Consider the following 72,089-nt stretch of genomic DNA (forward strand, 5'->3'; position numbering starts at 1 on the left):
GAAAATGTGGTCAGATGCGTCGTATGAAAGTTGTGACGCAATCGCGGAGCCTCTGGAGGCACGCAGGGGACAAATTAAGCTCTGTTCCGCATCACTGCGCCGCCCAAATGTTGTATCAATGCTGGGGCTCCATATAGCTCCCCATTGACATGATTTGTTGACGGTAGGTAAGGGCGGGAGATCCAGTATAAACACAACCTCACTTCCTCGAAAACTTTCTTTGCAACAGCTCTGCTCTGCCACTGCAGAGCCTTTAATAGACCACATTTCACGTTAAACGCAGTCTAGGCCTATATATTTCGCAGACTCGGTTTTATTAACGAAAATAACACCATAATCTCCAAACCAACCATTTGTCATGTCATGTTGATTTGATTTGCACACTGCATCACAACGTCCTTATCTGTTTTTGTTGTTGTTTTGTTTAACTGTATGATGGGTTTCTGTTTTGTATATAATGATTCCATGTCTAGATGTCACCCTGTGTCTTGATGTTTTAGGGGTTACATATGGAAATGAGCTATTAGCTAAATCTGTTGCAACATGTTTTCTCAGTCAGCTGTGTCTCGGACAAATAAATGAATTAAATAAATATGTCTCAGTTTGGTTTTAGCCCACAGCTATATACAGTAGCCTAACTGAACCTTTACAGCACACTTGTTTTTTGTTGTTTTTTTATAAATCTGAGGATGTGTCCATCCCCAGGGACTTGGAGAAAACTCCCCACTGCGTAAACGCAGAGCAACAACCTGCTGAATAGCAGCCATATGCTGTATTTTGGTTGTTCCGCTGACATCTGCGATGGTTTCGCGTTTTCAGTGTTCCCAATTTGTACCGGATAAGATTCAGCTGGGGATGTTACAACTACATTTAAAAAAAATATTACATTTGATCCTATATATTGCCCAAATAAAACATGTATTGTTTTATGACCATGCCCATTTACACAAAACTCTTATGAATGGTTTTATAATTATATCTTGTGAGGTAAGGCAGACAATAAGCCTAACGGTGCACTTTGGCTGCTCTATGAGTGGTCTGGATCAGTCGTAGATGTACAAGGGTTTCAGAGCCACGTTAGTAACGAAGGTTATGGGAAACACCTCGACTACTAAAGATACATCGTAAAATGGTTCTAACGATGATTTTAACACTGTACGAAGGCTCCGGGAAACGAGGCCTAGTGCTCGGTTTTCCAAAAGCATCTTAAGGCGAAGTTCATCGTAAGAACCATCGGATCATATGGTTCTAACGATGAACCGAACCAAATATGATTTGGGGAAACAGGCCCTTGGTCTTTACCCATGGTTGTGCATCAGCGAGTTTCAAAAGACGTGTCATATGCTATAGGTCAATTGACAGATCTTTAAAAAAGATATAATACCTTGTTATTGGTGTACCTTATAGGCTCATCACAAAAGGCCAGATCCTGATATAGGCAACACTAAAAATTGTTTTCCATCGGTCATGACAGGCAAATTTCATCAGACTGACTGCCTATGTGTTTAAGGCTGACTGCCTATGTGTTTAAGGCTGACTGCCTATGTGTTTAATGCTGACTGCCTATGTGTTTAAGGCTGACTGCCTATGTGTTTAAGGCTGACTGCCTATGTGTTTAAGGCTGACTGCCTATGTGTTTAATGCTGACTGCCTATGTGTTTAAGGCTGACTGCCTATGTGTTTAAGGCTGACTGCCTATGTGTTTAATGCTGACTGCCTATGTGTTTAAGGCTGACTGCCTATGTGTTTAATGCTGACTGCCTATGTGTTTAATGCTGACTGCCTATGTGTTTAAGGCTGACTGCCTATGTGTTTAAGGCTGACTGCCTATGTGTTTAAGGCTGACTGCCTATGTGTTTAATGCTGACTGCCTATGTGTTTAATACTGACTGCCTATGTGGTTATGTCGTCTATTCTCATCGGCACTGAATCTTGTAGTGATCGGTGGCATGTTATAGAGCAGGGGTACTTAACTCTTATCCTACGAGGTCCGGGGCCTGCTGGCTTTCTGTTCTATCTGATAATTGATTGCACACACCTGGTGTCCCAGGTTTAAATCAGTCCCTCATTAGAGCTGAACAATGAAAAAAGTTAGGAAAATGTTTTGACTCAGGACATGTCACATGACCCACTACAGTTGACTGTCAATCATCAAATCATTGGAATGATACATTAAACAAATATAACGTTTAGTTGTTTATTCAATTACATATGCAGATAAAAAAAAAACATGAAGAAAGACTCATTCATCATTTTCTGTGTTGTCAAGAAACCACGACTATTCATTGACCAAAACCTATGGTGCAGGGGTCGAACCAGAACCGTTAATTTAAAAACACAACATATAAATAATCAAATAATTATTAATTTTCTCGTTTTTTAATATTTCCTTTAGACAATAAAAACAAACAACAAAACTGTTTATGCGTTGTTTGATTTCTGATTCAAATGAAATAAACAAGCACTTACATCTTTTATTCGTTTTTTATCTTGTCATCTGATAGGAAATATTAATTGGACAAAAATTATACAGACCCATGAACTCAAATCGAGATTATGCCTTTAGATTTCGAGAAAATGAACTACTAAGGAAGAATTGTTCGATTCTCTCATTGACTTCTCATTCAAATCCCGGTCTGCTTGGTCTGTTTCACAAGCGTTCCCGGAAGTCTCGCGATATTGCGCCAGTGTTTCGATTTACGTTGAGTACAGAACACAGTGACAGGAAGAAACGAAAGTGAAAATGTGAACATATTATTCGAATCCGAATGCAATACATCGTGGTGGCTCTCGTCATTTAGTTAGTGATAAAACGAATATTTGTTACCTTGGAATATTTTGTATAGGCTACGGCGGAGTCCTACATCATTATCTTGTGCGCCGCTCCGGAGTTAGTGGGCTTCTAATGATAATTGGAACAGGTCTGCGAGCAGTGCTGAAATTGTCTACTAAATTGATACGACACATGTCTGGGATGTTTCTGGGGATTGAACGGTTTAGGCAGAAACGCACTTTATTACTGGTTCCAATTCTCGCCTACATGGGCCTGCGCTGGAAGTCGTTCATACCAACTTGTTGGCCTTGGCTGGAACGCATCTGGAGATTTATCATGCCAAGTTATCCTAGTCCGAATTCCCTTCCCATAGATGAAGTGGAGAGTCTTGACTCTCCACTTCAAGTAAGTGCAGTAGTGGAGCCTGAATCCATTCCCAGTGGGAAAGTGGAGGTTCCGGTTCTCAGGTCATTTGATATTGAAGATACCGATGAATACTCCTGCATGTACGACTCGACATGGGAGGATCATCCAAGCGAAGAAACAAGTGAAAGAAGGACCAAACATGTACGTATGCAGGCCCTTGGGCCCTGATAAGGTTTTTGGTGAGGTCTCTCAGTAAAATGAGTTTCAGAATACTGTAGCTCATCATCAAACGTCTTTTATTGGCACCATAAAATACAACTGCCATATTGAATTTCCCCCCAAAACTTTTAAATTTAAAACTAAATTCCCCAATCTATAACTCAATCTTTCAGAATTTTCAGATAGATATGTATTACATAAAATGCTTGCTTCAATGGCTCATACATGTGCTCTCTCATACAGTGCCTTCAGAAAGTATTCATACCCCTTAACTTTTTCCACATTTTGTTGGGTTACAGCCTGAAGTTAAAATAGATTACATTTAGATTTTGTGTCACTGACCTACACACAATACCCTCATAATGTCAAAGTGGAATTATGTTTTTAGACATTTTTATAAATGAATTAAAAATGAAAAAATAAATCTCTTGTGTCAATAAGTATTTAATCCCTTTGATATACCAAGCCTAAATAAGTTCAGGAGTCAACATCTGCTTAACAAGTCACAAAAGTTGCATGGACTCATTATGTGTACAATAATAGTGTTTAACATGATTTGTTTAATGACAAGTTAATCTCTGTACCCCACACATACAATTATCTGTAATGTCCCTCAGTCGAGCAGTGGATTTCAAACACAGATTGGATCACAACAACCAGGGAGGTTTTCCAGTGCCTTTCAAAGAGGGGCACATGTTGGTAGATGTGTAAACAAAAAAAAAGAAGCAGACACTGAATATTGCTTTGAGCATGGTGAAGTTATTAATTACACTTTGGATGGTGTATCAATACACCCAGCCACTACAAAGACACAGGCGTCATTCCTAACTCAGTTTCCGGAGAGGAAGGAAACTGCTCAGGGATCTCACACTGAGGCCAATGGTGACTTTAAAACAGTTAGTTAATGGCTGTGATAGGAGAAAACTGAGGGTGGATCAACAACATTGTAGTTACTCCAAAAAATTAAAGTAAATGACAGAGTGAAAAGAAGGAAGCTTGTACATAAAAATATGACAAAATATGCATCCTGTTTGCAATAAGGGACTAAAGTAAAACTGAGAAAAAATATGTGCCAGAGAAATGAACTTTAAGTTCTGAATACAAAGCTTTGTGTTTGGGGCAAATCCAACACAACACATCACTGAGTACCACTCTTCATATTTTCAACCATGGTGGTGGCTGCATCATGTTATGGGTATGCTTGTCATCGGCTAAGACTAGGGAGTTTTAGGATGAAAAGAAACAGAATAGAGCTATCCACAGACAACATCCTAGAGGAAAACCTGGTTCAGTCTGCTTTCCAACAGAAACTGGGAGACAAATTAATCTTTCAGCAGGACAATAACCTAAAACCTCAAGGCCAAATATACTGGAAATGCTTACCAAGATGACATTGAATGTTCCTGAGTGGCCTAGTTACAGTTGTGCATTAAATTGTCTTCAAAATCAATGGCAAGACTTAAAAAGGACTTACTAGCAATGATAAACATGACAGGGCTTGAATATTGTTTTTCAAGAATAATGTGCAATTTGTTTGGGGTCACATAGAAATGTCCTTGTTTTTGAAAGAAAATATATATTTTTTGTCCATTAAAATGACATACAATTGATCAGAAATACAGTGTAGACATTGTTAATGTTGTAAATGACTATTGTAGCTAAAAACGGCAGATAGATTTTTAATGGAATATCTACATAGGTGTACAGAGGTCCATTATCCGCAACCATCTGTGTTCCAGTGGCACGTTGTGTTAGCTAATCCAAGTTTATCATTTTGTAAGGCTAAGTGATCATTAGAAAACCCTTTTGCAATTATTTTAGCACAGCTGAAAGCTGTTGCTCTGATTAAATAAGCAATGAAATGGGCCTTCTTTAGACTAGTTGAGTATCTGGAGCATCAGCATTTGTGGGTTCGATTACAGGCTCAAAAATGTCCAGAAACAAAGAACTTTCTTCTGAAACTCATCAGTCTATTCTTATTCTGAGAAAGGAAGGCTATTCCATGCTAGAAATTGCCAAGAAACTGAAGATCCCGTACAACGCTGTGTACTACTACCTTCACAGAATAGCCCAAACTGACTCTAACCAGAATAGAAAGAGGAATGGGAGGCCCTGGTGCACAACTGAGCAAGAGGACAAGTACATTAGAGTGTCTAGTTTGAGAAACAGACGCCTCACAAGTCCTCAACTGGCAGCTTCATTAAATAGTACCCGCAAGTCACCAGTCTCACATTACATTTACATTTAAGTCATTTAGCAGACGCTCTTATCCAGAGCGACTTACAAATTAATGTCAACAGTGAAGAAGCGACTCCAGGATGCTGGCCTTCTAGGCAGAGTTCCTCTGTCCAGGGTCTGTGTTTTTTTTGCCCATCTTAAACTTTTCTTTTTATTGGCCAGTCTGAGATATGGCTTTGTCTTTGCAACTCTGCCTAGAAGGCCAGCATCCCAGATTCACTGTTGATATTGAGACTGTGGTTTTGCGGGTATTATTGAATGCCAGTTGAGGACTTGTGGTGCGTCTGTTCACCATGCAAAGCTTTAGTCAAGGGTTTGAGTCTAATGATGTTTTTATTACATCTGTCTATGTGATCTAATAACTTCCAGATACATAAAAAGGATATGACTCATAAAGTCTGCTAGGCCCGTCAGTAGCCAAGTAGAATACACGCCGGCCTTTGTTTTACTTTATATAGATCAGACACGTGGGTGTATCAGTATTGGTCAGGTGTTTCCAGTACCTGCCATTTTGTGAACTCATGGAGTGAATGTGTTTTCAGTCAAACAAGTTTAACAGGTTCAGAAGTGCAGCAAGGGACATGCAGAAGTACAGGCATGATTATCCAGTAAGTCATTATTCTCTTCACACAATCTTACACACTTTATGCTATAAAATATATCCACCTCAATCATAGTATGTTGTTGCTGCTGCTGACTATCAATTAGTCAATAGTTTGTACATAGTCTTTAGACCTTTGTTCTTGTTTCCACAGGGGCAAGAATCAAATTTGTACTTTGGCGGGCAACAACAAGTAAGCAAGTACTCATCTCTTTATGTAGTACATGGAAAAGCGGGATGATTTGAGTCATAATTTTAATTGCCAATTCCTCTGAGATTATTGTGCTGTTTTAATACAGCTCTCTGAAATATCCTCATTTCTGAATTTGCATTACTTTCCCCCCCAGGATGAAATGCCTAATTTACAGTTCTACCGTGGACAAATACCCTCCTCCCCTGATGGTGAACTATTTACTATTTCTTTCAGCGCAGTTTCAATTTGACAAGACATGGACATGTTTAACTGTAAACTTTGCTCTGATTAGGTGTCTTCATTGAGGACTTTCACAATAAATGGCACAGGAAATATTCAAAACTGGAAGAAGTTCACTCATACATCCAATGGTCAGTTTCATTTACATTTGTCTAAGTTAAGTTGTTTAAAATATTTGTTTAATACACAAACTTTTTATTTAGGTTGTTCCCACTTCAAGAACCAGGAATGAATTATCAAGCCAAGGAACTCACCAAGAAGGAAATTAAGGTACTTCTAGTAGTTTCTTTGAGCAAGGAAAGTGTTCTCTGCATCCTGCATTTACATATGTCATACATTATCTATTGACTTAGAGACAAATGAAAATGTGTTCATAATCGTTCTGAATGACAATCCGCTTCCTCCTCAGGCTTTCCTTGAAGATGGCACAGCAAAGCAGAGGCTGGTTGCATCCTACAAGCTCATGCTGGACTTCTACGGCATAGAGCTGTCAAATGACATAACAGGGGAAGTGAAACTTGCGAACAACTGGCGTGAGAGATTTGACAACCTGCAAAGGTTAGAAATGTCTTCCTTTGGTCATTTAACTGTTATTATTTTTGTGATTGCAATACACAATAGCTAAGATTTCAGCTTTCAAATTAAACATCTGAGAATAAGTGCTTTTGAGGTTAACAGTACCCTTGTATGTTTGTTGTTCTTGTGTTTTTGTTCATGGCAGAAACACACACAACAACCTGCGCATCACCCGCATCCTGAAGTGCCTGGGCACTCTGGGGTTCACCCACTACCAGGCCCCACTGGTCCGCTTCTTCCTAGAGCAGACTCTTGTCAAAGACAAGCTGTACAATGTAAAGGAAAGTGCCCTCAACTACTTCATCTTCGCTGTCATTGATAAGCAAGAGCGCAGGAATTTAGTTAAGTATGCCTACGCACACTATGAGCCCAAACATGAGTTTGTGTGGTGCCCCAAGACAATCCAGAGTATATTTGGGGGAGAGACATTCCCAGATGATAATAACCCAATTAATCTGAAACACATTGACGACAACACTGCCAGTTATCGGCAAATCGATACTGCGCAATCCAGTTATGAAGCTTCTGATAGAGGTAGCTCTATAACTATCCCCAACACTAGTCAGCACCCCACCATTGATTTTCTGAAGCAATCAGATGATCAAACTAGCAGTGAACATCAAGAGGGAAATACTAATAATTGGAGAAAGAGAGGTGCAGATAAGTCAGCAGAGCATGAACTTCCCAAACGTATCAACGTTTCAGAGGGAACGACTAACGCTGATCATGATGAAAGAAAAAATAAGGGAGCAGATCAATAAGGTTTCAAAGGGAATGAATAACACCAATGGTCATGAGTACAGATGAGCAACCAGAGGGACAGTGGAGATTGAGGGAAACAGACAGAAAATATGAAAATTATGGTGATGGGGAGAATAAGGGAGCTGCAAGTAAGCATTTAGAGAGCGAACCATGCACTGACATTTCAGAGGGCAATATTAGCACATCCCGGGATAGTTAATTGAATAAGAAACCTACCGAAGAGGTACTGCTGAGCCCAGCAAAGGAAAATGAAGAGAAGATGCCAAAAGGAAATATTCAGTGTTTGACGTAATAGTGACGATTGGAGTATTCAACCATGTCATGCACTAATAAAGGAACATTTATGCCATGTATTCTAATCATTTCCATTTATATGAACAAATGTTAGTGAATCAATTTATTATATCTGATTTCGTGTATAATATCAGTGGAATGTTAACCACATTTTTCAAAACACAAATGTTATAGTATTGATTACGGTTTTCAAACCCGCAACGATTATGTTAGTGCTTTATTTTGTAATAGCATATTTTTTAGTTTGGGGAATTTGTTGTATGGAGTTTTGGGTGAATGTTCAGCTTTGAATGACTATGCTTGCCTCAGAAGGTATTTCAAAATACTTTCTACTGCTTAAAATATCTTTAGTGCCTAGCCATGTACCACCAGGGGTGCCTAATGATTTGTATACATTTGATTTTAATAAAACAAATAGATAAACAGAGTCTATGTGGTGTTTATTACAGCCTTTGAACATTACATTTAAAAAAAAAAGTCAGATGTAATGGAAAGACAGAACCCATTAATGACAAAGATTGCCATAAAGAAGGTTTAATTGGCCAAGTTTAAACAAAATTAATGTCAACTGTAATTAGCAATACTATAGGTACATCCATTCAGTGGTAACTGCTGAACATATAGCACATACTGTCCAATGACTTCAGACTATAGCAATCAATGTTTCCTAAATTCTCACATTATCCATTCCAGATATATGGCTTATAATTTCTCTACTTAGAAAAATGTGATTAAAAACATACCGGTATATACACAAATACATTCATATTTACATTAAAGGTCAGGGAGTTAATCAGTTACTTTCATGTGTTTCTTAGAAAAGGTACTTTGACAGGAGAAAGGTACTTGTATGTAAATGACATGGTATCATAGTCAGATGAACTTAAATGACCTCAATATTAGTTTCAAATGTGATAACATTCATAAAATATGAAGTGGCAAAAAATGTTCCGACCTTTCGAACTACAAGAGTATTGTACCATGAAATCATTTGTCATGTAGAAACACATTCCCAATGTCTATTTACATTTAGTTATGGTGTTGAAAGTAAAAGTTACAGGATTGATTTACTACAGTGAATTGTCCTCAAAAGTAAGACATTACGATGTGTTTTTATCAGTTTCAACCTCTGCAGGTTTATCGCTCTCCTTTGGGACATCAGATTTGTTTGTTTCTTTTTTGTCTTCTCTCTTTTCTTTGCTCTTGCTCCTGTCGCGCCTGTCCCGGTCTTTATCCCTCTCTCGGTCTCGTGCTCTGTCTCGGTCGTTGTCTCTCCTGTCAGACTCTCTTTCCTTGCCTCTGTCCCGGTCTCTGCTCCTGGACCTGTCCCTTCTCCTGTCGCGGTCTCTCTCCCGGTCTCTGATCCTGGGTCTGTCTCGGTCGTAGTCTCTCCTGTCAGGCTCTTTCTCCCTGCCCCTGTCTCGGTCTCTCTCCCTGTCCCTTCTCTTGTCCCCCTCCGGCGCCCTGTGTCTGTCCCCCTCCGGCGCCCTGTGTCTGTCCCCCTCCGGCGCCCTGTGTCTGTCCCCCTCCGGCGCCCTGTGTCTGTCCCCCTCCGGCGCCCTGTGTCTGTCCCCCTCCGGCGCCCTGTGTCTGTCCCCCTCCGGCGCCCTGTGTCTGTCCCCATCCGGCGCCCTGCGTCTGTCACCTTCCGGCGCCCTGCGTCTGTCACCTTCAGGCGCCCTGCGTTTGTCACCCTCCGGCGCCCTGCGTTTGTCACCCTCGGGTTCCCTGCGTTTGTCACCCTCGGGTTCCCCATGTCGCTCTCCCTCCCTCCCTCTGCTGCGCTCCCTCTCCCGGCTTCGTTCTCTCTCTCCCCTGTCTCTCTCCCTGCCTCTGTCCCACTCTCTCTCCCGGCTCCAGGGCTTGTCCTGGCCCCTGTCCCATGGCCTGGCTCCATGGGGCCCCTCTCTGTCCCGCTCCCTCCTGCGGTCCTCAGACAGGTCCCTTTGCCTTTCCTCAGACAACTGAGAGGAGCCAGGGATTGGCTCCCGGTCTCTGTGGCCCCCCTCAAACCGACTGGGCCTGTCTCCACCGCAAGGTTCTGAGCCCTCTCTGGTGGAGCTGCTCCTTCTCCTCATATCAGGCGAGTGTCGTCGCCAGTGGTCATCCCTGTGGGACTCTGGGCTGTGACCCCCCATGCGGTTTGGTAGGGGTATGGGGCCCTCTGGTGGGGTCGGGAGCAGAGGCCCACTGTGGCGAACTGGTCTTAAGTCCCCTGGACTGTCAAGGCGATACTGGTCAGGTCCTCCAAAATGCTGTGGTGGGGCCCCACGGTGGTCCTGAGGGGGTCCCTGGTCATCATAAGACCCCCTGTGTGGTGGTGGGGAGGGTGCTATAGAGCCCCGAAACTGGTTAGGTGGCTGGAAGCGCTGTCCACCCATATCTCCACTGGGAGGCGGGCCTCTCCGCCCCTCATACTGGTTGTGTGGAGGTCCTCTGTAAGAGGGGCCTTGTGGGGGAGCCTGGTTGTCTTTGTACATGTGTGGAGGGGTCTGACCCTGGTGATGGTCCATGCCCTGCTGGTAGGACCCAACACTGACATTGTTGTACTGATCTACAGGGCCTCTTGGTGGGTCAATCATGTGGGCGTGGGACCCATGATCCCCAAAATGAGAAGGTGGACCTCTGGGCCCAGGGAAGTGGGATGGAGGAGGTCCTCTGTTGTCAAAGTGGCCAGGGGGAGGCCCTGTGAAGGGTGGAGGGGGTGCTCTGGGTCCAGGGAAGTTGAATGGAGGAGGGAGTCCACTGATCCTTGGTGGAGCTAAACCGTTTTGCCCGTCAAAATTGGGTCTGGGCAGGCCATGGCTCTCCATGAACTGGCCTGGAGGGGGGCCTTGCTGCCCCATGTGCTGGGGAGGCATGGAGCCCATGGGGGCATTGAACATCTGGGGAGGTGGGGCTCTCGGGCCCATTGGCTGGAATGGAGGAGGTCCCCTGGGTGGCATCATGGTCTGGGGTGGAGGACCAGGGGGGGCCTCATACTGCTGCTGAGAGCCTCCCCATTGGTTCTGATAGGGAGGATAAGCAGCAGGAGGCGGCCCATACTGGGAGTACGGAGACTGGTTGCTCTCCACTTGCATGGGCGGAGGAACTTGAATGGGTGGAGGAGGTCTTTGTATAGGTAGAGGGCCTGACAAGGAAGGAATACTCTGCATGGGTGGTGGCCCAAGCATTGGGGGTGGACCCTGCATTGGTGGTGGTACAAGCTGGGGTGGGAAGGTGGTTGTTGGGAGAATGTCAGGAGGAGCGCTGTAGTCCATGTAGCTTGATGTTCCCATATGTGACATGTGGGAGGATTGAGTGTTCACCAGGGTGGAGCTATCCTGGGTGACATTCTGAGACAGTACATTTATTGTAGGTGAAGCTAAGGAGTTGTTGTTTGTGGACATGTTGAAGTAGCCAGATGAGGTAGGCTCTTGATGGTTCTTCTCAAAACTAGAAATCTCCCCTGTTTTTAAAATGCTGTCTGCATTTGGCCAAATACTGTATTTGTCCAAGTCACTCTTGGTTGGGTCGACTTCCTCAGATTCAACAGTTTGTTCCTCCATGTAATTGACCTCCGTAGCAGGTTCTACATGCTCACCTAACAGGGGAATGGAAACCTCTGTTGCGTCTGATTCCAGAAAGGGAAGAGAATCTGTTATAACCTCTTCTTTGGGCAGTGGTGTTTCTGGTTCTTGGACATCAGTCTGTGGTGGTGGCGTGGTGTCTTTGGCAGGAGGCATCTCCACCTTTTCTATTGAGTCTGAGGTTAGCCTCCTGGGATCCCTACTCTGCCTTGGGTCCCTTCTCTGGTTAATCAAAGGAGCAGCAGCAGAAGATTTCACAAACTCTTCAACTTTTTTGCCCAGCTGCAGGAGCCGACTGTTGGCCAGTAGGGATGGTGAGATCAAACCGTCTGTGACTGAGAACGAGGCAGCTGATGTCCCTGTGGCCAACTTATTTTCGTGGATGGAATCCTCCTGCTCCTCCAGCTGCTGTTTCTGCTCCTCAATCTGTTTGTTGAGATCCTCCACCATTTTCTGCTGTTTGGTCAGATCCCCGGTGGCCTTGGCTTGACCAGGGCCCTCAGTCTTGACCTCCTCAAAGATGGTGTCATCCTCTGGGTCATAAGCCACATCATCCACATCTGTAGCCTCTGGCTGCTTGATGACCTCAGGTTCTTTAACTGACTTCTGGGGTGCTCCATAGCCCATGCCTGGGTCATATTCCTCCTCTGGGTCATATGGTCTGTCATCCTCATCTTCCTCCACCTGCTTCTCCTTAGAAATCTGTCCAAATTGCTGAACAATGGGATCTAGCAGAGTAGCAGGCACAGCTGAGATGTCAACAGCACCATGCTCTGAGGGAGACATGGAGGCCTCAGAGTCTTGCCTCTTGCTCCCAAACAAAGTCTTCAGGATGGTCTGAAGGGGAGTGGCATTGGCAGCAGATGATGCAGCAGAGCTTGAGGCAGGTGACTCTATGTCTGTAGCAGGGGCTTTGACAGAGGACAGGAAGGACAGCACTGATAAGGCTGCCATGGACGTGGAGGAGGTCTCTGAGGAGCTGAGAGGGGGAGGTGTACCTGGGGGGGTTGTGCTAAAGGGAAGATCCTGGGTGTACCGCAAGGCTTTCTCAGCTTTGACTTCAGCTTTGATGGTGGTGGTTGGTTTTGGAAGGCCAGTATCATCTAGGTCTCTGATTTGGATCTTGGAACGCTTCTCTTCAGTCTCCAAAGAGGCTCCAGCACGCTTCTTGTCCTTCTGGCAAATCACCAACCCAAGCAGGAGGTTAGGGCGCGCTGGTTCAAGTCCTACAAGGCAAAGTTAAAACAATTAGTGAAAATGGAATAAAATGCATTCTAGAACATATCGTTTATCCACTTACATACTTGTATACTGTATATATCCGATAGATTTGTCTGCTAAATGACTAACATTTCCAGAGATAATTTGTTTGAAGTGAAACTGAAATGAGAGCTTGTTTCAAATGCTAGATGCTATGGACGACAACAGGATTTCACAGACCGGGAATCACACAGATCACAACAAACCAAAACGGATCACAAAAAGGTCTGTTGATTTAAAGCCACAAGCTGTGGTCTTCACTCTCCATTTCGAATTGTTCTAACAAAAAAAATATGAGCACAAAACACCACATGTATAATCAGCTTCAAGTATAACCATTAAATTAAAAATATTAATGTGTCAAAAGAATACAAACAAGAATTGTAAGCTACAGACAACCTTTATAAGAGTGCTTAGTCATCACACTGCTGAGCAGTCTTAAACTCCGAGAACTGACTGTCGGTGCTCTGCATGTTTCTGTTGTTGATCGAACATCACACTTTGCAGGTACACAAAAACGCAACATTCGCCACTTTCACAAAGCTTCTCATCTTGCTAGATTGTCATTAGCATGCATTCTCATGAAGTCACATGTCAATATTAGTGGACATCTCCATATTCTTTACTATTCTATATAAAAACTGACAATATGTGTTGTACAGTGCATTCCATTGAACTTATATGCAATGTTTTTAATTATGACACTACTTATCCAACCTCTGCTGACAACTAATTATATGAGTGGCTAAGTGTTTGTTTCTTCAATTCAGTAAATGTTTGAGATCCATAGATTCTTCTCTTGTCCTTCATCTTCTTTAAAACCCCAACATAAGTAGAACCATCTCTGTCCAAGGCTCTCCAAGCTGGACCTCTCATAATAACTTACCATGGCTTTCCAGGCATTGTTGGTGGTATGGGATGGACTAGGTGTAGGTCAGGTGCTGCCCATTCAGTTATGATGTGTGGGTACTGGAGATGCAGGCAGATCCACTAACACAGTACACCAAGTTGCAGTGAGGAGTCATTTAAATGTAACACACCGTGGCATTTTCAGAAACACCATCATTACCCAAACATTTCACACGAGTATCTACAGAATAAAAGCTGAGCCAAACAACAGGCTGAGACTGACGTCTAAGGCCACACCAACCTGTGATGCACAGCATCCTTTATTTAAGACCGACGTGTGATACAAGGTGATATACACACAGAGAGTACACTGGGGGCATAGAACAAGTACAGAGGGATGTTTTTGGAGGAAGGCAACAGCAGAAGTACATGCTCGCCCCCTACAATGTATATCATAAATCAACTTCATGAAACAAGCTCTCCTTTCACACAGAGGAAAACTAAGTAAATGAATAAAATCCTGAACATAGTGACCACTCTGGACAAAACTATCGACTGACATTATGCCTAACTTAATTGTCTTGAGGTATAGAGACTTCGGCACATCATATTCAATCCAGTGTTTGGGTGTTAGGGTTATCAGAGGCCTCTGTGCGTCTCCCTGCAGATGCTTACCTGGCCCATCAAAAGGTAACAGTTTGGAGGGCAGGGGGTCCTTGGAGCTCAGGGGGATGAGGTACAGGTCTTTGATCCGGCGGTTGTTGTTGGCGACCACTCCAAAACGCTTCCTACTGCTGAAATAAGAGAAGAGAGAGACGTAGGCAACCTCCTCTTCCTCTGTGGCTGGATGGAACCGGATCAGACACAGGTCCTGGAGATGAGGCAAAAACAAAGAGGGGTGTAACTTTAGGGTCCTCAACCAGGAAGTAGGTTGTGTATAAATACCGCACATTATTAGATTGTGGTGGAAGCTTTACCTTGGACAGAGATGTCTTCAGTTTTCCCACATAGTCCCACACAGTGCTGGGAGAGATTCGGCCTCCAATGTGGATGGTGTCAGGCAGATCCTGTACAGGATTAACAATGTCACCTTTGTGTTAAACTCAGATGATATTACCATATATTCAAACAAGTACAGTGCCTTCGGAAAGTATTCATAATCCTAGACTTATTCCACATTTTGTTATTACAGCCTGTATTCAAAATGGATTAAATCTTTATTTTCATCTACACACAATATCCCATATGCCAAAGTGAAAACGTGTAGAAATTGTAGCTAATTTAATGAAAATAAGTCTATGAGCTTCTTTGCAAAATTCATCAAGCTGTCAAGTTGGGTGTTGATCATTGCTAGACAGACATTTAAGTCTTGCCATAGATTTTCAAGACAAAACTGTAACTAGGCCACTCAGGAACATTCAATGACATCTTGGTAAGCAACCATGTATATTTGGCCTTGTGTTTAAAGTTACTGTCCTGCCGAAAGGTGAATTTGTCACCTAGTGTCTGTTGGAAAGCAAATTGAACCAGGTTTTCCTCTATGATTTGCCTGTGCTTAGCTCTATTCTGTTCTCCATAGTCCTTGACAATGACAAGCATACCCATAACATGATGCTGCCACCGCCATGGTTGAAAATATGAAGGGTGGTACTCAGTGATGTGTTGGACTTGCCCCAACCATAATGCGTTGTATTCAGGAAATAAAGTTAATTTCTTTGTCACATTTCTTGCAGTTTTATGTCAAAATCTGTCACAAGACAGTTAACCCACTGTTCCTAGGCCATCATTGTAAATAAGAATTTGCCTAGTTAAATAAAGTTTAAATGTGTGAGGTAGTCATTCAAAAACCTAGTTGACACGCAATCTCAATTTAATCCATTTTAAATTGAGGCTGTAACACAACAACATTTTGAAAAGTCAAGGGGTGTGAATACTTTCTGAAGGCACTGAAGGCCAAAATGTAGTGAGACTTTCACTATTATCAAATATAACAGTTATCTTAGCAGTTGTTGTCTTCGTTGTGGTTTTTCTTAGCTCACATAAAAAAACTACAACTACCAGTGATGTAATCTTTTCTAACAAATTAATAACCAACCTCTTTCAGGTGCTCAAAGGATCCTGAGACTAGGTATGCTTTAGTGACAAACTTGGCCACGGTGTGCATGTTGACTAATCCTTTCCACATCATCTCCTGGCCATGGAGGAAGATGGCGGTCTCGCCCTCTGGAGGAGTCTCTGACGAGGCAGCTTTCTGCACGATGGGCCTGGGGATGGAAGGTGGAGGAGCCGGGGGCATGGGCAGAGGCCCCTTGGGCACCACCTCCATCACTGCAACAGGAGCGGGCTCTACTGAGACGGCTGGTCTTGAATAAGTATCTGCTGGGAAAGGTCTTGAATAGGACTCTGTTGGAATGGGTCTTGAATAGGTATCTGTTGAGATGGATGCTACCATGGATGCGTCTGGGGCAGAGTGGGTGACCGTCACTCCAGAGCTGTGTCTTGCCATGCGGGGATCTCTGCGGGTGATGCTGACAGAGGAGACGGCTGGTGCGGTGATAGGGGCTGGGGTCTGGGGCGGAGGAAAATGGATGCTTGTGTCCTCCTGGTAGGGCAGGGGCTCAGGGACTGGCGTCTCACTGCCGGAATAAGAGACCGGGGCACCTTCACCTGAGGAGGACCTGGACAAGCGCCTCACCTCTTGCCTCATTTCAGGCTTCTTGGAGAGTTTGGCCTTCTTGGCGGCTGGTTCATCGTCTGCAGACTTCTGGCCTGGAAGAGGGGAGACAGATGTTACTTAAACCTCCTAAACCTTCAAATCCACTAATCAAAGTTAAGTATGGAGTAATAAGAATGAAGATATGAGGGACATATGCGAGGGGAATTCAGGAAAGCGTAAAGTTTTTATGCCACCGTTTCTTGCATCATTTATTTTTACCTGTGCAGATTTTGCAGTTAAGGTCAAAGAGGTGGGCCCTGTGTTCGGCTGTGGTGTCCCGCATCATGCTGAAGATGTCTGGTAGGGAACTGCCACTTTTCACCCCCACCTGAACAGAGCCAGAAGAGGGAGCGGAGCTAGCTTCCTCTAGTTCCTGAACACATTGTAAAATGAAAAGAGAGAGACAGTCAACACTACAAACTGACAATGGAATCTCAAATAGCACATCAAACCATAGCCAAATATGATGTGGTCCTGAATGGAAGAAATATTCTGAGCACATGAATCATTAGATCATCTCTAAAACAATAGCTACATTGACGCACAGTGGGTGTGAAAAATGATTTGAGTGATGCACGGGGCGGGTGGCAGTGAGCTTCAGTAGAACAAAGCGACAGTTTAAAGAGGTATGGGACAGGTCGGCAAGAGAATTAAACTGTAAAAGCACAATATGTTACCCACACGTTAACACCCAGGACAACATGGTTAATTGTCTTATGCAAGGAAAATGAAGATGAAAGACCAGCGGAAGTGAAAGAAAGGGTGAGAAAGCCACCACTTACTGCAGAAAAAGCCATGCGAGGAGATGGAGAGGTGCCAGAGTTACATACGTCTCCATCAGACATTGGAGGAGCGTCCTCCATGTCCACATCAAGGGGGCCAGAATCAAGCCTACGGCCCGATTTGGACTGCCCTGTCTGGGATCTAGCACTGGGAGCCTATGGGATACAAGAGGTCATCAACTTGGATGTAGGCCTTATTGAACATATAGTGTCTAACAATATACAATATGCGAAGATTAGGCTAATTATATGGTCTCTTTAGTAGTGATATTTAGTTGCACAATAAATACCATCCCTAGTACTGCTCTGTCTATAGAATTATTGGTTTCATTATCATGATCTCTAATAGGTCAACAGAGGAGTTCCTTCTTACTTCAGTGGCGTCAGGCTTCCTCCACTCTGAGATCTCTTTGGAGAGTAGCTCATCTGCACTCAGCCTCACCAGCCTGAAGGGACTGACCTCTCCCCAGACCACACGGTAGAACAAGCCCTGAGACAAGCACAACATACCGTTTACTCACCTGGCACATATGGATTGTGAATATAAAACATTTCAGTAATATTTAAATTGAATTCATGACTCACGATCAATTAACCCACATACCAACAACGCAATACTATAATATAGAAAAACTCATTCAAATGTACAGGTTACTGCCAAAATAAAAGGAAACAATTGAGTGAATGAGGGATATATTGAAAGCAGGTGCTTCCACAGTTATGGTTCTTGAGCTATTCCTAAGCAATTAAATGTCCCATCATGCTTAGGGTCATGTATAAATGTTGGGCAGGCCCAGTTATTTTGTCTACCATGGTTACACCCCCACAGGATGACAATGCCCCCATCCACAGGGCACGAAAACGATGTAAACCATATGCCATCTCATTTACCAGATCTCAACCCAATTGAACACTTATAGGAGACTCTAGAGTGGCGCCTGAGACTGCGTTCTCCACCAACAACAACAAAACACAAAGGAATTTCCTGTAGAACAAATAATGGTGTCGCATCCCACCAATAGAGTTCCAGATGCTTGTAGAATCTATGCACATTGAAGCTGTTCTGGTTCATGGTGGCCCAACGCCCTATTAAGACACTTTATGTTGGTATTTACGTTGTTTTGGCAGTTACATGTACATGGCTTTCCAACATTTACCATATTTGGCAACTTATCACTTGACTAGTCACTTCTACAGACACCTGTGGACTCACCTTGTTTTTGGGGTCCTTCAGGTTAAACATGAGGGATCTGTACTTGTTCTTGTACTTGCTGTCTGTGCAAAGGCACAGGTTGAACATCTCCTTCTCAATGCTGACTGCCAGTTTTCCCACGTCATTCTCAGACATGTTCAAATCATCACTGTCACTCACCCTGGTGGGACAATAAATCAAATCGCATTGGTCACGCACATTTGAGCTATACATTCTAGAAAATGTAGTTGTAAAGATCAAATCAAATTTATTTATATAGCCCTTCGTACATCAGCCGATATCTCAAAGTGCTGTACAGAAACCCAGCCTAAAACCCCAAACAGCAAGCAATGCAGGTGTAGAGGCACGTCAAAGATGTGGGGAACATGTACAGTTGAAGTCAGAAGTTTACATACACCTTAGCCAAATACATTTAAACTAAGTTTGACAACTCCTGACATTTAATCCTAGTAAAAATTCCCTGTCATAGGTCAGTTATGATCACCACTTTAATTTTAAGAATGTGAAATGTCAGCATAATAGTAGAGTGATTTATTTCAGCATCACATTCCCAGTGGGTCAGAAGTTTACATACACTCAATAAATATTTGGTAGCAAAGCTTTTAAAATTGTTTAACATGGGTCAAACATTTTGGGTAGCCTTCCACAAACTTCCCACAATAAGTTGGGTGAATTTTGGCCCATTCCTTCTGACAGAGCTGGTGTAACAGAGTCAGGTTTGTAGGCCTCCTTGCTCACACACGCCTTTTCAGTTCTGCCCACAAATTTACAATAGGATTGAGGTCAGGGCTTTGTGATGGCCACTCCCAATACCTTGACTTTGTTGTCGTTAAGCTATTTTGCCACAACTTTGGAAGTATGCCTGGGGTCATTGTCCATTTGGAAGACCCATTTATGACAAAGCTTTAACTTCCTGAATGATGTATTGAGATGTTACTTCAATATAGCCACATCATTTTCCTGCTTTTTCATGATGCCATCTATTTTGTGAAGTGCACCAGTCCCTCCTGCAGCAAAGCACCCGCACAACATGATGCTGCCACCCCCGTGCTTCACGGTTAGGATAGTGTTCTTTGGCTTGCAAGCCTCCCCCTTTTCCCTCCAAACATAACGATGGTCATTATGACCAAACATTTCTGTTTTTGTTTCATCAGACCAGAGGACATTTCTCCAAAAAGTACAATCTTTGTCCAAAAGTGTGCAGTTGCAAACCGTAGTCTGGCATTTTTATGGCGGTTGGAACAGTGGCTTCTTCCTTGCTGAGCGGCCTTTCAGGTTATGTCGATATAGGACTTGATTTACTGTGGATAGAGATACTTTTGTACCCGTTTCCTCCAGCATCTTCACAAGGTCCTTTGCTGTTGTTCTGGGATTGATTTTCACTTTTCGCACCAAAGTACTTTCATCTCTAGGAGACAGAAGGCATCTCCTTCCTGAGCGGTATGACGGCTGTGTGGTCCCATGGTGTTTATACTTGCATACTAATGTTTGTACAGATGAACGTGGCACCTTCAGGCATTTGGAAATTTCTCCCAAGGATGAACCAGACTTGTGACGGTCTACAATTGTTTTTCTGAAGTTGACTTTCCCATGTCAAGCAAAGAGGCACTGAGTTTGAACGTAGGCCTTGAAATACATCCACAGGTACACCACCAAATGACTCAAATTATAGCCTATCAAAAGCTTCTAAAGCCATGACATAATTTTCTGGAATTTTCCAAGCTGTTGAAAGGCAGTCAACTTAGTGTATGTAAACTTCAGACCAACTGGAATTGTGACAGTTATAAGTGAAATAATCTGTCTGTAAACAATTGCTGGAAAAATAACTTGTGTCATGCACAAAGTAGACGTCCTAACCGATTTGCCAAAACTATAGTTTGTTAACAAGAAATTTGTGGAGTGGTTGAAAAATTAGTATTAATGACTCCAACCTAAGTGCATGTAAACTTCCGACTTCAAATGTATTTTCCATTGGCCTACAACAACTTAGTATTCTCCTAATTTTTTTTTTTTATACATTAAAACCATAAATCAGATGAATGACCTTGCATGGAGTTCAAGAGACAATGTAAGCAATTCTCTCGAAACGTGGATCAGTCTAGGTCTAGGACTTCTGGGATACTCACCTCTTGTAGAGGATGTCTGTGAGCGAGCGGCGGATGTTCTGTCTCATCTGGTTGTTGGGCGGAGCTGTCGGGCACATCATGGAAGGTGCAGAAGCGCCTGGCTCATGGTGTCGGGTAGAAGGGGCTGAGGATGAGACTCTGGACGGACTACGACCTGAGGAGTCCCTTTGCTGGGGCTGGGCCTGCTTCTTAGGGATGGTAAAGCTGGACTTGCCAACCCTCAGGGCTCCTGTGATGTGATGTCGTGGGGCATCTAAAGAACCAGGGGCAGAAGGGGTCAGAACAGCAGGCGGTGGAGGTGGTTTCTTGGATTTGGTTTTGTTAGGAGGGGGGGGTGGTTGTTTCTTTGGAGCCTTAGCACTGCTGCCTGGAGTTGCTGGTTTATTGCGTCTGGTGTATGTCTTTAATAATTTGGGGCCGGGGGACTTCTTTCCTCCTTTGAGCGGCGCTGTAGAAGCAGGTGACTTCTTCTCAGAAGGGGTTGATTCCTTCTCACTCTGGTCCTCTTCACTCTCCTTCTCTACAGGAGCTGTGGAGCATAAAACAGCTAGCATTAAACACAAGTAGAAACAGTTTATGACCCACCATGAAAAAATGACAAATCAATTGAATTCAGGGAGAAAATGTCAAAACATTTAAATAGCAAATCAGTTAAGAACACATAATTATTTACGATGGCATATGTAATGTGATCTTAGATTCACTTATTGACAGACTGCCAGAAAAAAACACCAGAATGCATCCAAAGAACAAAATATTGAAGATGGGACCTCCTCCCCCTTTTGGATCTAATGATAAATACCTCGACAAACACAAAATAAAACTAGGATAAAATACATCTTTCCACACACAGAGAAAGCCAACCATAAGCATGCACATAAAATAGGTTAAATAAATATAAAACAGAATTTGGAAATATTTTATTCTCTGGCTAAAATTGATGTAAAATGAATTTGGATAAAAAGGACCCATTTTTGGGGTGCCGCAATTCCAATCTTCTCAACATTAGTTCAAATGGTGGTGATCCTCTTCTTGAAGAATGTAGGTGAGACACCAGTGTTATCAGAAGGGACCGACGTACTAAACGCTCCTAGGCCCAACTGTGTACTAAATTAGCACAAAAAAAGCAACACAGTATGAATGCATACCATTTTACATTAGTTCCTGAACTACAGCACTAGACCCCGATCAACAACCCATCAGATATCAAGCCCTAAAAAAAAACACTTGTCTGGAAAGTCACTGGGTACAGGGGTTTACACAAAACTAAAATTAGATACCATTAGGATGCAACTCTCCCTTTGAAGATCCCACTAGTTGACCCACTGTATCAAGTGGCCAGAAAACAACCAATAGTCCAACTTACCATGTTTGGGCAAAGAATGTCTGAACGTTCATCTCCTTCTACATATCTTCATACATCCCACACCAAATCTGATATTTTCACCACTGAAAATTCATATTGCTGTGAGGCCAGCACAGAGCGAGGGTTGTTCTAACAATACCATCTACCTTCAGCTGTACACACATCTAATGAGCGTTCAATAAAGACTAAATATTTGTCAAGGAATATTAAGCTGAACAATTCAAGATCAATGCAACATCTTTCCCCATGGGCACTGGTTGTGCGTGACAAGTATACTAGTACCAATTGCTTTTGTATGACTTGATATGTAAAAATTTGGACATCGATGTTAGTCATAGCTTTGTTAAAGCAGATATTTTCTGCCACGTCGGTGTTTCTCATTAACAAAGTATGAGAAATGTCTGTACATTAAAAACAGAAATAACTGTGAGTGCCATCAGCAGAAAATGCTACTACCATGTCCAATTACACAATTGCTCATTGAGCCAAAGGCACACATCATTCACCTCCAGCCCTAACTACTAAACCTGTTCTTACCTGTACAATTATCACTTGCATTCTTTTAAAAATCACCAATATGTTCATATACACAGATTTCAAACAAGACCCTTTTAGACAAACAGGCCACAATAGGAATTTCAATGCAACTGATTTGCTCACAAAAACACTTGGCAAACTATCAAAATGTATGTGCGCAAAATAATATATTGGAGATCTGAGTGTATAGACATGCAAGCAGGTCATGACTTAATAACATATGGCATCTCCCCCATACATCTGAAGAACAGGCAGCTGTAATTACATGGCTAAGCAGATTCCTGAAGTCATGAACTACCAATGCAAATACACAAATTTAAAATACTTGCATTCCAAACTATCCATAACCTGTCTATAATTACTTCCCTCAAAATTAGAAACCTGGCTAAAGCTTTGAAACAAAGCTGAGTTCATAGCAAAAAATACTAAATCGTCCCTAAGTCTCAGTAATTTCATATCAGTAAAACAGAAGTGTGGTAGAACTTAGGTAATAATGGTCTGCCACCCTGCTCTTTATGTTTAGTTGATGACGACTCTGGTGTTCCACTCTTCTGCTGGTCATCTAATACTTCTGTGCTGAAGACTTCTGGGCAGTGTCTTCAGCAGGTCTTGTCTCAGTAGAAGAAACAATAGATTTCCTGTTCCAGCTGTCCGAGTCAGTCCGCTTCAGACTTTCACTTCCTCTCGTGGCGTGTAGATCTGTGTCACATGCTGTCCGAAAGAAACTGGCCAGGACATCCTAAGTAATCCGAGACCCCTCATATAATCAATCAAGGCTTCCAAAAAAATCTGTCTTAACACCTTTTATTTTATCGCCAGTGCCCCAGAGGGAGTTTGGATGCATGACATTCAATAAAGAAACAGCACACCATTCACAATTCTAATCGTGAATACCTCCTTGGTTGCACCGAATACTTATAGCTCAATTCATCAACAGTGTGAGCTGTATTTCTGTATAGTTCCCTGTATAAATCCAGGATTAAAAACTTTAAAAAACGCTGAGACCTACCTGCTCGAGAGGGACTGCCTCTAGACGAACAGCAGTTTGGAGGAGCACGTGGAGATTCTCACAAGCACCACACGAGTGCCAACACACATTCGCACTGCATACAGTAACCTTTGATTCATTTATCATAAATAATCCCCATTCATTGCTTTGTTCATGGTTACCGTTTGTGTGTTTTCTAATTTCTCTCTTTTTTTTTTAAACACAGCTTTAGAAATAAATCCTAAAATAGTCACGTTTGTATCCTTTCATAGAAATGTGTACTTACCCACTCAGTAACTTTGTATACCTGACTAAGTAACCATGAAACACACTTTCAAACTCCAAATACATTTGGGGACCCATTCTCATTAGTGCTTTCCCCAAAGATCTGGGCAATTAATCTAAGGCACGTGTGTCAATCTCATTCCAAAGAGGCCCACGTGTCTGTGGGTTTTCGCTCCTCCCTTGTACTTGATTGATGAACTACAGCTAGGCCCTCCAGGAAATAAACGTGACACCACTGATCGAAGGCATTACGTTGCCATAACAGCAACCACATTTATCAATGGGAAAGTAATGTGGTTTTGTTTAAGAACTCGTAATAGAGCGATGCAAATACATTCAGATGGCTCACTTGACAACCCCTATAGTGAGAGACGACAAAATGTTTAAAAGTGGATTATTAAGACCTTCAAAGAGATACATACACGTTTTGTTTAACACTGTTGGTGGTGCTATGGGTGTAGTCTTTTCTGGCGTTACTGCATTGTAATTATGGTCGCTGGACCAGGACGACATGGTGGGTGGTGGTGGCTGCTGCTCTGCATTCTGCTCTTCATCACCATCCTTCTTGTCATCCTCACTGTCAGACGACTCCTCCTCTGTGGACTTCTTGCTGGTCTTCCTTCCGGTGGTGGAACTCTTCTGCATGAAGAGACATTCAGTCAAAAATCAGTAACAGGGCACAGGAAAGGTTCCATAGCAAAACTTGATTTGTGTAATGCAGGATGTATACTGAACAAAATTATCTAAACTGTTGGTCCAATCAGCTGAAACAAAAGATCCTAGAAATGTCCCATACGCAAAAAAAAATAATCTCAAATTGTGGCCAAATTTGTTTACATCCCTATTAGTGAACATTTCTCATTTGCCAAGATATTCCATCCACCTGACGGGTGTGGCATATCAGCATGATTGTTACATAAGTACACCTTGTACTGGGGGAAAAAAAAGGCCACGCTAAAATGTGCAGTTCTGTCATACAACACAATGTCACAGATGTCTCAAATTGAGGGAGCGTGCAATTGGCATGCTGACTGCAGGAATGTCCACCAGAGCCACCTCCAACGTTATTGTTTTTAGACTTTGGTAGTACATCCAACCGGCCTCACAACAGTAGACCACGTGTAACCATGCCAGCCCAGGACCTCCACATCCGGCTTCTTCACCTGAGGGATGGTCAGAGATTAGCAAGCCGGAGAGCTGATGAAACTATAGGTTTGCACAAACAACGAATTTCTGCAAAAACTGTCAGAAATCATCTCAGGGAAGCGCATCTGTGTGCTCGTCGTCCTCACCAAGGTTTTGATCTGAATTCAGAGTGCAAATGCTCACCGGTGCGCTGGAGTAGTGTGCTCTTCAAGGACGAATCCCAGTTTAAACTTCACCGAGATGATGGAAGACTCCGTAAAGAGTACCCCATGGTGGCGGTGGGTTTATGTTATGGGCAGGCATAAGCTACAGACAACGAACAAACAACATTTTATCGATGGCAATTTGAAAGCAGAGATACCGTGACGAGATCCTGAGACCATTGTCATGCCATTCCTCTGCTGCCATCACCTCACGCTTCAGAATGATAATGTACGGCCCCCAAGGATCTGTACACAATTCCTGGAAGCTCAATGTCCCAGTTCTTCCATGGCCTGCATACTCACCAGACATGGAGCATGTTTGCGACGCTCTGGATTGACATGTACGACAGCGTGTTCAAGTTGCCGCCAATTACCAGCAACTTCGCACAGCCATTGAAGAGTGGGAAAACATTCCACAGAACACAATCAGCAGCCTGATCAACTCAATGCAAAGGAGATGTGTCAGGCTGCATGATAAAAATGGTGGTCACACCAGATACTGACAGGTTCTGATCCACGGCCCTTTTTCTTAAGGCACAGTGCATAACAGAAAGTATTCTGATTCCTAGACATTTCCACATTGTTACATTACAGCCTTATTCTAAACTGGATTAACTAAATGTTTCCTCAATACACACACACTACCCCATAATGACAAAGCAAAAACATGTTTAGAAATGTTTGCAAATTTATACAAAATAAAATACCTTAATTACATAAGTATTCAGGCCCTTTGCTATGAGACTCACAATTGAGCTCAGGTGCATCCTGTTTCCATTGATTATCCGTGAGATGTTTCTACAACTTGATTGGAGTCCACCTGCTGTAAATACAAATGATTGGACATCATTTGGAAAGGCACACCTGTCTAAATAAAGGTTCCACAGTTGACAGTGCATGTCAAAGCAAAAACCAAGCCATTAGGTCGAATGAACTGTCCGTAAAGCTCCGAGACAGGATTGTGTCGATGCACAGATCTAAGGAACGGTACCAAAAGATTTCTGCAGCATCGAAGGTCCCTAAGAACACCGCGGCCTCTATCATTTGGAACCGCCAAGACGCTTCCTAGAGCTGGCCGCCCGGCCAAACGGAGCAATCAGGGGGAGAAGGGTCTTGGTCAGGGCCTTTATGGTTGAGTGGCAAGATGAAAGGCCTGTTTTTCAGCAGCAGGGACTGGGAGACTAGTCAGGACCGAGGCAAAGATTAACGGAGCAGGAGCGGCTTCGGGACAAATCTCTGAATGTCCTTGAGTGGCCCAGCCAGAACCTAGACTTTAACTCGATCGAGCATCTCTGGAGATGAAAATAGCTGTGCAGCGACACTCCCCATCCAACCTGACAGAGCTAGAGAGGATCTGCAGAGAATGGAAAAAAACTCCCCAAATACAGGTGTACCAAGCTTGTAACGTCATACCAAAGACGAGGCTGTAATCGCTGCCAACGGTTCTTCAACAAAGTACTGAGTAAAGGGTCTGAATACCAATGTAAAGGTGATCAGTTTATTTGTAATACATTTGCTACATTTTTTTTTTTAAAACCTGCTTCGTCATTGTGGGGGTATTGTGTAAATTGAGGGGGGAAAAAATATTTGATCCATTTTAGAATAAGACTAAAGTAACAAAATGTGGAAAACGTCAAGGGGTCTGAATACTTTCCAAATGCACTGTGTGACCAACCAATGCATTTCCATATTCCCAGGATGTGTAATCCATGGATTTGGGCCTAATGAGTTTATGAATTGAGCGATTTCCTTACATGAACTGTAACTAAGCTGCCACCACCATACTTCACAGTATAGATTGTGTTAGACGGGTGATGAGCTGTGCCTGCTCCTCTCCAGAGATAGCCCTTTGCATTGAGTAAAAATGTGTCATCACACCAGACTCGTTTGCCTTAAATTACAAGTCTTTCTCATGCCTTTCTGCAAACTCCAGGCATGCAGTCATGTGCCTATTTCTCAGGAATGGCTTCCGTCTGGCCATTAACCTATAGAGCCCAGATTACAGCACTTCACCAGAGACTGTTGTCCTTCGGCCAGGTTATCCCATCTCAGCCAAGGCACTCTCTATTTCTGTCAGAGTGTTCATTGTGTTCTTGGTCACCTCCCTGACCAAGGTCCTTATTGCCCGGTTGCAGTTTGGTCAGATGGCCAACTCTAGGCAGAGTTTGGTAGTTCCAGATTTTCCCCATTTCCTAACGATGGAGACCACTACTCTTGAAAACGTTCAACAATCTAGAAATTGTTGTATACCCTTCCCCAGATACTATATGCCTCATCACAATTCCAACTTGGAGATCTTCAGAGAGTTCCTTGGACTTCATGGTATGGCTTCTGCTCTGACATGCAGTCAACTGTGGGATCTTCTATAGACAGGTGTGTTTCTTTCTAAATCATGTCCAAAGAATTTAATTGGCCACAGGTGGACTCCAATCAAGTTGATCAATGGAAATTGGATGCACCTGTGCTAGAGGTCGTAACAGATCTACCTCTACCCAAATACCTGAGGGGGTCCGGAGCCAGAATTCTAAATAAATGTCACAAGTCAGTGTAACTTTAACTGGCTGTTCAGGAGGGACCCATACATATCCAAACGTGACCACTGCAGTAGAGAGCGATATTGTATAATTTATGCTGCGGGTCTTGCTTTTCACAAGAGTGGAGAGTGTAGCTTGCTGTTGGCCAATCATAAGTCATGAAAATAAGCTAGTCAGAGCCTCCCTGTGTGGCAAAAGTTATGAGATACCTAAAATCAATGGAAGATGGAATTAAAAGTTGAAGGATAGGCTACAACAACCAAGAGCCAACATGTAGGCTGCTACTTAAATATTCTGAATGGAGTAGCTTCTCACAGTTTGATGCAGTCAAGACAGGTACTACGTATTCATATTGACTGAAATAACCTAGATATGGCAGCTATTAGTCTACTATAGCTCAAGTCGGCTTGGTGGTTGCCATCTCTCCCTCCTCCCTGCACTCAGTGTCCCTGCACTCAGTGTCCCTTGCTCACTCTCACAGTAGCCTACACACACACAGCAAGGCCCCTGCTCGTGTCACCACTTCCTACCTCAAGCTTAATCAACTCCGGCTAATAAGATAGCTTAAAAATTGACTTTTGTTGCTTCCCTCACTTAGATCAGACCCGACCAGGTCTATATCGAATGGGTCTAGTTGTCCTAGGGTCTGGATCTCTAAATAGAAAAAATGTAAACGCATATCGGGTAGGGATGGGAAAGCCCCCGGGCCATTTTGGAAGGAGTGCAACTTTTTGGACCAGTGTAAGTCTTTAAACTGAGCAAAATGTTGGTGATAGCAAAGGGGTGTGAATACTTAGATAGCTCCATTTAATTTTCAATAAATTAGCCAAAATGTCTAAAAACATGTTCACTTTGTCATTATGGGGTATCGCGTGTTTGGATGGTTTTTTTTTAATTAAAATTTTTGTTTTTTTAAATTCAGGCTACAACAGAATGTAGAATAAGTCAAAAGGCATGAAAACTTTCTGACGGCACCATTTCTCCTGGGGCAACGTCACCCCATCCCTCCTCGGCAAGATATTCCTCATAACAGAATTCTGTTTTGTAGTTCCTGCTGATGCAATCAATTGCCAACCTTCCCATGAATGTTAACAATGACCCAGGAAAAAATAATCTAGCAAGTAAACAGACATTTTGTCATTTCACTATAATTACTCAGATATTTCAGGAAAAAAATCTAGCCTGGCCTTGTTAGTCATTGGTAATGAGAGTCACAATTTCACAGAAAGAAATATAGAATTTCATATAAGAAATTGGTGTACATTTTTGGGGCAGATTTAAAAAACGTATTACAAAAACATTGGAATACATATTGCGCTTAATTTATGCTCCACTCATTGTATTAATAACCAGTGCACTGGTTCCAATAAGATCAGTGAAAGGTTTCTCAACTCTCCAGAACAATAGGTGAAAATATGAACATCGTTGTTATCTTATGAACCCTTTGTTTACCTTGGTCGTTGCCCTGGCACCAGGTGTTTTTATCTGTCCCTTAGCCTTGTCTTGATCTTTCTGCTTGGGTTCAGAAATCGACTTGGCTGCCATGGCTGCAGCGGCGTGTCTCAGGATGCACTCGCTGCCGCAGTAGACAGAGTCCTTCAGGGCGGTCTTCTCACAGCCTGGCCCTATGCAGTTGGGCAGCTTAGACTCCTCTGCCGCCTGATGAAATTCAAACAGGTCACACAGGTGCACAGTGCAACACAGACAATGCCACAGACGGATTATTGTACAGGCAAAAGTGTCAGGGATTACAATATACAAATTGTCATATGGAGTAGGGATGGTCATTTCAAAGAAAATATGTTCATATACTCAATTATTTAAGAAGCTGATGGAAATACAGTGTGCGGTACACCATTGGTTGTTCCAATTACTGGTTGTTCTGATACACAACTGAAAATGATTTTTTCACTACACTTGACATTCTCTACATCTGTGCATATACATTGAGTGCTTGTACTGAATTATTAATAATCAAATACAGACCTTGAATAGAGTACTCACGCCCATCCCTAATATGGTGCTCTCAGACATCTTAAGTAAGTCATTATTGGCATGACATTATAAGCCTGAATAGATCATTTGTTGATTTCATCCACCGGGGCTGTGAGAAAACTAACAGAAACCTACCGCCTGAAAGATCTTGATCTTCTTTTTCCCACTGGGGTTGGTGGTCTTCTCTATCCTCCCTTTGATCCCCAAGTCGTCACCCTTTTCTTCCATCCCAGCTGAGGGAGCCGCCACAGAGGGGCTCTGCTCGGCCTTGAGGGCCCCGGGGGCAGCTGCTTTGGGTTTGCCATTGGGCTTGGTCGTCTGGCTCTTCTTGGTGGTGCAGTTGGGGCAGACGTAGTCCTCCCCGTTCCTCTCCATCAGACGTCCACGAGCCTCAGTGATGCCCACACAGTCTCCATGGAACCACTCCTCACAGCGGTCGCAGCAGATCATGAACCTGGGTGCACACAGAACACTTAGCAGAGCAGAGACAGATATGAAAAAACAGCTAGTCCGAAAGTGGGTTAACAATGTGGAACAAAATCGCTGCTAAAGCATAGAATACAAGTCAAGCACATCACTCCAGCCAACTAATCACTAACCACTCATCCATCCCCTTGTAGGTGGGCAACGGGGGTAATCCATGAAGGATCAGACAGAGCATTTGTAAGAACTAGAGGCATTGGATTTCCAATTGAAAGACATCCAAATGCATACCTTTTGTTGTGTTTCTGTCGACAGATGCAGTACAGTGCATTAGGGTCGTATCCTTCATCGTCACCGGAGTCACTGGATGATGAGGATGACGATGGGGATTCATCTTCCTCCTGGTCATTGTGGGTCTTTATCCCTCCTCTGGACTTGGTGTCTCTCTTGTTGGGGGTGGTTCCCCTACTAGCCTTAGCAGGACTCCTGGACCTGGAGGCACGCTCGCCACTGGCGTCTATGGGCTTCTCCACGCACCCCTTTTTTCCCTTCTCCTGCTCTTCCTCTTTCTTCACAGAGTCCTGCTCTGGCTGCACTGTGTCATCCTTCTCTTCCCCGTCAGGGCTGGTTGTCTTCTTGTCCTGCTGCTGCTTCTCCTCGGGCTGTGGCTCTTTGGGTGCATCTCCGCTGCCCCCCTCTTCCTGGAGCTCTTTGGGTGCATCTCCGCTACCCCCCTCTTCCTGGAGCTCTTTGGGTGCATCTCCACTACCCTCCTCTTCCTGGAGCTCTTTGGGTACATCTGTGCTACCCTCCTCTTCCTGGAGCTCTTTGGGTGCATCTCCGCTACCCTCTTCCTCCTGGAGCTCTTTGGGTGTATCCCCACTACCCTGCTCCTCCTCCTCCTGGAGCTCTTTGAGTGCATCGCCACTAAACTTCTCATTGTCAGAGCTTCCATCATCACTGACAGAGCCAACTCTGCTTCTGCCACGGCCTTTAGCCTTCCGAGTGGTCTTCTTCCTGCTCCTCGTCTTCCTCACTGGAGAATCTGGCTTATCGTCCACAGACTTGGCCTCTGCGTTGCCGTCAAAACTGGCCTCGGAGGCCGTCTCTGCATCTGTAGGGGTCTGGGAGGGAGGATCCCCAGCCTCTATGCTGCCAGGTGCACTCCTCCTCCCTACTGTGCGCGCTCTCTTGGTGGTGAGCAGGAACTCCTCCAGCTTGTCAGTGCGTTTTGCCTGCCTCCCACTGCGACGTACAGGCCCTGCATGGCCATCCTGGCTCTCAGCAGCAGTGTCTCCGGGCATTTCTCTCTTGGCTATGGTGGTCCGTCGGAATCCCCAGGTTTTCTTGAACTCGTTGGTGGTCTTAGCAGATTGCTCTGCGTTCTCTAGCTTTTCCTCCGTATCATTGTTACCATGCTCTTGGTCTTCTTTATCTTCTCCGTCCTCCTTCTCGGCTTTATAGTCCTCAAGAATAGCTGTTGATGTAAATTACACATTAAGGGACAATACATTTAGGTAAAGTAGCAGATTTTGCCAATCAAAAGACTAGAAAGCTAATTAGGTATTCAAAGCGTATAAGGGGATAGTGAAATCCCTTGTGCTGGTCATGATTCTAGCAATCCTGACCCTATACCCTAATTAACAACCTACAAATGATTTGCAGAGGATCCAGCAGTGCAGTGCCTTTTAAAGTGAGACAATCATGACGCCCCCCCCTCACTGAAAAGGGGAAAAGAAGCTAGTCCAAGGTACCTTGAGAGCTGCTATCCATAGGGTCCTGGCTCTGCTCTGGCTCAGGAGCTAGAGAGAGCTCAGGACTCACATTCTCCTCCATAGATGGAGTCACTCACTACTTTCAAACAGAATATCTACAGTTAAGAGAAGAGCACAAGAGACAAACTGTGAGACAGCTACTCTTCAACTCCATTTAACTGAAGTGCGTGGTTGTTTTGGGGAGGGGGGTTGGAGCAGCACTGTCATGATCAACTACTGTCTTTATATCCACAGACAACCCTTTCAAAAAAAAATCCCAGATTTGTTTGTGACAGCGAGTGCAGTCCTCTCATACCAATTTTCTTCCTTTCCACAAACAAGCTACAGCAGGCTGGTTGCTGTAGTTATGATAACGTTCCAGTTGTTAGTCTATATCAGGGTGGGCAATACATTTAGACTTGGGGCCACATCTTGATTTTGACATTTAGATTTTTTTAAATTGATTTGTTCGTCAAAATCGTTTTGCGGGTCAGAGAAGGGCAGTTCTTTATAAATGGGTCCATTACCATTTCCACATTTAAAAAAAAAAAATTCAATCCCCCGCAAGACACATTTCAAATCGGCTGGTGGGCAGGATATGGCCCGTAGTTTGCCCACCCCAGATGACCAAACCACAGCAGGAGCATTTTCATGTAACAAAGTTATGAATATTCTAAAACCCCTCCACAGAACAATATTTGTAAATGCACAGGTTTTACAAAGCCATATTTTGAGACTTTGCTGCTCATTGATACATCTTAACTCACGAACAAAAGATATCTACTATTGGAAATAATTTTGGAAGCTCAGAAAATCTGAGGAAGTTCACTAATTAGACAAAGTACTCAAATGTCATCAAATTCATACAAAAACAAAATAGAACACCACTACTGGGACAAGTCTGTTGAAACATCTACAAATAGTGTTTACAAAAGTCAAATGAGTACATGGCAGTTGTCCTTTCACAGAATAAAAAAAAGAGCCAACCTGCTGATCTGTAGTGGTGGGACTCTGAACGAGGGCTTATCTGATGATTTCAGATTCTGCACACAGCAGGTTCTGATCAGTAATCATCACAGGCCTGGTAGTGGGATCTTGGACCTGTAGATAAGTCAGAATAAAACTGTTAAGTATTTGAGGGTTTGGAAATTGCAATAGTATGCAGCCTTGAAAAGCACAATACATCACAACATATTGGCACCCAGCCAACTCCTAACTTTGTTCAATGTCCGGGACTTCAGATCATAGGTCACTGATTAAAAATTCAAGACGCTGCTGAAACAGTATGTCATCACTGACAATTTGCCATTATCAGATTGACTTCCTTTAGTCTCATGATAGTTCACTTCAATCAGATATATTTAAATAAACGGGTTGCAAAATAATAGTTGCAACTGCAAATGATGTTCAATGCAAGGTAGACAAAGTCAACTTGTCAGAAAAGATTTTGGGAGTACTCAAGAAAGAGGCTAGGTAATCATTATCAGCCCCACCTAACTTCATTCAGAGTAACAAAAAATGTGTCCCAATCCCAACTAACATAAAACCCACATTGTAGTTTACACTATCAAATCACACAAAACACAACAAGTAGACAGACCTACATGTTACAAACCATGCATGCTCTTGCCCCTGAGCAACAGAATGCAGTATGTGACAAATGTTGCCCAAAAATAATATAATTCTGGCCTGCTTAAAAATCAGAGCAGTTGAACTGGTTCTTCTGTGGCTCAGTTGGTAGAGCATGGCGCTTGTAACGCCAGGGTAGTGGGTTCGATTCCCGGGACCACCCATACGTAGAATGTATGCACACATGACTGTAAGTCGCTTTGGATAAAAGCGTCAGCTAAATGGCATATATTATTATTATTATTAACTGAAAACAGCGAACGGTAGCATTTCAATCATTATTTTGAGCAATAACTCTGTAGCATGATAAACAATTAGCTAAAGTATCAATCCACAGCTCAATAAAACATTCCTAGTAGTGTATCTAAAGTAACATGTGTTTTTTACCTATTCAAATCAACAAAGTGGAACATGGTCCCCATGATCAAAGCAGCTTGCTATACATGTACAAATTTCAGAAGAGCAGTCTGGCCTGAATCCCACTGACAACACCACAATCTTGAAAACATGTCTGAGAATAAATAGAACCAACTATGTTGCAATTGTAGAATTGTGGTAAGAGCATGGATTTTTACAAACATAATCAAAACATGGGTACTATCCTTCTACAGCAAGAGTGATTCAAATAAATCAATGCAGCATGATAATATCCCAATGAAAAAGGGGGATTGGGGATATACAAATATAGCAAGAAATGGAGACACCATTTATGCCGTTTTTGTTGGGGCTGTTTGGAATACAAGGTCATATTTTTATTTTGTGAATTGGTACATTAAGAAACATTGCACCATAATGTGCACAATGACACAGTGAACGCTTTCCACACCAAATAAACACTTCACACCCAAAACGTCAAAACCCACTTGATTACATTAGTACAGCTACATTACAGCTACAGTACAGTACAGCTACATTACAGCTACAGCTACAGTACAGAAACATTGACATTTACTTTCACTGAACATTCAATAATTGGTCTGATCTTTTTCATATTCCACTGCTCATCTCTGAAACGGCATCTTTTTCTCCAAAGCACAACATTGATGGTTTGCAAACGCAATGCAAAATGGCCCACCACATTATTACAACTCACCAATAGATGGGGCGCAAACAAAAGGCAGAGTGGTAACTTCAGGCCTTTTTATCATTCCTACCGTCCATACCATTTGGAAACATCGTCAGAAAAAAAAGAAAGAAGCAGTGACTCAACATAAACTATTTAAGAACTACGATGTTGGGGTGAGAGAAAGAGGTTCACCACAGATTGTTCCCCGACTATGGTCACCGCACGCAGGCACGTGAGAAAGAGGGGAAACACTCCCAGACCCACCCCAGTTGTCGTGTGGGGGAGGGGTGGTCAATGCAACATTGTTGACTAGCTCACGTTCGGTGACCTACAATGTTTTTCTAAAGCGTAGGGAATTGTTATTTAAACAAATACCTAACGTCATTTCATTCCGACTGCGCTAACTAGATGCCGGATAGCTCTTCAGGCCGCACAGAATCCTGATCGTCGTAATGTGGCTGCCACACGGAAGAAACGCCAAAACGTCGCAAGGAGTCTGCGTGCACTGAGAACTCCGACACCATACTTTGCGAGCTACTATAGCTAGGTCGCGGGGGGGAAATCAAACGGCATGCTACCATGCTAGCTAACGACGAGATTCGTGTTGGATGGCGCAACTAGTCAGTCACACGGTAAATTAACCTAACGTTACCGTTAGTAGACATTTGCTGGGATTAGCTAACTATCACCACAGTGACCTCAACATTTAACTCGTGCAACAAGACAACATGCGTTATTAATACACACACAGACAAGGTCTTGTTTAAAGCTAAATCATTTACGAACATATTAGTTTACTAATTAGCGTGCTGTATCACCCGTAACTGACGTCACTACAAAACGCGTAACGTACGCGAACAAGCTAGGCCACAACCATGCGCTTCGCCTAGATAACTGACGCTAGCTTTCAACTAGTTAGCTACCCAATACTTTCAAACAAACATTGAAACATAGCTTGTCATTTACAAATAATGCTAAACAAGTATCGTTTGGATAAATAACGTACAATTCGACCCACTTGTAAACCTCGACGTTATGTTCTTGCACGGTCCACGTTCAGTCCTCCATTTTCATGTAGTGTTGGTTGACTCGCGCTAGTTCAAGTATGGGTAACTGCAGCCCAATGGCGACCGGGGAGTGGGTGTGTCGAAAAGAAAGGGTGTATGTAAAGTGAATCCGCTAATTGGGTATGTTTCTTGCCACTCAAGACCGTTTCGCTTGACTGATTGGGCTTCACTATTGGTCGATAGTAAAACGACCATTACCTCTGGTGTTGTGCCTACGGATTTGAAGTGCTTCGTACTGTGTATCATGGTCGTGTCGGCGATGGTAGTTACGTGGCCATTTTCCTCTCACATTACTTTATTTCAAGATAGCAGCCTACACATTGATACAGCCATACAGTCTACCACTCAATGGAGAGAGCATGAACGGCAACAACGAGGACAAAGTGCCCTTAGCTCCCGCTTGACAAGTAATACCAAAATATGTTGACAACTGTCCAGCAATGGCGTGGGAAGTAGTTACCTCTAGGTAGCCAATATCAGCATGACAGTCTTCGTTTTAAAACTAAAAAGTGTACAAGTAGTTGTCAACTAACCGACTCATCCTCTTTAAAAACACAAGTACAAACAATTTGGAACTCGAAATAAAACGAGGTGACTGGGAATCGTCTATTTGAACGGTCATACAACTCGAGAACTGAGTGGAGCAGCGGTCAAAGGCACTGAATTTCATTGCAAGAGGCGTAACTGCAGTCCCTGGTTCGAATCCAGGCGGTATGACATCCGGCCATGATTGAGAGTCCCATAGGGCGGCGCACAATTGGCTCAGCGTCGTCCGGTTTTGGCAGTCATTGTAAATACGAGTTTGTTTTGAATCGGGCCTCTTTTTAGAGCGCCGACATGAAGGTCGCTGACGTAATGATTTGACCTGTATCTTTCCGAGTTGACAGTTTGTTTTGAAAGCAGCAATAGCAACATTTTCCGGGGGAGAGATGGTGGAAGTGGATGATGAGTTCGAATTAAGCAGTGCGTCGGGCAAAGTTGGTTTAGATGAACGTCCTGAATGGATAACAGTATTGTCGAAAACTGGATCAAAAAGGAAGTTGCCTAAAACTTGAATGGAGGATACGTGTATGAATGATAATTGTTTTGTGTTGGGATGCGTTGGTTGAGTATGCATGCATATGTGGGAGACCCATTTTGAGTTGTCAAATTGTGAAGCTGCCGATGAGCTGGGAAAAGTGAAGTCAAGTTTCGTGCTTTGCATCTAGGAGTAGAGCACTCGTCAAAGGAGTCATCTCCAAGGTGAAGACGGATGTTCAGGTTGAGTAGCCTACCTGAAGAGAATTCCTGGTGTGTTTGTGGCCGGCGTCTGACCCGCAGGGTGAATGGAGAAAAATAAAAGTATGTCTGTCCTGTTTTAAATAAACTACCTACGCATGTGAAACTTGGTTATGTAAGATACACTTTAAGCGCGTTTGTCCGCAAACCACTGTAAGAAATGTAAAATACGTGTCCATGTTTCAACTGTGCAGACGGTGGGGCTCATGATTCCGAGTGCACTGTAATTCAGCCAGCTGAAACCACCAAACAGCCTACCCGACGGGTCTGCATGGTCCTAAAACACACCGACGCTAAATTGTATTATTCGATGAGGTTTAACGGCTATTGACATCCAATACATTTAGCATTACCGCCACCTACTAGACTGGAGTATAACTCCCTTATACTTTGCTTGAAAAATAAATAAACAAATACCTTACCATTTAACACTACACTCACAAAACATACATATATATACAAAATAATAAATAAACATCACCCTACTCCTCTATTTAGTCCTACCGCAGGCCAACAACATGAAAGGATGGGACACCACCACTTAACACACCCTGCTACTCTTCTGACATAAAGTCTCACACACCAAAATACCTCTCTGCAACTGCCATCCACAATCTCATTTTTTTGTGACTTACGTTCCATCCCTGCAGTACAGTCCAATCTTACTGAAACATATATCACTTGCTGGTTTATCTCTGTACTGGTACAGATCTACTACTCACACCATTCCTCTCAGGATCCCTCCCCCTTGACCCATCTTCCTCTACTTTCTTCACTGCCTCAGCATATGACAACTACTGCACTACTCTAACCTAGGAAACCTCAACCTGCCACTCTCTTACGGGACATTTCTGATCCCCAGCCCCATGAGCACCCCTACAATTAACACATACCACTTCTTTCCCCAATGCTACACATTATTTTGTCTCATGCCATTCTGCACACTTCTCACACCTAGTAACCTTCCACACTGCTGCACAATCTCCATACAATCAGCACGAACCCCTCGGCCCCCGGATGCCACATTTTGTATCACAGTACAATGATAAAACTGGGGAGGGGGAGGACAAAAAATAAATAGAAAGTTGCACCCCTGTTCAAATTACCCTACATCATTACAGTTACAGCCAATGAACAATAATGGTGACCTCACTTGATAACAATAATACATTCCTCATTGCACTGCATTGTTGTAGCCGAGGGATAATCATTTTCTTGTCTAAAAATGTAGGCCTAATAGCCTATTCAAGGAAAGAAGCATAGAAAATGTATGTCTGGTAATGTTGTGGAGAAAAAGTGCATTGGTGTTATCACTTTTGGCCGGTTATGATCACATTATTGCACTGATGCATTGCAAATAGTTGCACAGGACAGACAGAAAGATGAGCACAGCGAAAAAAAATACCCATAGGAATTGGCAACCATTACAAAAATGGAAATCACTTGTAAACCACTTGAGCAAGGAGACAATGACATGTTGTAATAGATGCTCAGACTAAACAGCGTTTGTTGTTTAATTGCTACCTTTAAATATCAGTTATTATATTATTTTTCATTAGGCCTACATATAGCCTACATTTAAGTATTATTTGCAGTTGTTATTATGACAATGAACACTCTGAAAGCACTGAATGGCAGAGGTGTGGACAAAGAGGAAGAGAGAAGCCCAACTCGCAGGAAAAGTTGTCTCCTTCCAGTAGGTGAAGTTTTTTCCTTGTTTCGCACTTTTTGTATGGAGGTCAATGAAAGTGGCCAACCAAAAATGGGTTATTGATCAAATAGAAGTTTCGTAATACCTTAGTTGTTATTCGTGTATGGATATACTGTCTATCCAAGTAACTTTGAGAAAAAAAATAAAGGAGATTTTTGCCCAGGGTAGGCCGTCATTGTAAGTAAGAATTCGTTCTTAACTGATTTGCCTAGTTAAATAAAAAAAGATGTCTATGCATATTCATGAAGACTTAACTTGATAGAAAATTAAATAACTTGAGACTTGACTTGAAATTGGAGCCTCAAAACTTGGGACTCGACTTTAACTTAAGATTTAAGATTACTTTAAATGATCTGGCTAGGTTTTGTAACATTGTCACTCATTTTGTGGAACAGTCTCCATGATTACTCTCCACGCAGCCAGACACTAGATGCAGAATCAACTTGTAAAAAAACGTGCAACAGATTGGCTAGTGAAACGCACACTTGGCCCTCTGATTGGACCAGTAACCTGTCAATCAACCCAGGTCAGGTGAGCTAGCGTAGTGGTTCTTTTGTCGGGTCGCATGTGTGAAAATTAATGTTTTTCTTAGATATTTTAATAAGCTACATATAGCCTACCATTTGTATTTTATACCCTTGTCTCAAAAACATCTCATCTGTGCTTCAGAACCAAAAAGTTGATTGTCTTGATTGTTGACCAATGACCAGTCAACAGCATTTGCGCAAAGGCAAACGCGCGTATCGAAAGATTTGTGACCAGAAAGCACTTGCGAACAGATTGCAGATTTGCTGTACATCTACAGCATCAGGTGCAGGGCACTCGTCAAATTGCAGGGAGAGAGGATTGCCATAAATAAATATCTAGCTCCCAAAAAATGTTGGTGATTAAGAATATTAACTGTTAACTTTGCAAGCTCACCAGCAATGGGGCTTCAATCAACAATTACTTGCATAGTCCTAGTACTGGTCTTTGGTGTAACAATTGCTTGAAATTCATAATTTTCTTATGAAGCCTGCATTTGGAATTTGTTGTTAAAATTAATTATTACATAATCAAAATGTGTTATAGTAAAAAAGAAAAAAAGGTCTGTCTGGTATCCTCAAAAAACAAATATTTGTAGTTGAACAAGTCATGGCATGCATAGAAATAATCCATCACTTCTGTTGTTTGGCAGTTCCTATAGCAACTCAAGATTTATTTTTCAATTAGTCGGAAATGAGAAGTTGTAATCTGTATAAAGGCAAAAATTCAATTTTTGAACAAAGGATGAACCTTTATTAATAATCTACTTGGAGAGCCATTTCAGGTTTAAGTATAATTTCTGTATGAGTGAAGCTTTTAATGAGAGGTTTAATGCTTTAATATTTAATCATTTTTGCCCCCCAAACTCATATTCATTATATAAATAGACACATTTAATTTTTACTGGTTAGCATTCCAAATATTGAATGAAATATTTTTTGCTCATATTATTTATTTAAACGAGTCGTCTTGAGTAGGCAGTGCCATTAGAAAGTAAATAGGATCAAAAAGTTAATCAATGTGTTTTTTCCATAAATAGACAAGATTTTACCTATCCATGGTTGCAGAATCTTATGTATTTTTGCTAAGTTTCTTTTGAAATTGATTGTGGTAAGTTCATTTATATTTTTTGAGATGTGAACACCAAGCATTGGCCCCTCAGGGGTGGGCACTTAGTCCCCTTCTGTACTCCCTGTTCACCCATGACTGCATGGCCAAACACGACTCCAACATCATCATTAAGATTGCTGACGACACAACAGTGGTAGGACTGATCACCAACAACGATGAGACAGCCTACAAGGAGGTCAGAGAACTGGCAGTGTGGTGCCAGGACAACAACCTCTCCCTCAATGTGAGCAAGACAAAGGAGCTGATCGTGGACTACATGAAACTGCGGGCCGAACAAGCCCTCATTAACATCGACGGGGCTGTAGTGGAACGGGTTGATAGTTTCAAGTTCCTTGGTGTCCACATTACCAAGGTACTATCATGGTCCAAACACACCAACCAAGACATTCGTAAAGAGAGCACGACAAAACCTTTTCCCCCTCAGGAGACTGAAAAGATTTGGCATGGATCCCCAGATCCTCAAAAAGTTATACAGCTGCACCATCGAGAGCATCCTGACCGGTTGCATCACCGCCTGGTATGGCAAATGCTCGGCATCTGACCGTAAGTTGCTACAGAGGGTAGTGCGTACAGCCCAGTACATCACTGGGACCAAGCTTCCTGCCTTCCAGGACCTATATAATAGGCGGTGACAGAGGAAAGCCCACAAAACTGTCAGAGACTCCAGTCACCCAAGTCATAGACTGTTTTCTCTGCTACCGCACGGCAAATGGTACCGGAGAGCCAAGTCTAGGAACAAAAGGCTCTATAACAGCTACTACCCCCAAGCCATAAGACTGCTGAACAATTCATCAAATGGCCACCTATTTACATTGACACCCCCCTCCATTTGTTTTGTGCACTGTTGCTACTCGCTGTTTATTATCTATGTAGTCACTTCACTCCTACCTACATGTACAAATTACCTTAACTAACCTGTATCCTGCACACTGACTCGGTAAGGGTACCCCCTGTATATAGCCTTGTTATTGTTATTTTATTGTGTTACTTCTTCTTATTTTTTACTTTAGTTTATTTGGTAAATATTTTCTTAACCCTTCTTGGTTAAGGCCTTGCTAGTAAGTATTTCAAGGTAAGGTACACTTGTTGTATTCTGCACATGTGACAAATAAAGTCTGATTTGATTTGGAATCATGTCTACTTCACCATCCGTCCATTTTATTGGTAAACTACAAGGTAGTGTAAACACTGTTTTTTAATGATTCAATACGTAATATGGTATACTTGTCATAATTAGGTTTTAGTCCAAAGAGGCTAGAAAAGTGATCAAGATCTTCAATGTGCAGGGATCCAGATTGTGTACTTAAGAAATAACGATCACTCTTTTCTTGGCTTGACTTACCTTTTGCCTGCCCAGTGTACTATAATAAACTCTGAGACTACCAGTACAATCTGGCCGAGCAGACTCGACCAGCTCCACAACGCTGTCTCCTCCCAAGGAGCCATCATTGGAAGACGAGGAGTTATTGTAAAGCCTTATGGAGGGACTCCATACCCTGGTAGAACTCCATTACCATGCATTCAATACATTCCGTGGATTCCCTACTAGGCAGCAAGCCACAACAGTAATCCCCCAGACTCTCAGCAACCCCGCCAAACAAGCAGTGCTTCTTCCCAGCCTACCCCGGTGTCCCAAGAACCTCGCTTACCTCCTCCGGAGAGCTACGCTGGGGATTCTGGAACCTGCCGGGCAATTCTCTCCCAGTGCTCCCTCATCTTCGAGCTGCAGCCTTCTTCATTCCCCTCGTACCACTCGAAGATAGCGTACCTCATAATGATGATGTCTGGGAGGGCACATGCCTGGGCTACGGCGGTGTGGGAGCAACAGTCCACCGTTTGCCTCAGTCTGGAGGCAGAGGTACGGAAAGTGTTAGATTCTTCTTTGTCCGGGAGAGAGGCTGCTCGTAAACTGCTCCAACTACATCAATACTCCCATAGTGTGGCAGACTACGCAGTGGATTTTCGCACGTTGGCGGCTGAGAGTACCTGACACCCAGAAGCCCTTTTCAACATGTTCCTTCACGGATTAGATGAGCTCGCAGCCCGGGAGCTTCCCAAGGACCTCAATGCCTTGACCGTATGGATCGATTGGCGGCTACAGGAACGTAGGAGGCGTTGACGTTCCCGGTCACACTCACCCGTCCACTGCTCCCACCTCACCTCCGAGGAGTCCCGGAAGTTCCTGATGTCTACCTTCCTGAGAGAATCCGAGGTCACCCGAGTGCCCACAGGAATCACAGAGGGTGGCCGACTCGCCTCCTCCAGAACCCAAGCTACTGGGAAGGGCTAGATTGTCTCCGGATTAATGTTTATACAGGTTGAGTACCAGGAGCTGTCTGTATTGCGGGACTACACAACATTTTATTTCTACCTGTCCATTAAAAAGACCAGGCTCACGTGTAGGTACGAGTACTCTGGTGAGCCTTTTCGGGGATTTTCCAATCTCCCATTACTCGTACCCATCTCCATACCACCCCGGTTATGGGGTATTCACGGCCAGAAGCACAATCCTCTGATCGACTGGGCTACTGGTTCTATCGTGGGTTGGACTGTGTTCTGCCATGTGCAGTGTCTTAAGTCGGCATAGCCTGCCTCGAGAGATCTTCTTGCAGGCTTGGGATAAGCCTTGGATCTCTCCTCCATTCCCACCGAGTACCTGGGCCTCCGGGAGGTCTTCAACAAGGCCGCGCTACGTCTCTCTCTCTCCCTCAAGGTCAGTCTCGCAAAAAGACGTATTCTTGCGTTCTAACTACCCGCTATTCAAAGTGCTCTGAACAAATTAAGGGAATTAAGGGAATCCTTATTAAGTATGAGAGTATTTTTGAAAAGATAGAAATGTGATTTTAGTATTCTAATGAGATAAATGTTTTTCACATAAGCTATGCACAGTCAGTAGCCATGTCCAAGTGTTTGTGTAAGCATGACGGAATGCCTCCTTTGACCAGAGTGCTTAAAAAGACACGCGTGAGCTGAACGTTACGAAATTGTTGGAACTTCTGAAAACCAACACTAGATGAGGAGATAACCCCCACAATGAGACGAAAACATACCGGGTTGCTGCTGGCGTGTAAAGTGGTCAGGAGCCTGAATCTCAACCTTGAGACCACTACGAGACCAGAGAACGTACAGCGCGAGCTGAATGTGACAAATGGTTTAAACTCTACAGACCAGAAAACGTGAGACGTTAGTCCATATGTTTGAAAAGGTGAAACTCCGAAACTCTCAATCTCGACACAAGAAGAAGAAACTCACTAGACTATAGCATTTACCAGTCTGCAGCTGGTATGTAAAGTAGTCTAGGACATTTTACCAAAGGCATGAGGGGAAGAACAGATCCCTCTCAGACAACCATTGGTACATCTGAAGTATCTGTCTAACAACTACTCCACTACCAGAGAAGCTCTACAAAGAACATTGTGAACTCTGGTGAACAAATCAGAGTCTTACATCCCTCGACAACTTCACCATAGGACCCATCGAGTTCAAGAGAAAGACAGCTACGCGTAAATATATATTGCATTTCTAATCCGAATGAGCGGTGATTAGGGTGCTACGTATTCATATTTCCATGAGTGTAGCTTCCAAATGTAACAACGATAGTTCACTCTCTTTGTCTCTCCCTCTCTTTCCATCCCGCCATATTTTATAACCAAATGGTCATGCTTTTGTTAGTCCACTAGCATCCCACTGCTGGCTTGCTTCTGAAGCTAAGCAGGGTTGGTCCTGGTCAGTCCCTGGATGGGAGACCAGATGCTGCTGGAAGTAGTGTTGGAGGGCCAGTAGGAGGCACTCTTTCCTCTGGTCTAAAAAATGCCCCAGGGCAGTGATAGGGGACACTGCCCTGTGTAGGGTGCCGTCTTTCGGATGGGACGTTAAATGGGTGTCCTGACTCTCTGAGGTCATTAAAGATCCCATGGCACTTATCGTAAGAGTAGGGGTGTTAACCCTGGTATCCTGGCTAAATTCCCAAGCTGTCCTTCATATGATCATGGTCACTTAATCATCCCCCTCCTCTCCCCTGTAACTATTCCCGAGGTCATTGCTGTAAATGAGAATGTGTTCTCAGTCAACTTACCTGGTAAAATAAATTGTATTATGTTAGTAATCAATAACCTATACCGTTTGTTAGTTAGTAAATAAATAAATAAGCCATTTTGTGTATAGATGATTCATCAATAAGGTTAGGGTTGTTGCAGATATCAAGGAGTATGCGACGTACAGAATGAGACTGATATGAGGTAATAATGATTAATAAGTGACTGTTATTGATGTAAGAGATATCTATATATCTTTAGAGTTTAAGTCGGGAGATCCCGTTGTTTCCCGTGGTGTCCCAAATTCCTAATGTGTTAATTGTTACACGATTCCTTTAATCGAGTAACAATTAAACATAGTTAGTTGATAAAATAAAATAACAGTCATCAGATTAATGACAGTCACGACACTGGCCTCCCCCCTCTCAGCACTCACCTCTCCCAAGGTTCCATTCACGTGGTCTCCAGCAGCTGACCGGGCGTTCTCTGACCTCAAACATCAAATCAAATCAAAATGTATTTGTCACATGCACTGAATACAACAGGTGTCGACCTTACAGTGAAATGCTTACTTACAAGCACTTAACCAACGATGCAGTTTTAAGAAAATACCGTAAAAAATGTTTTTAAAAAGTAAGGGATAAGTAAAACAAATAATTAAAGAGCAGCAGTAAATAACAATAGCGGAGCAATATACAGAGGGTACCGGTACAGAGTCAATGTGTCAATGTGCGGGGGCACCGGTGTCAAGGTAATTGAGATAATTATGTACATGCAGGTATGTTTGTTAAAGTGGCTATGCATAGATAATAACAGAGAGTAGTAGCAGCGTGGGGGGGACAAATAGTCTGGGTAGCCATTTGATTAGACGTTCAGGAGTCTTATGGCTTAGGGGTAGAAGCTGTTTAGAAGCCTCTTGGACGTAGACTTGGCGCTCCGAAACTGCTTGCCGTGCGGTAGCAGAGAGAACAGTCTATGACTAGGGTGGCTGGAGTCTGACAATTTTTAGGGCCTTCCTCTGACACCGCCTGGTATAGAGGTCCTGGATGGCAGGAAGCTTGGCCCCGGTGATGTACTGGGCCGAATGTGCTACCTTCTGTAGTGCCTTGCGGGCGGAGGCCGAACAGTTGCAATACCAGGCAGTGATGCAACCCGTCAGGATGCTCTCGATGGTGCAGTGGATCTGAGGATGCATGCCAAATCTTTTCAGTCTCCTGAGGGGGAATAGGTTTTGTCGTGCCCGCTTCACGACTGTCTTGATTCACTACAGCCCCATCTTAATCCATCCAGACCCTCCTGTCAGTTTGTGGTGGAGGTCGACGCCTCGCATGTCGGAGTGGGGGTCGCCCTGTCCCATCTTTCTGCCCAGGACCAATAGCTGCACCCCTGAGCTTTTCACTCCCATTGTCTTACCCCTGCTGACGGGAACTATGATGTGGGGAATCTAGAACAGACTGTGTTGGCCCACTCCAGACACGACCCGTCAGGCAGGAGACGAGGACACTCACACTCTCCTCCCGCGAGGGAGTTGGTCTCATGGTCGTCAGGTACAGCTTGAGTTGGAGCAAAAGCCCCTGGCACCCAGCCGCCGCTCCATCATACTTCCTCGGGAGCGCAAGACGAAGTGCGCCGGAGCCGGATGTGGAAGGAGGAGAAGGTGGACTCATCGGAGGAACCGGAGGTGAAGAGAGGAGACCACTCCTCTCCCATCGGTCCATTCTCTCCATCATCTGATCCATCGCCGATTCTACCCGATGGAGGACGGTGGTATGATGGTTGGCAGCTACTCCTGCTGACTCCATTACAAGGTGCGGGATTCTGTAACGATCTGGGTGTAGTGGGTGCGAAGTCAGGCGCAGAAAGCAGAGAGTTCAGGGTAGTGCTATTTAATGCACAAACGGCGAACATAAGCTACCCCACGAAACACAGGGGGCACACAAAACAAATGCCCCAAACACGAAATGGGAAACACGTTAAACTCAAACGTGCACACTAGTTACACAAACAATCCCACACAAAGAGCATGCGGGCCTACTGGTTAACATAGCCCGACTAATCAGCCTAAACACAAAACAGGTGAAACCAATAAACAGAAAGGGGGAAAAGGATCAGTGGCAGCTAGTAGGCCGGTGACGACGACCGCCGAGCGCCACCCGAATAGGAAGGGGAGCCACCTTCGGTAGGAGTCGTGACAACATGAGAGATAAGGGGTATTTAGCTCTACTCCCTTACATCATTAAAATAAATAAAAGCAGGTTCTAACCAGTTCTAACAGCCTATGTGTCTAAGATAGAGGTGTGATAAGATCTTTAGAGCCTAGACAGGAGAACAACTCAACCTGGCAGGCTTTTAGTGCCCAGCGATAAGAATAAATAACAAATCACTCCTTTGTGGGGTGTATGAAGAGGTTACTCTACATGCTGGACCCCATTGACTGATCACATCGATGTTCCTTGTTGTTACCAAATCCAGGATATAAAATATCCAGTAGAACAGTGTTCTCCATTTTCAGCCATAGCCTTTCCAACCCTTCCTCTCAGAGCATCATAGGAAGGGCACTCCAATTCTAAGTATCAATTAGTAGTCATGATTCAGGACATCTGCACAGGGAGCTTGTATAGGGTCTGGGTGGGAGCTCTGAATTTCAAGGGCTGACGTTATAGGGCACTTGAGAACCAATACCAAATGTGTGGTCCAGAAATTGCATGCACGATACCTTTTCGTCCCTTGTTGTAAATTTTCTGTTAATACATGTCTTTTTTTATTTGTGTTTTATTTGCATAACTTGTGTGTTGTATAGTATGTTGAGTTATAAATCTAGCTAAATTCCATCTGCAGTCACCAAGGAAAGTAATGGGGCATATTCAAAATATTCAAAATGATACTCTAAATTAATATGCTGTACTACAATATAGCCTACATTGTATTCGCTGTTTGTTTCATGTCTGTTCATCATTTCTCCCGATAAACCAGATAGACTCATTTATTTTGTGCTGTGATCCTTCCAGTTGAATACTTGGTCACAGTCATCAGGCCTCCCTTAAGGTGCTGTCCCAGAGGAATGAAAGGTCTGTCATTCTGCCCTTTTGGTTAATAAGCCTCAAAGCATACTCACATTATCTGTAAAGTTCAAGTCAGTGTCCTTCTGTGACACCTGTGTATCCCTCTGGGGAAAGAGCCAGTGCCTTAGGTATTAGCACAATGAGAGAGCTGAAAAAGTCAGTGGGTCCTTTTTACCATATTCCAAACCCCGAAATCTTACTGATCCCACTTCATTCTGAATAACTCAGCATAAAATGTGTATTACACATGGGTCTCTATATACTTGTTACGTTTCCCAATAAGAAACCAAAAATACTGTTACTAAACAGAGACCAGTAACTTACAAATGAGAACAAAACAGGTGGGGTTTTAAAATGGGTTCTCAAGGGACACACTTAGGGCTGTTGTGGTGACCGTAAAACCGCCACACTGGCATTCACTAGTCATGAAGTCAGTCAAATTCCACGTGACTGTTTAGTGAGAGGTAATTAGGCTTCTCCAAGCTCTGATGATGCTGATGGTCATTAGTAGCCTACCAAACTTGCTAACTGCCTGGTACTCAGCACTCTGTTGTCCCTCTAATCACTCTGACATAAATGCTAATCAATCTAATCAAACACTTCATGAGAGCCCATGAGCTCATGCTGTGCAAAATTTCAATAGGCTATGCAATTGCAAGAGAAAACAGAGGGATGGCCTCTATTAAAAAGAGGAGAATCAGCTTCTATAAGCTAGGCTTACTATATTTATTTGGAGTTGCAGTCTACTGCAGAGATAGCCTGCAAAGTAATGTCATACTTTCCAGGTCCATACCCAAACAGTTCGAACAACTACTTTTGAAAATCACTCTCTCCAGAAATAAGTCTCTCACTGTTGCCGCCTGCTACCGACCCCCCTCAGCTCCCAGCTGTGCCCTGGACACCATTTGTGAATTGATTGCCCCTCATCTAGCTTCAGAGTTTGTTCTGTTAGGTGACCTAAACTGGGATATGCTTAACACCCCGGCAGTCCTACAATCTAAGCTAGATGCCCTCAATCTCACACAAATCATCAAGGAACCCACCAGGTACAACCCCAACTCTCTAAGCAAGGGCACCCTCATAGACGTCATCCTGACCAACTGGCCCTCCAAATACACCTCCGCTGTCTTCAACCAGGATCTCAGCGATCACTGCCTCATTGCCTGTATCCGCTACGGAGCCGCAGTCAAACGACCACCCCTCATCACTGTCAAACGCTCCCTAAAACACTTCTGTGAGCAGGCCTTTCTAATCGACCTGGCCCGGGTAGGACATTGACCTCATCCCGTCAGTTGAGGATGCCTGGTTATTCTTTAAAAGTAACTTCCTCACCATTTTAGATAAGCATGCTCCGTTCAAAAAATGCAGAACTAAGAACAGATACAGCCCTTGGTTCACTCCAGACCTGACTGCCCTCTACCAGCACAAAAACATCCTCTGGCGGACTGCAATAGCATCGAATAGTCCCCGCGATATGCAACTGTTCAGGGAAGTCAGGAACCAATACACGCAGTCAGTCAGGAAAGCTAAGGCCAGCTTCTTCAGGCAGAAGTTTGCATCCTGTAGCTCCAACTCCAAAAAGTTCTGGGACACTGTGAAGTCCATGGAGAACAAGAGCACCTCCTCCCAGCTCCCCACTGCACTGAGGCTAGGTAACACGGTCACCACCGATAAATCCATGATTATCGAAAACTTCAACAAGCATTTCTCAACGGCTGGCCATGCCTTCCGCCTGGCTACTCCAACCTCGGCCAACAGCTCCGCCCCCCCGCAGCTCCTCGCCCAAGCCTCTCCAGGTTCTCCTTTACCCAAATCCAGATAGCAGATGTTCTGAAAGAGCTGCAAAACCTGTACCCGTATAAATCAGCTGGGCTTGACAATCTGGACCCTCTATTTCTGAAACTATCCGCCGCCATTGTCGCAACCCCTATTACCAGCCTGTTCAACCTCTCTTTCATATCGTCTGAGATCCCCAAGGATTGGAAAGCTGCCGCAGTCATCCCCATCTTCAAAGGGGGAGACACCCTGGACCCAAACTGTTACAGACCTATATCCATCCTGCCCTGCCTATCTAAGGTCTTCGAAAGCCAAGTCAACAAACAGGTCACTGACCATCTCGAATCCTACCGTACCTTCTCCGCTGTGCAATCTGGTTTCCGAGCCGGTCACGGGTGCACCTCAGCCACACTCAAGGTACTAAACAATATCATAACCGCCATCGACAGTACTGTGCAGCCGTCTTCATCGACCTTGCCAAGGCTTTCGACTCTGTCAATCACCATATTCTTATCGGCAGACTCAGTAGCCTCGGTTTTTCGGATGACTGCCTTGCCTGGTTCACCAATTACTTTGCAGACAGAGTTCAGTGTGTCAGGCTCTTTTCATGCCACTTTGATACAGCTATGACCGGAAGTGATTTTTATAGCAGGTTAGGAGAGCATTTTTGCTAACCCTAACCCTTTCCCTAACCTTAACCAAATGTTCATAACCTGCTACGTTAATTATCTTAACCTGCTGCGTAAATTCTCCTAACCTGCTGCGAAAAAGTAACTTCTGGTCATAGCTGTATCGAAGTGATGTGAAAAGACTGTTTCTCTGGTTCTCAAAGACACTCATGGGGGTGTCCACTGAAAGTTGACTAGCAACAAGAAACAGGGTCCCAAAAGACACCCACCATGAGGACACACTCAATTTGACCCAGAAAAGGCTAAGCAAAATAAAAAGCAACATATAATATGGAGTTAAAAGTAAGTGGAGTTAAACAAACGGGAGAACATAATATAAAAGGCTTTGTTAACAAAGTTAAATAAAAATTCCACCCAAAAACTGCATTTTGTTGATATAGTCCCAAATGGTTTTGCATGTCAGCTATCAGTATTTTATATATATATATATATATATATATATATATATATATATATATAGAGAGAGAGAGAGCGATAAAGAGATAAAATAGGAGCTTAGCAAATCAGATAACAACTCTAATACTCCGTAGGCATCAGCAGCCAGAAAGTCATTAGAGGGTTTGGGGACTAATGCTCAAAGATCATTTTCTGTTTTATATAGAATCACAAGCCAATACACTGAGGGTACAAAACATTAGGAACACCTGCTCTTTCCATGACATAGACTGAACAGGTGAATCCAGCTGAAATCTATGATACCTTATTGATGACACTTGTTAAATGCACCTAAATCAGTGTAGACGAAGGGGAGGAGACATGTTAAAGAAGGATTTTTAAGCCTTGAGACAATTGAGACATAGATTGTGTATGTGTGCCATTCAGAGGACGAATGGGCAATACTAAATATATAAGTGCCTTTGAACAGGGTATGGCAGTATGTGCCAGGTGCACCAGTTTGAGTGTATCAAGAACTGCAACAGTCCTGGGTTTTTCACGCTCAACTGTTTCCCGTGTGTATCAAGAATGGTCCACCACTCAAAGGACATCCAGCCAACTTGACACAGCTGTGGGAAGCTTTGGAGTCAACATGGACCAGCATCCCTGTGGAACGCTTTCGGCACCTTGTAGAGTCCATGCCCCGTCGAATTGAGGCTGTTCTGAGGGTAAAAGGGGGTGCAATTCAATATTAGGAAAGTGTTCCTAATGTTTTGTACACTCAGTGTATTTCCATTGTATCATTTGTATCTTACTTTAAAGCTGTAGTTTTATAAGTGATCTGCCATAATAACTATGCATGTAGATGCCACATGGACAGGAGAGGACTTTAGACGTTGGTTATTAACTGATTAACTGGACAAAATCCATTCAAATAGTAATGATTGTTCTCATCCTTTTTACAGTAGAGAAAACTAAGCCATGCTGGACAAATTTAAATGTAACCTGGTATGCACAAAAACAAAAATAACACTGTTAGATAATAATTTCCTTATGTTCTTCTGACCTCTGGTGTGTTGTTGGGTGTGACCAATTAAATGTTGTATCATGGTCTCTGTGTCTAATCAGACCCATGTCAATTTACCTCATGTCCTAGTCTTTGAGGATTTCAGAGCAATCGTGACATTTAAGTCTTGATGCTTTTGGGGCTCATTAAATACACACATGGTTAGCTACCTTGACACACTCTCTCTCTCTCTCTCTCTCCCTCTCCCTCTCTCTCTCTCTCTGACATAGTTAAAAGGGCAATCTGCAGTTGCTTCATCCATTTTTGTACTTAGTTCAAGTTGAATTAGTTAAAGGTACCGATTTATTATTGAAGAATATAACTTATAAATGCCTCATGAGCTTAGTTCAACTGTCGTACAAGATCAGAACCCCAAATATAAACTTGTTTCACTCCAATGTTTGTAAACAAAGCAAACTATACTTTCGATATCATGCATGGTCAGCCCTTCCTTGGAGCTGTTTATGAATTTAAGAGTGGTTGCATTTCTCCAGCCCTATAACTCAGCTTTTTTTCTTTACAGAAACAGGGGTGGGGAAGATGCTTTGTTATTGTTTCCACTGCTGATTGCCGCTTTAATTATGAAGGCTCCATTGATCACTCTGGGACTAAGTGTGCTTTATAAAGGTCAAATCTGCCACAGGCTCATGCTTCATCAGTCAGAGTAATACATTAGCCAAGCGTTTTGTGAATACTTCACACATGTAGGCTACGCTTCACAAAGCAAAGTAATCAAGAGAGAAGAGTATGAGAAGGCCAGCTGTTTCCACAGTGCCATGCCCCCTTTAATAAGAACCAAAAGAACTTAACAGCAATCACCAACTGAAGCCATCCCACTGACCATCATTCATTAATTACAAAACAGGGCCCAGCATCACCGGCAGCACCAGCTCAATGCAATCACAGCGCAGTATGACTTTTGGTCAAGGCCCCCAGTTTATTTAACTAATTTAGGTTAAAATAAAGATAATAGTATAATTCTACAAAGCTGCCTTCTCACATTAGAGGTTGGGTCGGTTAAAGATGAGTGAGAGCAATGTAGGCAAGAGGATACTCTTTGGTAGCCTCCTAAAAAAACGTTCCAGTAGCCTAACCTAAGTGTCTCCTTTTTGGACTCGTATGAACACCAGTCAGTCTTAATTTGGGCCATTCGGAATAGACTATACACACCGGAACTCATAGGGCCTAAATGAGAACACAAACTCCAAAGCCTATGGAAAGTGTATGCAGTGCCTGTGTAAAAAAAAAGAGAGCGGCACATTTACCTTAAATCTACCATAATACTATAAGCCTAGGCCACTGATGAGTTATATCAATCAACTATGTAGGCCACTCTTAATTGGTATGTGAATGGATGAATGAGTTCATGCGCGCTTGGTTCTAACAGAATTGTCGTGTCCACCGGTCTCTCTTCCGGAACACACCCACTCTCCTCTCAGTGCCCACTCGAGTTCGCTCGGAGTGAGGATGAAGGTGCAGAACATTCGGACCCTTTCTCTCATCCTGTGTATGATATCCTACCTGCTTGTGGGAGCCGCGGTGTTCGACGCCCTCGAGTCCGAGACCGAGAGCTCGAAGAAAAAAATCCTGGAACAAAAGCGCAATGAGTTGAAGAAGAAGTACGGATTAACTCAGGACGACTACCGGGAGATAGAGAGAGTGGTTCTACAGTCGGAGCCACATCGCGCGGGGAGACAGTGGAAATTTGCGGGATCTTTTTACTTTGCCATCACTGTTATCACAACAATTGGTAAGTTAATTTGATATGTCTCGATGTTTTATGGGTTTCTTTGCTCTGTAAGTTAAACCATGCATACTGGTATGACTAACTACAACAAATCTGTTTTTACATGTAAAAAATAAAAAATTCCTCTAGCCTAGAGTTTATCCTTACGGGCGCTGAGTGACTGGTGCTGCACTTTGGTTTGAATTATTAGCAAAACTGGAAGTTATAAAGGGTTGCATGACAGATACTACTGTTCTAGAGAGTAAAATAACATAGACCCCTATATATACAGCACCAGTCAAAAGTTTGGACACACCTAATCATTTCCGGGTTTTTCTTTATTTTACTATTTTCTACACTGTAGAACAATAGTGAATTACGTCACAATTATGAAATAACACATATGGAATCATGTATTAATAAAACAAAGTGTTAAACAATTTAAAATAAATTTGAGATTTTTGGTTCCAACTTCCATGTCTTTGTGAGACGCAGAGTAGGTGAACGTATGATCTCTGTGTCACGCCCTGACCTTGGATCCTTTTATGTCTCTATTTTGGTTTGGTCAGGGCGTGAGTTGGGGTGGGTATTCTATGTTCTATGTTGTGTAGTTCTATGTTTTGGCCGGGTAGGTTTGAGAACCATACTTAGGTTGCCCTTTTCCCACCTGCGTTTGTTGGGAAGTGTAGCCTTTAGCTTCACGGTTTGTTTTTGTAGTGTTTATTGTTTTGTTCGGCGTCATTTTCCAAATAAAGAGAAAATGTACGCTCACCACGCTGCACCTTGGTCCTCATCTTTTAACAGCCGTGACACTCTGCATGTGTGGTTCCCACCGTGAAGCATGGAGAAAGAGGTGTGATGGTGTGTGGTTTCTTTGCTGGTGACACAGTCTGTGATTTATTTAGAATTCAAGGCACACTTAACCAGCATGGCTACCACAGCATTCTGCAGCGATACGCCATCCCGTCTGGTTTGCACTTAGTGAGACTATTGTTTTTCAACAGGACAATGACCCAACACACCTCTAGGCTGTGTAAGGGCTATTTGGCGGCAGGTAGTCTAGCGGTTAGAGCATTGCGCAAGTTACTAAAAGGTTGCTAGATCGAATCCCAGAGCTGACAAGCTAAAAATCTGCCCTGAACAAGGCAGTTAACCCACTGTTACTAGGCCGTCATTGTAAATAAGAATTTGTTCTTAAGTGACTTGCCTAGTTAAATAAAAGTTGAATTAATAAAATAAAAAAGGGCTATTTGACCAAGAAGGAGAGTGATGGAGTGCTTCACCAGATGACCTGGCCTCCACAATCACCCAACCTCAACCCAATTAAGATGGTTTGGGATGACTTGGACCACAGAGTGAAGGAAAAGCAGCCAACAAGTGCTCAGCATATGTGGGAACTCCTTCAAGACTGTTGGAAAAGCATTCCAGGTGAAGCTGGTTGAGAGAATGCCAAGAGTGTGTAAAGCTGTCATCAAGGTAAAGCTGTCATCAAGGCAAAGGGCTACTTTAAAGAATCTAAAATCTAAAATATATTTAGATTTGTTTAACACTTTTTTGGTTACTACATGATTCCATATGTCATAGTTTTGATGTCATCACTGTTATTCTACAATGTAGAAAATAGTCAAAATAAAGAAACTCTTGAATGAGTCGTTGTGACCAAACTTTTGACTGGTACTGTATATCTATATATCTATAACAAATGTTTTAAAGAGTTACTGTGTTTGTCTGTGTGTCCATGTACACACCCCTTACAAAAAAAATGTTTGCAGATTTGAAGCTGTAATAAAAGTGCAGTAACTACAGTCGACTGTGATGGTTGGACACAGTAATTGCAGAATAACTGCAGTCATACTGCACTCTGACAGCAATATGTTTTCGTAATGGACATGTGTCTATAACTATGATATTCTGCAGGTTATGGACATGCTGCTCCAGGCACAGACTCTGGCAGGACATTCTGCATGTTCTATGCTGTTCTGGGCATTCCACTGACGCTGGTCATGTTCCAGAGCATGGGGGAGAGGATCAACACGTTAGTCCGCTACCTCCTCTGCAGGCTCAAGTGCTGCATGGGATTACGGTGGACTGACGTGTCCATGGGGAACATGGTGCTGGTGGGCCTCCTGTCCTGCATGAGCACCCTCTGTGTTGGGGCAGCAGCCTTCTCCCACTTTGAGGGCTGGACCTTCTTCCATGCCTACTACTACTGCTTCATCACGCTCACCACCATCGGGTTCGGGGACTTTGTGGCCCTGCAGAAGAAGGAGGCCCTCCAGAGGAGGATTCCCTATGTGGCCTTCAGCTTCATGTACATCCTGGTGGGGCTGGCTGTGATCGGGGCTTTCCTGAACCTGGTGGTGCTGCGCTTCCTCACCTACAGCACACAGGAGGGAACCAGGAGCCTGGAGGTGGAGCGAGAGGAGCAGGCAGCAGTGCCTACGAGGCCATGGGGTGGGAAGGCGGTGGAGGAGGCAGATGTGGAAGCATCAGCACGGGACAGAGTTGATGGGATGGAGCAGAAAGAAGCTGAGGATGGGCATAGTAGCCGCTGCAACTTCTCCCTTTCCATGGATGGAGGCACCAGTCGTACCAACCTCATCCCTTGTCCATCTGAGGAGCTCAGGGGGACCCCTGGGGTCAGGGAATCTGCTAAGCACCCTGAGTTCTGCATCAGCGCCCTCTGCTCCTGTATGTGCTTCAGGCTGTGTGCCTGTGACAGCCCCTTTCCATCCCGCTGTGAGCACTCAGGCTGTCACAGCAACCCTCTCTTCTACAACTCCATCTCCTACAGGGTGGATGAAGCCTCTTGCAGCTCCAGGGGCACCTCAGCCCAGTCCTCCCCCAGCAGCGGTGCCCTTTTCCTGGGGATGAGCAGTCCTCACACACGGAGGAAGTCAGTGTAGCTACCTGGATTGTTGGGATTGACTCTGGACTGAAGTTGCCTTTGTTCTTATCTTTTGATGTGAATCTCTGAGAGGAATACAGTGCAGACAGAGATGCTACTGATTCTCTGAAGGTGGAACAAATTGTTTGTTTTTCCTGTTAAAAAAAAGGTAGCATTTACAGGTTTCAGGTTGCGCTTCTGTTTATTTTTACAGTCAAAATGTAGCTTTTACAGATATCCTGTTCTGCATTGTATTTAGCAATTGCATTTTTTTCTATAGATAAAGAGATGATTTATACAGGTAAAGATTGTATAAAATTGTGAAATAAAAATGTAATACATCTTCAATATGTTCATTATCTTGAAGGAATTTCCATTATTAGTAGTAAATGCTTTCTTGACAAATGAATGAAAGTATGGGCATTATGATGGAAGTACTTTACAGCACACAAGAGGAAAATATCTGTTCCCCAGACCTGCATTCATTTGCTTATTGAGCAATAGCTTACATTACACATAAATGATAAACTATCTAAAAGTGTTGTATGAATAGACTTGTTACCATCTCTACGTTTCATCACGATAGACTACCTAATGAGGATGTGTAACACTGATGAGGGAGAGAGAGAGCCACAGGTGGGGCTATTCAAACCAATTCATATTTTTCATCTCAGACGTTCCTTCATGATGTCACCTTCGACCTGCATCTTATTTCTAGTCTGTAATAATCTGTTGATTTCTTCTAGTCAGTGCACTCTCTGCTGTTGAGCCTGGTTCCCTTGGTAATGTGTCCATCCCTAGTGCTCTGCAGTGTAAAACGGTGGCTGAAGAGGAACAGTCAGTGGTAGGAAGAAGGGATGTGAGAAGTAGAGATCTTCACGGGTCCACCCAAACCCAAATACCCAAGATCCAAGCGTGTCCAGATCCAAAATTCAAACTTTTCCCTCGGGTCTGGGTCGGGTCCTGTTTGATTGTCATTGGGTCTCGGGTTTATGTAACTACAGCTGATAGACCCAAATAGACACGACCACGGTTCTACATAACCTATAGCCCTCAAACTCAACTCTGGACCTAAAAGGCAGTTCCACTGTGTTTTTCATTGTTCCCTCTAATCAGGGACAGATTTAGACCTGGGACACCAGGTGTGTGCAATTAATTATCAGGTAGAACTGAAACCAGCAGGATCTGGACCTCATAGTGTAAGAGTTAAATATCTCTGGTCTATAGCATATTTATTTTATGCTAATATTGTGCTTTTATGGACTTATAGAAGGCCATGCCAACATATATGTTAAGCAAAAGAGGAACTTGCATATTTTTTTTGTCATTCGGGTCCAATTGGGTATGGTCTAAACCCGGACCCATTAGGGTCTAGGTCTGGTTGTTGTCCAGGCCATTTGTATTCAGGTCTGACCATCCGGGTCCCCCCTTTTATATTTATTTTTATGATCGGGTCTGTTCGTGTCAGGGTCTGATTGTCCTTGGGTTTGTTTGGGTCCAGGTCCAACTTTCTGGACCTGAGAAGACCTCTTGTGAGTAGTATTGACTGTGATCTCCGAGTAACAACACCAGCTATATTTTAACAAAAACAACTGCCACTAAAACATGCTAAGTATGCTGTTAAGATCAGTTTCTTCAAACTACAGCATGGCCATAGTTTCTGCTCCAGCAGGTGTACATTCATGAGGTGATTACAGGGACCTCTAGTGGCAGCAGTCTTTAAATCTTAAATTAACTTGTGCTTGTTCATATTGTCGAACACTAGGGGGCATCATTGGTCTAAAGATCAGTTATTGAAATTCTGAAATTTCCTGTACCAATATTGCTGTACCATGGACAAGGGGATGGGCGATTGAAGTGAATTATTCTACATGAATCTAAGGCTGCGTTTAGACGGGCAGTCCATTTTTCCCCCCACTAATTGGTCTTTTGAGAGCTGACCTGATAGGTCAAAAGACCAATTAGTGATAAAAATATCAGAATTAGGCTGCCTGTCTAAATGTAGCCTTACAGAGCATCACAGTAACACTACATAAACAGTGGTGCTTTAATCTAGTTTCCAATTGGATCCCCTCCTATTCCTGTTGGTTTTTCCCTGAAGTTCTCAACCATAACATAAGGATTGAAATAAAGTATGTGTGAATCCTTGACCGTAGATATAACTCCACTGTGCAGTGACCACCAGACATCACTAGTGCTTTAGACGCTGACCATGATGCTGAACCCAAAGTGTGTATTGTTCGCGGTACAAGATTAGGCTTCAGTTGGTTATAATGACTGCATGACCTCTGGCCTGCTCGCCTCCCTACCACTGAGGAAGTACAGTTCCCGCTCAGCCCAGTCAAAACTGTTCGCTGCTCTGGCCCCCCAATGGTGGAACAAACTCCCTCACGACGCCAGGACAGCGGAGTCAATCACCACCTTCCGAAGACACCTGAAACCCCACCTCTTTAAGAAATACCTAGGATAGGATAAGTAATCCTTCTCACCCCCCTTTTAAGATTTAGATGCACTATTGTAAAGTGACTGTTCCACTGGATGTCATAAGGTGAATGCACCAATTTGTAAGTCGCTCTGGATAAGAGTGTCTGCTAAATGACTTAAATGTAAATGTAAATGATAGAAACTACTGTTCTTTGATTGTTTGAGTTGTGTGCACAATAATAAACTTTTATCACCAAAAGTTGACAACTATATATTTTTTTTTACTATTCCGTAGTCCTCAAATACATTTCCAGTGATGTGATTGTTTGGAACTGACGTGACTGGGACAGTTAGAAATACACAGTGAAAGGTCGCTGCTGATCATTAGATGTGCATTGGAACACCACAATGTCATTCATTGATAAGTGAACTGGAGTTAAAGATTTACAATTCAGTCAACGGTAATTTGGGGAGATATTTGTGAACAAACAGAATAGGCCAGGCTAAATGATGAGGAAGATCAATTCATCTGCATCTGTGTGTGGTTTTGTAACTGATGAAAGCAATAACCTCATTTCCATAATGACTCCATTAATATTGCAGATAGCACTGTACTTTATTCTGTCTGATGCATCTGGTGCCTCCTCACATTCATTGCTGTCTGTGTTCATGGTTGTTAGCTCAAAGAGATGACAAATATTTACATAGGCCAGTGAACAAATGCCTTAACAGAACAAAAGGGCAATGATGATACAAAAATGGGGTTGTCGTGCAGAATGAATGTCTTTACATTACTCAAAGACACAACTTTGTATAAAGACCATGAAGCCGGTTTTATTATTGGGTGATTGGTTGTCACAAACTAGAGCATCCCTGTTTGCTTTGGGTTCAGTGATTGAGTCAGAGAGAGATCGCATTGATCATTATTGGATGACTAGGGCCTAGATTCAATCAGATCAAGCGCTAACTGGCGACAACTGACACCTGCATAGCTGATGTTTTGGCAGTGTCGGAGGTGTAACTGCTCTTGTGGTGATTGTTTAAATAGAATATCTACATAGGTGTACACAGGCCCATTATCAGCAACCATCAGTCCTGTCTTCCAATGGCACATTGTGTTAGCTATTCCAAGTTTATAATTTTAAAAGGATAATTGATCATTAGAAAACCCTTTTGCAATTATGTTAGCACAGCTGAAAACTGTTGTTCTGATTAAAGAAGCAATACAACTGGCCTTCTTTCGACTAGTTGAGTATCTGGAGCATCAGCATTTGTGGGTTCGATTACAGGCTCAAAATGGCCAGAAACAAAGACTTTCTTCTGAAACTCGTCAGTCTATTCTTGTTCTGGTGAGCATCAGAACAAGAAAGTGTAGGCTATATAGAAATAATAACACTCAAGTTGAACATCTTTCAACAAAATAATGAGGATTTCTATCAGCGTAATCGAGTTTCGGATTACATTTCATATTTCAGTGTTCGAACTTGAAATCAAGGCTGCATGGGATTTTTGTGTATGCGACTCTGTGCAGCCAATGGCAATGTCCGCTTTAGGTATAATACCAGCAGTGGTGTGTATTTATTGATGCCAAGGGAAGCCAGGCTTCCCCAAAAAATGTACAAAAAAATAAATATTAATAATAATTTATCCTTCATCTCTCTGTGTTTTTATAATTGTCTTAAAATTTGAATAGGCTGAATGTACCACCCACCACTGCGACCTGTATGCTCTAGTCGGCTGGCCCTCGCTACATATTCGTAGCCAGACCCACTGGCTCCAGGTCATCTATAAGTCTATGCTAGGTAAAGCTCCGCCTTATCTCAGCTCACTGGTCAAGATCACAACACCCACCCGTAGCAAGCCCTCCAGCAGGTATATCTCACTGGTCATCCCCAAAGCCAACACCTCATTTGGCCACCTTTCCTTCCACTTCTTTGCTGCCAGTAATAATATATAATATAATAATATAATAATATATAATAATATAATATAATATATAATAATAATAATATATGCCATTTAGCAGACGCTTTTATCCAAAGCGACTTAGTCATGTGTGCATACATTCTACGTATGGGTGGTCCCGGGGATCGAACCCACTACCCTGGCGTTACAAGCGCCATGCTCTACCAACTGAGCTACAGAAGGACCACAGTAACTGGAACAAATTGCAAAAATCGCTGAAGCTGGAGACTTATATTTCCCTCACTAAATTTAAACATCAGCTATCTGAGCAGCTAACCGATCGCTACGGCTGTACATAGTCCCTCTGTAAATAGCCCACCCAATCTACCTACCTCATCCCCATATTGTTTTTATTTACTTTTCTGCTCTTTTGCACACCAGTATCTCTACTTGCACATAATCATCTGCTCATTTATCACTCCAGTGTTAATCTGCTAAATTGTGAATAACTTCGCTCCTATGGCCTATTTATTGCCTACCTCCTCACATCATTTGCACACACTACATATATACTTTCTTTTTTTCTATTGTGTTATTGACTGTACGCTTGTTTATTCCATGTGTAACTCTGTGTTGTTGTTTGTGTCGCACTGCTTTGCTTTATCTTGGCCAGGTCGCAGTTGTAAATGAGAACTTGATGTTGACATAAGTTCATTGTTGGGCTAATTGCTCATTAGTTTGATTTTCTAGCCATTTTGGTGTTTCTGTACAGCAGCATGCAGAAGTGTTTTTACTGGGAGTACGTCTCCTTCAATCAGACGGAGCTTTTCTATCACTGTGAGTGTCCAGATTGTGTTTGGCTAATTGCAGTGAACACAATTATGTTTTTCAAAGAAATTAAGAATTAAACTGACAATTGAGTTTACTTATCTAAAGCAATAATATCAACAAGTGTTGTGTCTTAATTTTTGATCCCATGGAACAGCTTTTAGCAGTTTAGAACATAGTTTTGGAATGACTATTACTGGCCCAACACTCTAACCTTTATATAATTCATTGAGTGTTGGGCTAGTAACCGAAAGGTCGCTGGTTTGAATACCCGAGCTGACAAGGTGAAACATCTGTGCCCTTGAGCAAGGCACTTAATCCTAATTTGCTCCAGGGGCGCTGTTACTACTATGGCTGACCCTGTTAAACACGTGTCAAACTCATTCCACTGAGGTCCGAGTGTCTGCAGTTTTTTCGCTCTTCCCTTGTACTTGATTGATGAATTAATTAGTAAGGCACTCCCCTCACCTGGTTGTCTAGGGCAGTGGCTTCCAAACTTTCTATAGTCCCATACCCCTTCAAACATTCAACCTCCAGCTGAGCTGGACTGGACACCGTGCTTAGACTGGGCATCGGCGCAGGGGAAGGCTCCCGCCATGGAGCGGGACTGTACACTGTGCCTGGACTGGGCACCAACGCAGAAGAAGACTCTGACCTTGGAGCTGGACTCGACGCCATGCTTAGACTGGGTATCGGTGCAGGAGAAGGCTCCGGCCATGGAGCTGGAGGTTCCGGACCGTGGACCATCGCAGGAGGTTCCGGACTGTGGACCGTCGTTGTAGGTTCCGGACCGGGAACCGTCGCCGGAAGCTCTGGACTGAGAACTGTTGCCGGAAGCTCTGGACTGGGAACTGTCGCCGGAAGCTCTGAACTGTGGAGGCGCACTGTAGGCCTGATGCATGGGACCGGTACACGTGGCACCGGGCTGATGACACGCACCTCAGGGCGAGTGCCCGGAGGAGGCACAGGACATACTGGACTGTGAAGGCGCACTGGAGACACAGTACGTATGGCCGGCACAGGATATACTGGGCCGTGGAGGTGCACTGGAGATCTGATGCATGGGACCGGTACACGTGGCACCGGGCTGATGACACACACCTCAGGGCGAGTGCGCGGAGGAGGCACAGGACATACTGGACTGTGGAGGCGCACTGGAGGCCTGATGCATGGGACCGGTACAGGTGGCACCGGGCTGATGACACACACTTCAGGGCGAATGCGGGGAGGAGGCACAGGACGTACTGGACTGTGGAGGCGCACTGGAGGCCCGATGCGTAGGACCGGTACAGGTGGCACCGGGCTGATGACACGCACCTCAGGGCAAGTGCGGGGAGGAAGCACAGGACATACTGGACTGTGAAGGCGCACTGGAGACACAGTACGTATGGCCGGCACAGGATATACTGGGCCGTGGAGGTGCACTGGAGATCTGGAGCATAGAGCTGGCACAACGTGTCCTGGCTGGATGCTCACTTTAACCCGGCAAGTGCGGGGCGCTGGCACAGGACGCACTGGGCTGTGAAGGTGCACTGGCGACACAGTGCGTAGAGCCCGCGTAGGATATCCTGGACCGAGGAGGCGTACTGGAGACCAGGAGCGCTGAGCCGGCACAACCCGTCCTAGCTGGATGCTCACTTTCGCATGGCAAATGCGAGGAGCTGGCACAGAACACACCGGGCTGTGGATGTGCACTGGAGACACATCGCGTATCTCCGCAAAACATGGTGCCTGATTGGTCCCACGCTCCTCATGGCGACTGTCTTGCTCCAGACACCAAAACATCCACTCTACCTTATCACTCCCCTCAGCTAACTCACTAACTCACAACACTCCTCGCTCAGTCTATCCCAATATTCCTATTCGCTCTTCCTCTTCGCTCTTTTTTGGGGGGCTGCCTCTCGGGCTTCCGTCATGTTCGTGGTCACGACAGATCCTCCTGCGTCTGCTCCCATGGAAGGCTTTTGTCTCCTGCCATTATCTCCTCCCAAGTCCAGAATCTCTTCTTCTCCTGGCCACGCTGCTTGGTCCGTTCATGGTGGGATCTTCTGTAACGCTCGTCGAAATGGATAAACCAAGACGCAGCGTGATTTGGGTTCATCATAATTTATTTGAATGAGAACCAGCAACAAAAACAAATAAGAGAAACAAACTAACGTACAGCCTTGTAGGGCTCAAAATCAACAATACAAAACAAGATCCCACAAACAACAGGTGGGAAAAGGCTACCTAAATATGATCCCCAATCAGACAACGATAAACAGCTGCCTCTAATTGGGAACCATACCAGGCCAACATAGAAATACAAAAACTAGACTGCACATAGAAATAATAAACTAGAAGACCCCCCAGTCACGCCCTGACCTACTCCACCATAGAAAATAAAGGCTTTCTATGGTCAGGACATGACCATAGAAAATAAAGGCTTTCTATGGTCAGGACATGACAACGATACATTTATTAAACATAAGAATGAGTGTGAGTTTTGTCACAACCCGGCTCGTGGGAAGTGACAAAGGCACAAATAATAATATAATAATAATCAATAATTTTGCTCTTTATTTAGCCATCTTACATACAGAACCATATTTGTTCATCAAAAATTGTGAAGAACTCAACACAGGTTAATGAGAAGGGTATGTTGGAAGGATGCACATTGTATTGGAGAGAGTCTCAGTCTTAAATAATTTTCCACACGCAGTATGTGCCTGTATTTATTTTTCATGCTAGTGAGGGCCCAGAATCCACTCTCACATAGGTACGTGGTAGCAAAGGGAATCAGTGTCTTAACAGCGCGATTTACCAAGGCAAGAAAATCTGAGCGCAGCTCTATCCAGAAATCTGGCAGTGGCTTCTGATTAAATTAAATTTTCACAGAATCGCTTATTGCATTTTCGAAGAGGCTCGCTCGGTAAGTGGACTGGAGGCAGGGCATGAAAGGGATAACGAATCCAGTTGTTTGTGTCATCCGTTTCGGGAAAGTACCTGCGTAATTCCGTACCCAGCTCACTCAGGTTCTTCGCTACATCTTATTTGACATTGTCCGTAAGCTGGAGTTCATTTGCACACAAAAAAATCAAACAATGATGGAAAGACCTGTGTGTTGTCATTATTAATGCAGACAGAAAAGAGCTCCAACTTCTTAATCATAGCGTAATTTTGTCATGCACATTGAATATAGTAAAAACATCAGGTAGGCCAGTCGTGTTAGAAACTCGTCATTCTGCAAGCGGTCAGACAACTGAAAGTGATGGTCAGTAAAGAAAACTTTATGCTCATCTCTCAATTTAAAAACGTGTCAATACTTTGCTCCTTGATAACCAGCACACTACTGTGTGTTGTAAAAGTGTTACATGGTCGCTGCCCATATCATTGCATAGTGCCGAAAATACACATTTTCACTGTAGTGTCTAAAACGTCTTTCAAGCTGTCAGGTATTCCCTTGGCAGCAAGAGCCTCTCGAATGCTACAGTGTACCCAATTAGTTTGTTTTTTTGGCCTTTTCCCCCAGCATTGTCCCAGCCATATCCACTGCAGCAGGAACAATTAAGTTCTCCACAATAGTATGGGGCTTGTCTGTCCTAGACAGCCACTCGGTAGCTCACCATATAAGATGCTTCTAGCACCTTCTTATTAATGGTAGAGTTGAAGTCGGAAGTTTACATACACCTTAGTCAAATACATTAAAACTCAGTTTTTCACAATTCCTGACATTTAATCCTGGTAGCATTGCCTTTAAATTGTTTATCTTGGGTCAATCATTTCGGGTATCCTTCCACAAGCTTCCCACAATAAATTGGGTGACTTTTGGCCCATTCCTCCTTTGTAGGCCTCCTTGCTCGCACACGCTTTTTCAGTTTCGGGCCACATATTTTCTATAGGGTTGAGGTCAGGGCGTTGTGATGGCCACTCCAATACCTTGACTTTGTTGTCCTTAAGCCATTTTGCCACAACTTTGGAAGTATGCTTGGGGTCCTTGTCCATTTGGAAGACCCATTTGCGACCAAGCTTCAACTTCCTGAGTGATCTCTTGAGATGTTGCTTCAATATATTCACATAATTTTCCTTCCTCATGCTGCCATCTATTTTGTGAAGTCCATCAATCCCTCCTGCAGCAAAGCACCCCCACAACATGATGCTGCCACCCCCGGGCTTTATGGTTGGGATGGTGTTCTTCGCCTTGCAAGCTTCCCCCTTTCTTCCATAATGATGGTCATTATGGCCAAGCAGGTCTATTTTTGTTTCATCAGGCCAGAGGACATTTCTCCAAAAAGTATGATCTTTGTCCCCATGTGCAGTTGCAAACCGTAGTCTGGCTTTTTTATGGAGGTTTTCGAGCAGTGGCTTCTTCCTTGCTGAGCGACCTTTCAGGTTATGTCGATATAGGACTCGTTTAACTGCAGAAATAGATAATTTTGTACCTGTTTCCTTCAGCATCTTCATAAGGTCTTTTGCTGTTGTTCTGGGATTGATTAGCACTTTTCGCCCCAAAGTACATTCGTCTCTAGGAGACAGAACGAGTCTCCTTCCTGAGTGGTATGACGGCTGCATGGTCCCATGGTGTTTATACTTGCGCACTATTGTTTGTACAGATGAACGTGGTACCTTCAGGCGTTTGGAAATTGCTCCCAATGATGAACCAGACTTGTAGAGGTCTCCAATTGTTTTTCTGAGGTCTTGGCTGATTTTTTTGAATTTCCCATGCCAAGCAAAGAGGCACTAATTTGAAGGTAGGCCTTGAAATACATCCACAGGTCCACCTCCAATGGACTCAAATGATGTCAATTAGCCTATCAGAAGCTTCTAAAGCCATGACATAATTTTCTGGAATTTTCCAAGCTGTTTAAACGCACAGTCAACTTAGTGTATGTAAACTTCTGACCCACTGGAATTGTGATACATTGAGTTATAAATGAAATAATCTGTCTGTAAACAATTGTTGGAAAAATTACTTGTGTCATGCACAAAGTAGATGTCCTAACCGACTTGCCAAAACTATAGTTTGTTAATACGAATTTGTGGAGTGGTTGGAAAGGGAGTTTTAAGGACTCCAACCTAAGTGTATGTAAGCTTACGACTTCAACTGTATCTGTTGCTTTTATACATGTCTTACTACACGAAAGTCATCTTTATTTTTCCTCAAACTCCCGTGTTTTATTTTTCAAATTGTCATGTTTAATTTCTAAATGTCTGCGCAAGAGTGAAGGTTTCCCGCGAGAGAGTAACGATTCATTTGATTGGATGTTTATTATTTGACTAGGGTACCTGTATTTGATATTGTGTTATTATTTTGCTGAACACTAGATGGTTTAATTGTGTTTTTGGCAGTGAAACGAGGCTACTCAGGCGAGAAAAAAAACCTCACCCAAATGTATAGCCCCGTTGGAAAATATAAATGTACTATTTAAAAATGTGAAGATTTTTTGTATTTTTTATTTTTTGGAAAAAAATAATAATGTGAATCACATTTTTATTTGGTGTACCCCCGACGGCATTGTGTGTACCCCAGTTTGGGAATAACTGGTTAATTGAAAGGAAAATAAAAACCAGAACACAATAGTCTGTCAATGGAATGAGTTGGACGCCCCTGCTGTAAAGCAACACATTTCACTGCACCTATCTGGTGTATGTAACAATAAAACATCTAAAAATAATTTAATAATGCAAGATAATAATATTTAATGAAACCGGTGAAGCAGGCCAGTGTGTTACTGAGGGTAGACGGATGACGCTCATCACTAAGGCAACAGGAGAGTTTGGGAAATGTCTCAATCAAGTGGAGGGAATGAATACTGCAAGTGAATATGATGAATAAAGAAATGGAGGCATTGTCAGTGGCATTCCCATTCCCTCTTTGAAGATTCTGGATTAATGAAATGTTAGGATGCTATTTTTGTGACATGGTAGATTTTTTTGCCATAGTTGAACAAACAGTAGCACTGATTAATTCAATACCCTGTTTGAGTATAGTGTCTCTGACTACCACAGAGGAGTTGGCTGAGTTGTCTCCTGTTGACCTAAACATTGACAAAGTAGGACTCACCTATCTCTATCACTGTATCACACTATGTTTTATCATCATGTAGTTCTGAGGCCAGCACAAATTATGCTTTGTGAATCAATCTGTTTCAAAAGTTGCTGCCTTGAATAAGGGAGATAAGGGCAGCACACAGAAATAACATTCATTAAACCACAGGTACTGACTGCACAGATAACAAATGCATCTCGCTCTTTAAAAATGAAAAGAATAGGGATGAAGAGAGGGGGACCCATAAAAAGAGTAACTACAGTGGGAGATATGAAAGAAGAATTATTCATAGTTTTAGTTCACAGAAAAGTGCAAAAGATTGACACCAGAGTGATTTGTAGACTCAGTTAATCTTTCTAAATGAAGGAGTAGTCAGATCTGTACTGGGGACTGCATACTAAATTATTCAGCATACTGCAGTTATGTTTCATTCCATTCATCTCTCTATCTCTCTCCCTCTCACTGTCAACTGTCAGGCTCCCTATTCTCTGCTATGTTCCGATGGCTTCGCTTTTTACAGGCTAACGCTCATTAGCAACTGAACTTTGGGAATGGGGTGGGGTGGGGTGGGGGGTGACAAAAAAAGATCACTGTTGATGTCACATCATCCTTTTGCACTCATTTAAAAGCTACTCTCCACTAGAAAAGAGAAGAGATGGAACTGGAACAGAGGTGCATTTGACTATTAAATATATTTGCACATTGATACAGTGCACTCTCTCTTCAATCACTTACAGTACACTGCCAACCAAGAACAATGGCATTTCCATTACTTCATTTGGAGAAAAAACAACAGGCAGACAGAAGTTTGTCACCAAGGCAAATATGAAAGGTTTTAATACCAAGACAAATTGATGAGACCTTGACAACTAAGACAGAATGGAGATGGAGTTTGCTAAGGAATAATGACCTTAGGAGTTGACAGATTTATTCTTCGAGATTACTATTAAAGAGATAAAAAGATCATGTTGTACAGATGGTTCAGTCACACATCATGATAATATGCAGGCGTATAATAATACATGTCTATGCCATTTAGCAGATGCTTTCATCCAAAGCGATTTAGTCATGTGTGCATACATTTTATGCATTGGTGGTTATTCATCCTCTGTAACAAAAGTAGAAGTTTGTTGGCTCATGGAGTCACAAATCAATCTGTATCTACCCAAAGATACCTATATTTCTCCATATTTAATTTCAATAACACTTTATTGTTCGTATCAGATCATTTGTGTAACTGTCTTGTAATAAAGCACCACATAAAGGCTGTGTCATTCACTGCAGTACATGAATAAAACAACAAATGATGCACAACTGACAGGCATGACCCACACTGCATGAAAACCAGCTGTGTGACTCATAACGGATTTGGCAGTTTTGCATGTCATCCACTTCAGCATTAAATTGATCTATCAGTTGTATTATTTTCTCCCCTACCACAAAACCCAGAGACATCTGAATCAAAGTTCTGCCAGAGAGACACAATCATAGTGGAGCCTCACCACCTGCAGAGAAAAGAAAGCTCCAGCTTCACTTTTCTACTAACAAGCCAAGAGACTATCAGCACGGAAAACTGTGAAAAATATACCTCTAAACTAAAAATTCTAAACTTTTTTTTTTTCAAAGCTTCAAAGTTGGCATATCATTTAAACATCTGAATAAATACCCAACATTTAAATAACTGACTAATTGGCAGTAAAGGTTGGATGCTACTTTGGTGTTTGTGGGCTGCACTCTTTATTAGCCTGGTAAAAGAGCTTTGGTCGACACATTTTCCAAAAACATCTGCCCTGAATGAAAATGTATGGATGCTACTTCACATGGATAATTATTTGTTCTGATTAGCTGTGCAGCTTGAAAAAGCAAAGAGCTTGATGCATCATGAATCTTATATACAGTAGCTATTGTGCTTGTTCCACTTAAGATGATGGCTGAGTATAAACAATGTTGACATATGATAATAATAAATACTTGGACATTACTAATTCGCAGAGCATTGTGATGGAGGTATAGAACCCTCTAAGATGTGATTGAATAAAGAACTCATAGCCCAGGAGGTGTACCTGCATCAGAGCATTGTGATGGAGGTTCGGAACCCTCTAAGATGTGACTGAATAAAGAACTCAAAGCCCAGGAGGTGTACCTGCATCAGAGCATTGTGATGGAGGTTCGGAACCCTCTAAGATGTGACTGAATAAAGAACTCATAGCCCAGGAGGTGTACCTGCATCAGAGCATTGTGATGGAGATATAGAACCCTCTAAGATGTGATTGAATAAAGAATTCATAGCCCAGGAGGTGTACCTGCATCAGAGCATTGTGATGGAGGTATAGAACCCTCTAGGATGTGATTGAATAAAGAATTCATAGCCCAGGAGGTGTACCTGCATCAGAGCATTGTGATGGAGGTATAGAACCCTCTAAGATGTGATTGAATAAAGAACTCATAGCCCAGGAGGTGTACCTGCATCAGAGCATTGTGATGGAGGTATAGAACCCTCTAAGATGTGACTGAATAAAGAACTCATAGCCCAGGAGGTGTACCTGCATCAGAGCATTGTGATGGAGGTTTGGAACCCCCTAAGAATTGAATGAATAAAGAACTCATAGCCCAGGAGGTGTACCTGCATCAGAGCATTGTGATGGAGGTTTGGAACCCCCTAAGATGTGATTGAATAAATAACTCATAGCCCAGGAGGTGTACCTGCATCAGAGCATTGTGATGGAGGTTTGGAACCCCTAAGAATTGATTGAATAAAGAACTCATAGCCCAGGAGGTGTACCTGCATCAGAGCATTGTGATGGAGGTATGGAACCCTCTAAGATGTGATTGAATAAAGAACTCATAGCCCAGGAGGTGTACCTGCATCAGAGCATTGTGATGGAGGTTTGGAACCCTCTAAGATGTGATTGAATAAAGAACTCATAGCCCAGGAGGTGTACCTGCATCAGAGCATTGTGATGGAGGTATAGAACCCCCTAAGATGTGATTGAATAAAGAACTCAAAGCCCAGGAGGTGTACCTGCATCAGAGCATTGTGATGGAGGTTTGGAACCCTCTAAGATGTGATTGAATAAAGAACTCAAAGCCCAGGAGGTGTACCTGCATCAGAGCATTGTGATGGAGGTTTGGAACCCCCTGAGATGTGATTGAATAAAGAACTCAAAGCCCAGGAGGTGTACCTGCATCAAAGCATTGTGATGGAGGTTTGGAACCCTCTAAGATGTGATTGAATAAAGAACTCAAAGCCCAGGAGGTGTACCTGCATCAGAACTCAAAGCCCAGGAGGTTGTCAAAGATTGGAGGTTTGGAACCCCTCTAAGATGTGATTGAATAAAGAACTCAAAGCCCAGGAGGTGTACCTGCATCAGAGCATTGTGATGGAGGTTTGGAACCCCTAAGATGTGATTGAATAAAGAATGCATAGCACAGGAGGTGTACCTGCATCAGAGCATTGTGATGGAGGTATAGAACCCTCTAAGATGTGATTGAATAAAGAACTCATAGTCCAGGAGGTGTACCTGCATCAGAGCATTGTGATGGAGGTATAGAACCCCTAAGATGTGATTGAATAAAGAACTCATAGCCCAGGAGGTGTACCTGCATCAGAGCATTGTGATGGAGGTATAGAACCCTCTAGGATGTGATTGAATAAAGAATTCATAGCCCAGGAGGTGTACCTGCATCAGAGCATTGTGATGGAGGTATAGAACCCTCTAAGATGTGATTGAATAAAGAACTCATAGCCCAGGAGGTGTACCTGCATCAGAGCATTGTGATGGAGGTATAGAACCCTCTAAGATGTGACTGAATAAAGAACTCATAGCCCAGGAGGTGTACCTGCATCAGAGCATTGTGATGGAGGTTTGGAACCCCCTAAGAATTGAATGAATAAAGAACTCATAGCCCAGGAGGTGTACCTGCATCAGAGCATTGTGATGGAGGTTTGGAACCCCCTAAGATGTGATTGAATAAATAACTCATAGCCCAGGAGGTGTACCTGCATCAGAGCATTGTGATGGAGGTTTGGAACCCCCTAAGAATTGATTGAATAAAGAACTCATAGCCCAGGAGGTGTACCTGCATCAGAGCATTGTGATGGAGGTTTGGAACCCTCTAAGATGTGATTGAATAAAGAACTCATAGCCCAGGAGGTGTACCTGCATCAGAGCATTGTGATGGAGGTTTGGAACCCTCTAAGATGTGATTGAATAAAGAACTCATAGCCCAGGAGGTGTACCTGCATCAGAGCATTGTGATGGAGGTATAGAACCCCCTAAGATGTGATTGAATAAAGAACTCAAAGCCCAGGAGGTGTACCTGCATCAGAGCATTGTGATGGAGGTTTGGAACCCTCTAAGATGTGATTGAATAAAGAACTCAAAGCCCAGGAGGTGTACCTGCATCAGAGCATTGTGATGGAGGTTTGGAACCCCCTGAGATGTGATTGAATAAAGAACTCAAAGCCCAGGAGGTGTACCTGCATCAAAGCATTGTGATGGAGGTTTGGAACCCTCTAAGATGTGATTGAATAAAGAACTCAAAGCCCAGGAGGTGTACCTGCATCAGAGCATTGTGATGGAGGTTTGGAACCCCCTAAGATGTGATTGAATAAAGAACTCATAGCCCAGGAGGTGTACCTGCATCAGAGCATTGTGATGGAGGTTTGGAACCCCCTAAGATGTGATTGAATAAAGAATGCATAGCACAGGAGGTGTACCTGCATCAGAGCATTGTGATGGAGGTATAGAACCCTCTAAGATGTGATTGAATAAAGAACTCATAGTCCAGGAGGTGTACCTGCATCAGAGCATTGTGATGGAGGTATAGAACCCCCTAAGATGTGATTGAATAAAGAACTCATAGCCCAGGAG

At 43.2% G+C, this 72,089-nt stretch overlaps 3 protein-coding genes across 10 annotated transcripts; 2 read left to right on the forward strand and 1 right to left on the reverse strand.

The window, feature by feature from the left end:
• The first annotated feature begins 2,696 nt into the window (after window positions 1-2,696).
• LOC118399845 (opioid growth factor receptor-like protein 1) lies at window positions 2,697-8,689 on the forward strand. Its single transcript, XM_052473343.1, has 8 exons — window positions 2,697-3,340; window positions 6,139-6,204; window positions 6,352-6,390; window positions 6,545-6,599; window positions 6,683-6,761; window positions 6,834-6,900; window positions 7,040-7,188; window positions 7,352-8,689. The coding sequence occupies exons 1-8, from the start codon at window positions 2,906-2,908 to the stop codon at window positions 7,965-7,967; spliced, it is 1,506 nt and encodes a 501-aa protein (XP_052329303.1). The 5' UTR covers window positions 2,697-2,905; the 3' UTR covers window positions 7,968-8,689.
• On the reverse strand, window positions 8,684-37,308 carry LOC118400123 (death-inducer obliterator 1-like). Of its 8 annotated transcripts, none has more exons than XM_035796638.2 (16): window positions 37,045-37,308; window positions 32,996-33,109; window positions 32,009-32,124; window positions 30,546-31,731; window positions 29,967-30,285; window positions 29,289-29,495; window positions 24,376-24,592; window positions 20,778-21,306; window positions 18,652-18,811; window positions 17,812-17,928; window positions 17,439-17,594; window positions 16,876-17,029; window positions 16,036-16,709; window positions 14,918-15,007; window positions 14,616-14,811; window positions 8,684-13,057 (listed from the first exon to the last, which is right to left on the reverse strand). In XM_035796638.2, exons 3-16 carry the CDS (start codon window positions 32,088-32,090, stop codon window positions 9,363-9,365), a joined length of 7,782 nt encoding a protein of 2,593 aa, XP_035652531.2. In that variant the 5' UTR covers window positions 32,091-32,124; window positions 32,996-33,109; window positions 37,045-37,308; the 3' UTR covers window positions 8,684-9,362. The 8 variants fall into 8 exon arrangements, with proteins under 8 accessions (XP_035652531.2, XP_035652529.2, XP_035652533.2 ...); XM_035796636.2 differs by lacking the exon at window positions 37,045-37,308 and adding an exon at window positions 35,722-36,134; XM_035796640.2 differs by lacking the exon at window positions 37,045-37,308 and adding an exon at window positions 35,710-36,134 and having other exon boundaries at window positions 17,487-17,594.
• A 15,004-nt stretch (window positions 37,309-52,312) lies between these two features.
• Window positions 52,313-56,378, forward strand: LOC118400124 (potassium channel subfamily K member 15-like). Its single transcript, XM_035796645.1, has 2 exons — window positions 52,313-53,167; window positions 55,061-56,378. The coding sequence occupies exons 1-2, from the start codon at window positions 52,885-52,887 to the stop codon at window positions 56,047-56,049; spliced, it is 1,272 nt and encodes a 423-aa protein (XP_035652538.1). The 5' UTR covers window positions 52,313-52,884; the 3' UTR covers window positions 56,050-56,378.
• The last annotated feature ends 15,711 nt before the right edge of the window (window positions 56,379-72,089 follow it).

The sequence above is a fragment of the Oncorhynchus keta genome, chromosome 21, assembly GCF_023373465.1.
Source record: "Oncorhynchus keta strain PuntledgeMale-10-30-2019 chromosome 21, Oket_V2, whole genome shotgun sequence".
Taxonomy (NCBI): Eukaryota; Metazoa; Chordata; class Actinopteri; order Salmoniformes; family Salmonidae; genus Oncorhynchus; species Oncorhynchus keta.

What these genes read in the sequence shown, in the direction of transcription:
- LOC118400123 (XM_035796638.2), bottom strand. Translation starts at nt 32,090, where the DNA reads ATGGAGGAGAATGTGAGTCCTGAGCTCTCTCTAGCTCCTGAGCCAGAG. An exon ending in CGACAGAAACACAACAAAAG is followed by an intron (nt 30,286 to 30,545) that starts GTATGCATTTGG and finishes GTGTGCACCCAG; the next exon opens with GTTCATGATCTGCTGCGACC. An exon ending in CTCGCATGGCTTTTTCTGCA is followed by an intron (nt 17,030 to 17,438) that starts GTAAGTGGTGGC and finishes CAATGTGTTCAG; the next exon opens with GAACTAGAGGAAGCTAGCTC.
- LOC118399845 (XM_052473343.1), top strand. Translation starts at nt 2,906, where the DNA reads ATGATAATTGGAACAGGTCTGCGAGCAGTGCTGAAATTGTCTACTAAA. An exon ending in ACTTTGGCGGGCAACAACAA is followed by an intron (nt 6,391 to 6,544) that starts GTAAGCAAGTAC and finishes TTTCCCCCCCAG; the next exon opens with GATGAAATGCCTAATTTACA. An exon ending in AATACCCTCCTCCCCTGATG is followed by an intron (nt 6,600 to 6,682) that starts GTGAACTATTTA and finishes TGCTCTGATTAG; the next exon opens with GTGTCTTCATTGAGGACTTT.
- LOC118400124 (XM_035796645.1), top strand. Translation starts at nt 52,885, where the DNA reads ATGAAGGTGCAGAACATTCGGACCCTTTCTCTCATCCTGTGTATGATA. An exon ending in CACTGTTATCACAACAATTG is followed by an intron (nt 53,168 to 55,060) that starts GTAAGTTAATTT and finishes GATATTCTGCAG; the next exon opens with GTTATGGACATGCTGCTCCA.